Source organism: Maniola jurtina, chromosome 20, assembly GCF_905333055.1.
Source record: "Maniola jurtina chromosome 20, ilManJurt1.1, whole genome shotgun sequence".
NCBI lineage: Eukaryota > Metazoa > Arthropoda > Insecta > Lepidoptera > Nymphalidae > Maniola > Maniola jurtina.
In genome coordinates, this window is record NC_060048.1 from 6,664,463 (window position 1) to 6,733,786 (window position 69,324).

Genomic DNA, 69,324 nt, shown 5'->3' on the forward strand with positions numbered 1-69,324 from the left:
GAAGAGACAATTTTAATACATTTTTCTAAATTAAGAGGGGTCTCTCCGTCACTCGCTTCATACAAACGTAGTTCCGATTTTATTTGAATATTCAGCAACCAAAGTCCATGAAATTTTGCAGACATATTCTAGAAACTAATATCTATGTCTGTGGTTTTCCAGATTTCTGTTAAAATATTCGGTTTCAAAGTTACGCGGTCTTAAAAATTTACATACAAATCTTCGAGCCCCTGTAATTTTAAAACTACATATTTATAGAAAAATCTAAAACACCACAGACACAGATATTAGTTTCTAAAATATGTCTGCAAAATTTCATGGACTTTGGTTGCTTAATATTCAAATGAAATTGGAACTACGATTGTATGAAGCGAGTGACGGAGCGAGCCCTGTTAAATCTGGACGCTCAATCACTGAGGCGTTGCTTTCTTTTAGCATCTAAGTACCTTTCAGCAGCTTAGCAAAGTATGGTACGAAAACCTAGTACGATTAAGTAGGTAGGTACCCAATCTACGTACTCGTAACTCTTAGAGGCTGTAGGGGTAAGGTGAAAACCATACTTGTTTAAGTACCTAGCAGTATATCCTATATAAAAAACTACTCTATTCATCCGATTGCGATGAGAATTTGTACAGCTGTTGTTGCTACTTGCAGGAAGGTGTCTAATGTAGTAGGTACCTACCAATAGGTAGCACGTGAATCGTTCATATAAAGAGACATTGCAACGTACAAAATAAAATACATAAATATATAATGCTTATGGTAAACAAGAAACGGTGAAAGCTATGAAAACGTACGTTATAGAAGGCATTCCTGTGCAAATATTTAAGTAAGTACCGACTGCTACGACTAGTATAAATAACCTTGCAGTGTCAACACGAACCCATGTGTAAAATATTCAAGGGAACAAAGGCCGAGGCTAAACTTCAGTCATGTTTTCTAATTTGCTCGAATATATTCAGTGAATTCCTTTATTTTTAACCCCCGATCCAAAAAAAAGGGTGTTATAAGTTTGACGTGCAGTGTATCTGTGTATCTGTCTGTGGCATCGTAGCTCCTAAACTACAGAACCGATTTTAATTTAGTTTTTTTTTGTTTGAAAGATGGCTTGATTGAGTGTTCTTAGCTATAATCCAAGAAAATCGGTTCAGCCGTTTGAAAGTTATTAGCTCTTTTCTAGTTACTGTAACCTTCGCTTGTCCGGCGTGTTATAAATTTTTAATTTACACTTGTTGAAATAGGTACCTACCCGAGCCTTCAGTCCCATAACTGTTTTATTAAAATTATATACAAAAAAGACTGATAGGTACGAGTATGTGTACATTTCAAAACTGGTTTAATTTTTCAAAAGAAGCTAAGTATTCCATAGAAAGAAGTAGAATTAAAAATCTTTAGTCGATTAATTTCAGTGTTGTTTCGATCGTAGTTAGCTTATCTGTTCGTGATTAGTTTAATCTTGACGTCAAACAAATTGCGCTGTTGTCCCATCTGGGACTTTCTATGATTTATGGCCCTTAGAAGCTTGATATTCTTGCATTGGGGCACTTACAATATTCATATAAGGGCAGTTTATGTTATACTAGCCTGCGACTTCGTCCGTTACTCCGTCCTTTTTTCTTTCTTTTTTTTTTTAAAGAATATTAGCCATGCTAATCATGACTTATACTCCCTTTTACCCTCCAATTAAGCGTAAAGCTTGTGCCAGTGGGTACGACAATAGTGCAACGGGTGGGGTTTGAACCACCAACCTTTCGGAATTCAGTCCGCTCCTCAACCGTTGAGCTATCGAGGCTCTATTGACACTCAAGCAATAATAAATAGTAAAATATAGTGCTTTGGCTCATGGAAATAAGTAAGATGTATGTATACATGATGATATTTAACAAGTGTAAATTAAAAATTTATAACACCCCCGACGATCCAAAGTATCTGAGTTTTCCAAAACATCATTTTCAAATAAATAATTATGTATTTAGGCAACGTCGATCTTGACAGCTTGACATTTGTCTATTGACATAATATTATGAACCTAACGGTTATCTAACCTTCTTTTCTACAAGAAAAATAGAAAAGAGCTGATAACTCTTAAACGGCTGAACCAATTTTTTTAGATTATAGCTAAGAACACTCTCGATCAAGCACCTTTCAAACAAAAAAAACTAAATTAAAATCGGTTCATTCGTTTAGGCGCTACGATGCCACAGACAGATACACAGATACACAGACACACAGATACACAGATACATACGTCAAACTTATAACACCCCTCTTTTTGGGTCGGGGGTTAAAAATTTATAACACCCCCGACAAGTGAAGGTTACAGCAACTAGAAAAAAGCTGATAACTTTCAAACGGCTGAACCGATTTTCTTGGATGATAGCTAAGAACGCTCTGGATCAAGCCACCTTTCAAACAAAAAAAACTAAATTAAAATCGGTTCATTCGTTTAGGCGCTACGATACCACAGACAGATACACAGATACACACGTTAAACTTATAACACCCCTCTTTTTGGGTCGGGGGTTAAAAAAGTAATACTCGTAGTATGATTTAATGGTTTGGGAATAACATTTGTTATTTGTTTAAGTTCACAAACTGCTAGCGTCATGATTTAAGTAAAACACCTGCTCGTAAAAATGGACACTTAAAGTTTAACAACGCCGTAAAGATCGAAATGAATCTGGCGCTTCCTCATTTTACTTTAAGATTATTTCAATGGTGAACCAGTCTATGATTCCAAATAGTACGTATCTACTTAACTTTTACTTACTTTTCACCGCATTTAATAGCCTCATCGGGTGACAGAAGGGCTGGCTCATTTTTTGCGCAACGGATCAGCCTGGCTGTCCAGCGCGGAAATGCAGCCAGTATTCTTGGCACCATTCCTCGCGGGTATGATTTGTATAGTAATTAGATTAGGCTAGCTTTAAGTTTTATTGTAATATTTTAATAAAAAAAAAACACTGTTCCTGAGTTTCTTGCCACCTAGTAATATAATTTAAAAAACTGGCCAAGTGCGAGTCGGACTCGTAACAAAGAGTTCCGTACCATATATCACACTAATATTATAAAGGAGAAAGTTTGTATGTGTGTGTGTGTGTGTGTGTGTGTGTGTGTGTGGGTGTGTGTGTGTGTGTGTATGTTTGTTACTCCTTCACGCAAAAACTACTGGACGGATTGGGGTGAAATTTAGAATGGAGATAGATTATACCCTGGATTAGCACATAGGCTACTTTTTATCTCGGAAAATCAAAGAGTTTGTGGGGGACTAAAAGGGCTGATGTAAGTAAAATGGAATGAGCCGCCTGCGCGCGGCAGAGTCGGGCAGTTGGTTGGCGCCTACCAACTCGGTTGGTCATGTACATAGTTTATAAGTAGATAAGCTCTGTTGTTGCTATGTAAATTAAATACATGATCTACGGTGAAGTCTGAGTTTAATTGAATCAGTGATAAGTGACCCAACAGTGGTGACCCCGCAGCTGAACAAAGCGCAACCTGGTCGTCGTACGGTAATTCAAGCACAATGAACCCGATAGGCTCGCCTCAGAAGGGTGCGCCGCAGGTTATGAAAGTGGAAGAAGGTATGGCAAGTATCTCTGTGTCGGCAAGAATACCCGAGTTTTGGAGAGAGATGCCTAGACTTTGGTTCGCCCAATTTGAGGCGACCATAGCCCCTCAGAAGCAGGGAGACGAGTGCCGTTTCCAGTTGGTTGTATCGAAATTAAATCGCGAGGCGCTTCAGCAGGTAGCTGATATCATTTACAGCCCACCTGAAACAAATAAATACCAAGTGTTAAAAGAACGGCTTTTACAAGTTTATGAGGAGTCACCGGAGCGACAATTCCAGAGGCTGGTTGGAGAGTTAGATTTGGGCACTCAAAAACCATCACAGCTCCTGCGCAGGATGAAGGAGCTGGCAAGAAACAGCAAGGCTAGCGATGAGACGGTGAAGAATCTATGGATAACAAGACTGCCGGTACCCGTGAAGACAGTGCTCGCAGCTAGTCAAGACCAACAAGTGGACAACCTAGCCGCCATCGCAGACAAAGTGATGGAGAATATGCAGCCAATCACAGGAGAGACGGCAGCGGTAAGCAGCGAGACACCGGAAAGGACGGGCAGTGAGGTGATGCAACAGATAAACAAAATGATGACAGAGATAGCGGCGCTACGTGAGGAAGTCGGTAGGAGCAGGGGTAATCGAGGATTTCCCAGAGGTCGATCCAGCTCAAGAGGCAGACCGACCAGGGCAGGCTCGCCAAGGCGGAGCCCAGCTAGTCCGGATTGGTTATGTCACTTCCACTACAAGTTCGGATCCAGAGCGAAAAGGTGCGAGCAGCCGTGCAGTTGGAAGGGCAGGTCGGAAAACTAGGCGCGGCAGGCTCAGGTGAGACGCAGAGTTCTGTCGCTGTTTTGGACAATCACCGTCTCAGTGTATTTGATGTGAAAAATGCTTTACGTTTTTTGGTGGACACAGGGGCTAATATTAGTGTGATTCCAGCCTCAAAAGTGAGTAAACAATATATTAAAAACAGTGAGTCATATAAGTTGTTCGCTGCGAACGGCTCAGAGATAAAAACATTTGGGACAATAACTTTAGAGTTAAATTTGTGTTTAAGAAGAGCATTTAAGTGGAGTTTTGTAATTGCGAACGTAAGTCAACCAATATTGGGTGCAGATTTCTTGAGCCATTTCCAGCTTATAGTAGACCTTAGCTCAAAGAAAATAATTGACAAAGTCACAGGGTTAACGGTAGCAGGACCGCTAGTTAAGTGTAACGATGCGTCGATTAGTACATTCGATAGTAAAATGCAATATCATGATATTCTGTCCACTTTCCCCAACATTACTAAACCACTTAATTTTAAGGAGAACTTAGACCAGGCTGAGCATAATGTGTACCATTATATAGAGACCTCCGGCCCGCCTGTTTATGCTAAAGCGAGACCGTTGCCCCCAGATAGATATAGGTTAGTTAAAGAAGAGTTTAGAAAAATGCAGGAAATAGGTATATGCCGCCCATCAAAGAGCGAGTGGGCCAGTCCGCTACACGTGGTTCCGAAGAAAGACGGGCAAATCCGTCCTTGCGGTGACTACAGACGCCTCAACGCGATAACGAAACCAGACCGCTACCCAGTACCGAGACTACAGGACTTCACGTACCGTAGAGTCTCCTAACTTCAACTTATATGCCTAACATCGGCTAAAATTTAAAAAATTCAATATTTTTTTTCCTTTTATGGAAACACTAATTGTAGTGATTTGGGAAGTATACATATTTAATCATGGCACCATTGCAATGTCATTTGTCAAAATATTGATGGCCATTTTGTCACAATCGTGAGTATCTTCGGATCACGCACACGCTTCTTTTTTACCGACCCCGAAAATTTGTGTCATTACTCAATACTGCTTGGAGGTAAGTTTTTTAAATCTTTACTACAGTTTACTCATATAATCTATTACCAAAATTAAAAAAATCATTCAGATATGTTCGTTAACTACAGAAATATTAGGGCAGACAATGTTAGGATACAATCTGTAATGTGATGTTTTTCTAACTTCGTCTGCCCTTAGGGTCGTCAAAATTAAAATAAGAACTTTTTTTTTGTACTATACTTATATGAAAAAGTCTGGTCTGTATTTTTTCTTACTCTATACCCTCTATTCCTATTTAAAACTGTTATGTATCTGAATAAGTACCAAAACGTAGATATATTGTATAAATAACTATATATTTCCTACATAACAAAATGTAAAGTAAGTTGATAAAAGAGTTGATTTCTGGCGCATTTAAGGTGTTTTAAATTAATGTTTGATAATAAAAGGTTTCTTTAAATATAAAGTTACTAGGTTTTTCCTGTGGCGCTGCCTGCATGAATGTTGTTTTTTTTTATTGATTCTGCATGAACCATGGCTTTTTCACGATGAAAAGTAGCCTGTGTATTAAGTCAGGGTATAATTTATTTCCATTTCTAATTTCAGCCAAATAGGATAAACAGTTGAGACTTGTGATGTAGGAGAACTCCTGAAGGAGGATATTTTATCCTGAAATCCACGGTTTCCGCGGGATTTATGATAAACCAAAGTTCACGCGAGCGAAGCCGCGGGCAAAACCTAGAAATTTTATAAGAAAAAACTTTTATTAACAGACATGCGCCAACTAAAAGTGCTAGAAATGAATATTTGAAGAAAATTAACAATTACAAAATATACCACTATAAATTTATATTTGCAATAGTCGATTATTTTAATTTTATTTACAGGTAATCCAAAAACTCTAGACATGAATCGAGAATTCGTAAAAAAGAAAAAACGATCATATATAGTTGCTTACAGCCTGGACATGTTGGATTTAGCATTAGAATGCCTAAGAAAAAGACAGTTTTACGATTACTACGATTAAAGTGTTTAATTCATTCATCATATTTCATTTTTATTTACGATACCTTTGTGCCACCCCTGAATTTAAGAACGATTTTGGACAAAGTACGCCCTAACTTCGTCTACCTAAATAAAAGTGTAAAATATATAAAATTAAAAGGCATTAAGATAGTGTATTTGGACTTTTGAATAATTTTATATTATTTATATTTTTTTGATAAAATTGGCATTATGTTTAAAATAAATTTCCTATGCATAGATGAAGTTTGGAATTTCACCTTAACTTCGTCTATTTTTTTAACGGTCATTAGCTTGCCTAAACTGTAAACAGTAGGTACACTTTCATACACACATAAAAAGAACTATTACCATTGGACGATGTTTGTCAGACATAACAGATTTTTTTACATCCGATTGGCGGAAAATTTGAAAAAACGGTCAAAAGCAGACGAAGTTAGGGAACTCTACGGTACTGTTTAACAGGTAAGAATTTTTTTTCTAAAATTGATGTTAATAGAGCCTTCCACAATATTTTAGTTAACCCGGAAGATATAGAGAAAACGGCGATCATTACCCCATTTGGTTTATTCGAATTCCCTCGCATGACCTTTGGCTTAAGAAATGCGGCACAGACGTTTCAGAGATTCATGGACCATACAGTTTTGCAAGGGATCGAATACATCAAGGGAACAGCCGGCGAAAAATCGGCGTTGTTTTGTTACATCGATGACGTCATTATAGCGAGTGAAACGGAAGAAATTCATAGAGAGCATGTTAGGTTAATTTGTGAGCGTTTCGATAGAGTAGGCATTACAATAAACGCGAGCAAGTGTTCGTTTGGTCGCAACGAAATAGAATTCTTAGGATACGCGGTAACCCGAGAGGGCATCAGTCCGTTGCCCGATAAAATTAAGGTGATCGCAGACTACCCTAAGCCCGAAAATATTGAACAGCTCCGACGATTTTTAGGAATGGTAAATTTCTACAGGTCTCATTTACCAAATGCAGCTCAACACCATGCGCATCTTAATAGTTTTCTGCATAACGCGAAAAAGCACGATAAGACAAAAATCAATTGGAACAGCGAGGCAGAGAAAGCATTCGAACAATGTAAGGTAAGCCTCAAAAGCGCCGTTACATTGTCGCACCCAATTTCTAACGTTCCTTTAGCGCTCATGACAGACGCGTCAGATACGTGTGTAGGCGCGGTGTTGCAACAGAAAGTCAACAGTGTGTGGAAGCCCTTAGGCTATTTTTCCAAGCGACTATCCGATGCGCAACGCAAGTATAGCACGTACGATCGAGAGTTACTAGCGATCTACATGGCTATCACACATTTTAAGAATATGATCGAGGGACGGCAACTGACAGTATTTACGGATCATAAACCGTTAACTTTTGCACTAACTAAAGTAAGTTCAGAAAAAGAGACCCCAAGGAGAGTCAGGCAATTGTTGTATATTAGCGAATTTACCAGCGATATACAACATATCACCGGAAATCAGAACCCGGTCGCGGACGCATTATCGAGAATAGAGACCATTGTTTTCCCAACGGTAATCGATTACGAGGAATTAGCTAGGGACCAGGAGGTAAGCGATGAGGTCATGCGGTTACGAAACGATTGCAATGTAAGCAGTCTTAAGTTGGAACGTGTTAGCATACCTAACGTTAGTAAAGGCATTTATTGTGATGTAACAGGGAACCGTATTAGGCCATACATAACAGGGAAGTTCAGGAGGCATGTTTTTGAAGCGGTTCATAATATAAGTCACCCCGGAGTTAAGGCAACCCTCAAGATGGTAGCACAACGGTTCGTGTGGAAAGATATGAATAGGGATGTCAGGTCTTGGGCAAAAGCGTGCATTGAATGCCAGAAGGTCAAGGTGAGTCGGCACACACTTTCAAAATTAGAGTCTTTTCCACCATGCCAGAGGTTCGATCATATACATGTCGATATAGTTGGGCCCCTACCGACATCACAAGATGGATACAGATACCTACTTACCATCGTCGACAGGTACACACGATGGCCGGAAGCGTTGCCCATCAAGGACATTACAGCGGAGACGGTAGCCGAGGTAATATATACAGGGTGGTGCAGCAGGTTCGGGGGAACAAAATGGCTGACTTCGGACCAGGGCAGGCAGTTTGAAGCGGAAGTGTTCCAGAATCTCATGAAATTAATGGGGGTGCAACGTATCAGGACAACCCCGTATCACCCACAAAGTAATGGGTTGGTTGAGAGGTGGCATAGGTCTCTCAAAACAGCAATTACAGCAAGAATGATTCGTAGCGAGTGTTGGGTACAGGAGTTGCCAACAGTTTTACTAGGTCTCCGAGCAGCATGCAGGAGTGATTCAGGGGTAAGTGCGGCGCAAATGGTGTACGGGCATGATATCAGGTTACCTGGCGATTTTTTCGCGGAAAGTTCGTCGTACAAAGGTAATGACCCGTACACATTCGTGGACAGATTACGCAAGACGTTGCATAGTTTTAACCCCGTAACTCGGAAAGGCACCGATCCTAAAGAGACGTTTTGCCACCCCGAGTTACACAAGTGTACGCATGTGTTTGTAAGGAATGATGCGGTACGGAAGCCATTAACACCCACGTACCAAGGTCCGTACCAGGTAATCAAGAGGAACAATAAATGTTTTTTAATTCAGCTACCTAATAGGGAGTTATATATATCAATAGACAGACTGAAGCCTGCATTCATATTAAACGACGAGGTTGACGAGCGTTGTGAGTATAAGGAACCGATTATAACGCCAAGTGATAAGGTAGAAAACTGCATGCCGCCAAAGACCTCACGTAGCGGCCGTAGAATAATTAGACCAGTGCGGTTTGCTGAGTAATGAGTTAGGCAATACAGAAAAATAATGGTGTATTTTTATTGTATATTTTTATATTACGCAGTAACGTAAAGCAGATGCAACACAGTAATTAGGTCGAACGTGAGCAGAATATGTAACAAGTAGTATATATTAATTAATTAAATAATATAGAAATCATTTGTTAAGTAGTTACAGTACATATACGTATCTATTAGCGAGAGCAACAATGGGTTACGGTCAGAGTAAAGAGGAAAGGAACCAGAATAATGTGGCTATTGAACAGACCGTGTCGAATAACGGAAACTTAGAATCAAAAATTAACTTGCTGTTTGCATTGCTGGGCACTGTAACGATATTTTTATGTATAATCTACTGCTATGGTGTAAGGAACCAAATCAGGAAAAAGATTGGGAAGTGGCTACGTAAAGAGGCTGCTAGTGTCGGATTGGAGGTCCCGACAGTAAGGATCCAATCCACCCTACCGGGTGTCACGCAGAACCAAACGTATTAGTGGAATATGTGTAATAAGCGGAGCTCGTATTTCGTAATGTGTTGTAGATGTAGGAATGTGTCGTAAAATATAAAACCCTAGCATGGCCCTTACAGGTATCTAGGAAATAAAAGAACGTTACAAGTTTTGAAGAAAATTTATTGTTATGTGTTAATAGTGTTGAGTACCACTTATTTTGCCAAGTCGGTTAGGCGCGTGTAACTTTTAGTCCCACATCAAGTGACCGTAATGTGAAGCCTTTGTTTACAATTATAGCGATCTACATTCCAAGTGGCGCGTAGTCAGCAACAAAGCGACCTGTGAGCTCAGTAGTAATGTTTGAAATCACTATATAAAACTTTTTTTGTGTGTTGTAGAAACAAAAATTTTTTTTTTTTTTTTAAAAGGGGGGAATATTGTGGGGGACTAAAAGGGCTGATGTAAGTAAAATGGAATGAGCCGCCTGCGCGCGGCAGAGTCGGGCAGTTGGTTGGCGCCTACCAACTCGGTTGGTCATGTACATAGTTTATAAGTAGATAAGCTCTGTTGTTGCTATGTAAATTAAATACATGATCTACGGTGAAGTCTGAGTTTAATTGAATCAGTAATAAGTGACCCAACAAGTTCCCACGGGAATTTTAAAAAACCTACATCCACGCGAACGAAGTCGCGGGCATCAGCTAGTAAATAAATATTTGAAAATTATTATGATCGCCATTTGGATTTTTTATTATTTTTTGCTATCGCGGCAATAGAACTACATAATACAGTCCGTGAAAATTTCAACTCTCTACCTGGTACGGTTCCTGCTAACAGACAGACTGACGGATGAATGAACAGCGGAGGCTTAGTAATACGGTCGCAGGTCGTAGGTACGCAACCCTAATAATTTCAACTTAATCGGTCCAGGAGATTCGGCTGTGAGTGACAGACAAACAGACACACGGTGATCTTATAGGTAAGGGTTCCGTTTTTTCATTAGACGTACGGAATCCTACAGCAACTATTGGAAAGGGAACTCAGGCGAATTCAACAGCATTGAACTTTTCATCACAGAAATGTCAATCCAAGGTCCAAATAAACGTGGAAAATACGCATCACTTAAAAAGTCTAAAAGAAAAATCTATGCACAATGCAAAGCGAAGAAAATGGGGCATACTTTTAGAGCTACTTTCTTGATAATAATTTAAACTCAGCTTTATTATTTTGACATAATATTATCAAATTCAAATTCAAATTATTTTTATTCAATTAAACTTTTACAAGTGCTTTTGAATCGTCAAAATAATCTACCACTGGTTCGAATGCTGTTCCTACCGAGAAGAACCAGCAAACTCGGCGGTTGCTCTTTTCAAATGTACAATTTACAATAATATCACTTGGCTAATGGACTGAAAGAAAATAAAAATAAAATAGGGGTGACTGGAATGGCATCCGCTCTGAGACGCCGCCGCCACTATGTCACAGTCAAAGTCACCAATAAAGCCTGCTGCCGTCTTGCCTGGCTGCCGACTCCGTCTTAATTTAGCAGGGATTTACCTACAAAGAAAAAGTTTTTTCTTTAATCCCAATAGTATCTTACTGTGCTGCTAATATTCTATTTTATCGAGCAAACTTTTCCAACTGTCATAACTACTTAAATAAGTATACAGGCGACAGTGCTAAAGTTTTTTTTGGAGTTTAGCTAACTTAAACCAATTAATTAGAACTTTCCAGACGCCAAATTGCATACTTTTGAAGTAGGTATCTACTCGCATAATAGCAGTCTGAACAAATAGGAGTAATCTGGGAACAATAATTAAATTAAACAGCGTTTCGCGATCTTACCTTCGACAGATGGAAATTCTAATATTTCTAAAAAACTGAACTAAGTACTTAACTAAACTGATTTATCAAAAACCGTTTAGCAAAAAATATCATTATAGAACTACATTTAACTCTTGTATACTTACCTACATAATATAATATTCGGTAGGTATCTAATAAGTTAAATAATTTTAAATTTTTTGTGGTTATTGAAGTCGGTTTTTATTTTTATTTATTGTTTATCTCACTATTTTTAGTGGCCCCATCCTGGTATATTAAAAACTCATTTATCAAAAACCGTTTAGCAAAAAATATCATTATAGAACTACATTTAACTCTTGTATACCTACATAATATAATATTCGGTAGGTATCTAATAAGTTAAATAATTTTAAATTTTTTGTGGTTATTGAAGTCGGTTTTTATTTTTATTTATTGTTTATCTCACTATTTTTAGTGGCCCCATCCTGGTATATTAAAATATGCTAAAATCTACTGTTTACTAAGCTATTACACTGATCGCGAGCAACTTTTTTTTATGTTCTAGGTAGGTACATGTGCCCAATATCTCGGTACCTAGCCTGTATTACGAATATCTAACGATAATAAAGCTCCCATTATGAAGTAAATAATAAGCGAACAGATTTAAATAAACTTAAACCTTTTAATTAAAAAAGAACTTTTTAAGTATATACTGCTCGCTTAGTCTTTTCTAACGATCTCGAGCCATCTTAATGAGTTCTTGCGACTCTGAAATTGTATTTATTCATATACTTTACATAGATATAGAATTTGCAGGCGATCATTATCGGCTTCAAACTTAAAGCTACCGAAATTGTCTTTAGAGATCAAGTTGATAGCTTCAAAGTTTCTTGCTTCGGTCATGATCTATAGGTACTATACTGTGATATTAGGATTTAGGTAGTTTTTTTTTTATTTTATTCACTATAGGTAAGCGCTTGACCACAATCACACCTGATGGAAAGTGATGATGTGGTCTAAGATGGGACGCGTTTACCTAGAAGGTGCCTATATATTATACTTAGATCAACTTTTACTGACCATAATTATTTCAGATTTTTCGATTAGTAAACTTCGGAGATAAGGGGGGAGGCGCGGTATTTTTTTCGACATTTTGCACGATAAATCAAAAACTATTATGCATAAAAAGAAATAAAGATCTCTTTTAGAATATATGCAGGTAAAGTTCTTTCATATGATACCCCTCTATTGATATACCTACCTATCTTACTTTGAAAATTGAAAAAACTAACTAAGTATTATTATTAGTTCAATGAGCACATTTTTTTGTGATCTAACCACAAATTCACGGTTTTCGGATTTTTCCCTTTACTTGTGCTAATAAGACCATCGATTTTATAAGACCTACCTACCTGCCAAATTTCATGAATCTAGGTCAACGGTAAGTTCCCTTATAGGTTTTCTTGACAAACATGACAAACAGACGGACAGACGGACTGACGGACAGACAGACAACAAAGTGATCCTATAAGGGTTCCTTTTTTCCTTAAGAGGTACGGAACCCTAAAAACGAAAAAATCTAAGAAAAAAACACGCTTTCTTAATTTCACGAAAATATTACTTACTATAAAAATAAGATGGCAATTTTAAATATTTCATTTAACAACATTTTGAACAGATGCGTACCTAGGTACGGCGTAAAATTTTCCGCCCACAAAACCCGGCACCCAACCGTAGAGTTTAATTTCCTGCGCGAGTTGGTTAATGGGCCGAAAGTGAGTTATTAGTGATGATATCAACTCTACCTACCCTTCGCACACCATGCCAGGTTTAGACTTCACTTAAAATTTACATATTGGGATTAGATTAAGGGTTGGTTTTCCAGTCGGTAAATTACCTAACTGAGGAAATAAAGTATTTGGGCCTATGCTCTATCTATTATAAGTTAATGTCTATGCAAAAGCTATCAAAGGTGTTTTCAAAAATCCTTTGCAAAAATACAGACCCCTTAATCAAAAAAATGAACTGTACGAGTCGTTATCATAAATCACAAAAAAGCATAAAGGTACAATCGAACAATTTGTAAACGATAAAAAAGCGTGATTAAATAATTCGCTCCAGCAAAGCAGGGGACTGTAATTGCTTATTCAATATGGCCTAATAATCGTAAATTGAATATTTGAAAAAAGCAACCGCCGAGTTTCTTGCTGGTTTTTCTCGGTAGGAACGGTATTCGAACCAGTGGTAAATTATTCTGACGATTCAAAAGCACTTGTCAAGGTTTATTTGTATAAAAATTTAGTTTATTCAACAAAAATTGATTTCCTCAGAACACAGGTTTGCATATAAGCTGTTCTCTTAATGTTCGTAGCAAATCAAAAGTTTCATGTTTGATGTTCCTCCCAAGCCCCTCCATGAATTTTCCATCTCAACTTGCCACGACTCTAAAGTGTCTGGCAATGTATGACGTGATTTCTAATACTAGGTATTCCGAAGAAAAAAAAAATATACACTATACCTACTTTGACGGAAGATTTTGTAAGTACATATTTTTTACGTGTTATCTCCCAAAGCGACCATAATTACTTGATAGTCGCTGATCGTTCTACCCAGCTGTGTTGGAGGCAATACGCAGAGAAACTTTCAGCTTTTATAAAATAACGATGGTCTGGCCCTCACTGGCTCTCTCCCTAAAAAGATCGTTTTGTTTTTATGCTTAAAAATATACTCGAGCGACAAATAGGTACCTAATAATAACTAACCAATGGAATCAATAAATTTTCCACCGGCAAAATACGAGAAAAGTCCCCGTCGAATTAGATAGGCTGCAATATCCGTCGTGGAGCGAGGTAGGCAATAGGGTGGATCGAAACCGAGATAATTAACTCCCACGCTGTTCCGTCCAACATTCACGCTCCGTGATTACAGCACGGATGGAAAGATTTTACCTACTCGTAGGTAGAATTCTTTTGCTTTTTAGGGGTCCGTACCTCAAAAAGAAAAACGGAACCCTTATAGGATCAGTTTGTTGTGTCTGTCTGACTGTCCGTCCGTCTGTCCGTCCGTTCGTCGTGTCTGTTAAGAAAACTTATAGGGTACTTCCCGTTGACCTAGAATCATGAAATTTGACAGGTAGGTAGGTCTTACAGCACAAGTAAAGGAATAAATCCGAAACCCGTGAATTTGTTCTTACATCAACAATAACCGTTAGGTTCATAATATTATGTCAATAGACAAATGTCAAGCTGTCAAGATGGACGTTGCCTAAATACATAATTATTTATTTGAAAATGATGTTTTGGAAAACTCAGATTTAGATCGTAGGCGCGGAATAGTCCAAGAAAATCAGTTCAGCCCTTTGAAAGTTATCGGTCTTTTCTAGTTACTGTAACCTTCACTTGTCGGGGGTGTTATAAATTTTTAATTTACACTTGTTTTAGATTGGATCCTTAACAGGGCTCTCTCCGTCACTCGTTTCATGCAATCGTAGTTCCAATTTCATTTGAATATTAAGCAACCAAAGTCCATGAAATTTTGCAGACATATTCTAGAAACTAATATCTGTGTCTGTGGTGTTTTGTTAAAAAAAAAATTAAAATGTGTTTAAATTTTCAAAGTAAGGTAACTATAATACCAAGTGGGATAGCATTATGAAAGGGCTTGTACATTCTAAAACAATTTTTATTTATTTTTATGCATAATAGTTTTTGATTTATCGTGCAAAATGTCGGAAAAAAATACCCGAGTACGGAACCCTCAGTGCGCGAGTCTGACTCGCACTTGACAGGTTTTTTAATTGAGAGAATTTGCATTTACCTTCTTTTCCGTTTCCATTTCATTCACTTACCTATATATTTAGTTATTGATGGAAATGTGTATTATATCAACTTTAGTTATGGTTTCTAACGAAATCAGCAAAGTTTGGTGAATAAATCAAGGAAGGTCCTGTACTACTATTGTTCGAATAGACGTACCTTTCGTTAACGAGCTAGCCAATTAAGTGAGCAAAGTCATAGAATAAATAAAACAAGGCCAGTGTCGTTTTCTTCCGGAATTGTAGATGTTCAGTCATTTAAATACAAAAATAATGGTGAAAATATTTTTCTTGCTAATGCACTTACCTCTTTATTACCTATTATGTGCTTTTAGTTATAAAGTAGCAATAAAGCCACCTTTGCACGCTATAGCTAATAGATTAAGATCCTTGTATGCTTTTTTTGATATGGTTACTTTGTATTGTGTGCAATAAATAATTAATAAATAAATAAAATAAGTAGTATTAACTACTTATTTTACTAATTTAACTATTAACTTAATAGTCGTTAATTAACGACTATTAAGTCGTCATATAAAAGAAATATAAATGTTTTGTAAATATTTATTACTTTATTACTTAAAAATTTCATGTAGGTATCTTGTTTTTTCACAAGAATTAAAATTAACACAGGTACATATCATTCACCAAACACTCTATTCAGACATATAATATACAATCGTACAGCTATGTACAAGATATTACACTATTTTTAATTTACGTATAGGGTCACTCCAAATTTTTTTTTCTTTGCTGCATCCCGAAAGGCATCTTGGGCATTCCTTTTGGCATAACATTAGGTTTGTCTGTCCTTATTGTAATATCAGATGTGATTAACTGATCTAAGGTCTGAAATTAAAAAAATAGGTCGGTGAGTTTGTTGTTTAAGACTTTCATTTTCTTTAATTTCCATGGTGGCGTTTTTGAAATATTTATTATTTATAGCAACAATAGAAATACACATACACATCTTTTTCTGCAAAAATAAAAATGTAAGTAATACCTGTGTATCAATTAAACCGCGGTCTTTCAGAGCTTTTTCAATATTTTCAAATTCTCTTTTGATGTCTTTATTTTCAGTTTTGTCTACAGCTTCCCTAATTTTATTGATCTGAAAAAGATACAATTTTTGATAAGTGTTATCATCATCTCAACGACTCACTACTGAGCACGGATCTCCTCTCCCACATTGGCCAAATGCAGAGTGGCAGATGTCACACACTTTTGATAACATTTAGGAAAACTCTCAGGTGTGCAGGTTTCCCGATGATGTTTTTCTTCACCGCTAAAACAAATGATATTTTAATTGCTTAAAATGCACATAACTCCAAAAAATTAGAGATGAGTGGCGTATTAGTAGGCCGACGTCTTAACCACGTGTGTCTGTCTGTCTGTTATCTGTGCTAAGTTTAGCAGATAGACCGTTTAACGATTACACAAATATTTCTACTAAAATCTCTCTCCGTCTTATCTCTCTACTAAAATCTCTCTCCGTCTTTTCTCTGTATTACAATTCTTTTTTTTATTTTAGTACATCCTAATCCTCCATCCATCCTGGAGTTGGACATATTCTACTATTTATCCCCGAAAATCAAAGAGATCCTACGGTATTTTTTAATTACCTAAACCCATAAGAACTAAGTCGCTGGCATCATCTAGTAGATAAACAATACCTAATATCTACATCATCAAAAACCAGTCAAGTGCGAGTCGGACTCGCGCAGGAAGGGTTCCGTACCATAGTACAAGGTAAACCTAACACTTTTAGGTATATGTAACCACAAATTCAATTCAAAGGAATTTTTTCCTTTACTTGTGCTATAAGACCTACCTATCTGCCTTTCATGGTTCTAGTTCTAGGAGAACGGAAAGTACCCTATAGGGTTTCTTGACAGACACAACAGACAGACAGGTAACAAAGTGATCCTAAGGATTACTTTTTTCCTTTTGATATACGGAACTCTAAAAAATATAAAAATTATAAGTACAAGAATATAAAAACTTAACTTACCGTCTCTTCAAAGAAAGTGTGTTTGTCTTTTTGATCTGGTCGATCGATCTCTAAAACTCCTTTCAGTACTGGCAGTGCGTCGTCTACCCGTCCCATTTGTGCTAAAGCTGTGGCCTGAAAATAATAACATACTAAATGTCTTAGGGTACGTTTCCATTGAAGCGGAGGGGAGTGAAGTTGAGCGGAGGCATGTTGTCGAACAATGAGATTATTGTGAGATGACGTGATTATTTTATCGTTATATGACGTATATTTTTTATTAAGTTTAGTTCTTGGTATCCATGTTATGTAATTTCACCATCACTTACATTATTTCAAACCAGTTTTGTGTCATTGGTTCATAACACATTCATGTTTAATTTTTTGCATGACGAATATCTAAATGATGTGTACTTTCTTATTTGAACAAAAAACTTACCCTAATATTTCTTATTGTGATATAGTGTGGTTTTTGTAATGCTATAGATTCCAAAGCGACGTGGGGAGCACCTTGATTTAGTGAAAGAGCTGAAAAATTCATGTGTTGATTAATTTTATTGTACACAAATTCTAAACAATAACAGGTCTAAATCTATTGCTATCCTCTTCATAATGCTTTCTGTGGAAAGGGATAGCACTAGATTAAGGTTGAAATCTATAAAGAGCATTTTGAGTTTGCTAAGACTTAAGTTTCAGTTAAAATGAGACAGATTTATGCCAGTCGTAAAACGCTTTCTCGTTTTAACAGTGTCTTAAGTCTGAGCAAAGTAAAAGTGCCCTCTATAGTTTTTCTGATATTTTAACTATGCAGGCAAGAACAAGTTTGTGGAATATGGTTGGGACTTTACGTACACTTTTTTTTATTCGATTACATGTTGGCCTTTGACTGCAATCTCACCTGGTGGTAAGTGATGATGCAGTCTAAGGTGGTAACAGCCTAATTTAGGACCTCTGTACAAAATTTCGTATAAATCGGTTAAACATATGGGCTTTTAAGAATCGCATGGGAAGTCTTTAATTTTCCGGGATAAAAAGTAGCCTATGTCTGTTCCCGGGATGTAAGCTAACTCTGTACCAAATTTCATCAAAATCGGCCAATCTGTTGGGCCGTGAAAAACTAACAGACATAGACAGACACACTTTCGCATTTATAATATTATAGTATGGATGTATTTATATATTTTCTTACCAGCCATGAAAGTTGCAGCTCTTCTCAGAGGAACAGTACCCACATTGACCATTTCTGACCATAGCCTCGTAGCATACTCCATACTTTGTGGTGTATTCTAGAATTTAACAACTATAAAATTAAAGTTTACTCAGTTTTCATGTATTTTTTCTTAATTTGTAATATTATATTGAGATCATATTTTAAACACAATAAATAACAATAAAAAACCTTCAAACCCATCTGTGCTTCCGTGATTTCTGCCATGTTTAACCTAAATACCTTCAAGGCAAGAGTGAATATAATAGAGATAGAGCTGAAATTTTCACAGAGGGTGTATTGCTATTTTTACAATCATTATCATCAACATCGTCATCAGCCTGTGGACGTCCACTGTTGGACATAGGCCTTCCCTATAGAGCGCCACCACACCCGGTCCTCAGCCTTCCTCATCCAGCCATTTTCCGCCGCTTTATTTTTACAATAATAAAAAATAATAAAAACTTCAAAATGGATGTCATGTTTAATTAAAAAGAAATAAAAAGTATATAACCTTGTACAATAGTACCGAACCCTTCGTTAAGAATCCAACTCGCACTTGGCAGTTTTTACTAAGCATGATTGTCATCAAGCACAAACAATAAAAACATAAAAAAGTAATGTTACCTGTTTATAACAAGCTGCAAGAATCAGAACCACTGGATATTTAGGGAACTTTGTCATATTAATCTGCTTTTCTTGTACTTTTTCAAATATCCTATACATGTCATCGTACATCTGATGATTGTAGAGAAGATCTAACAAAATCTGATATGAAACTAACTGATCAAAAAATCCACTGTTGCCAGGGTCTTCAAAGCACTGAAAAATAATAGTATTTGATATTATAAAAACTTGTGGTAAGGAATCCATACTAATATTAAAAATGCGAAAGTGTGTCTGTCTGCCTGTCTGACGTCCATTTAACCGATTTTGCTTGATAGATTGCTTGCAACTACAACAATACTAGGGATTAAATTTTTATAGATAGATTGAATAGGGTTTTTATAGAATCTGAAGATATCCAACCCAAATAGACAAATATTTCATCAAGCTTTTAAATAAAAATAGCTATAACTCACTTGTAATGCTTGTGTTGGTGCATCTAAGAAATAAAACATCCTCATGACAATAGGTCCAAAGACAAATGAACTAAATCTAAATTCAGTCTTCTGTGTATTAAACCTGCAAAAATTGTGATTGAATAGCATTGTAATATTCTTATTTTACGCATCACTGCCTTATCTATTAGCTAATTTTAACAAATAAGTTTAAATGTAGAAAAAACAGGTAAATATTAAATGTTAATTACTCAAATTTAATACTAATATTCTACTACTATTTTATTATATTTACTATACTTCTGATAAGTAGAATCTCACTAATCCGACATTATTAAAAACCAGAGGGTGATTTATTGGAATGTTCCAATTACTGGATTGTATAGAAAATTCATAATTAATAAAATATAGCATTATGAAGCATATTTGTCTTGATACTCTACATGTTTTTTAAAACCATAACAAATCTCACAATTAACTAAAATTGAGGTGTTTTTATGCTACCTTTTCCTTAGGTAGGTCCGTGTAAGTGCCGGATTATTGGACGTGTTTGTCTATTGAAGTGCCGGATTTATGAGATTCTACTGTACTATATTTATGATTATATAAAGCTTACTTTGTGGAAACAGGATTTACTTAGAATACTAGTATTACTGAATGAAGACTTACTTCTTAACCATTTGAACCACTAAATCTAAATCTGTTGGCTCTGCTATATGCACTATATTTTTGAGGTCTTCGGTAAAAATCATGTTTTTTGAATCTGACACAAAATCATTCATTTTGGTTCTGAACTTATCAGAATGGTTTGCAAACTGTTCCTTTATCCTCTTTCTAGTGTTTAGGTAGCTATCAATCCCTATAGCTGAAGGAGAATATAGCAATTGTGCTGGAAAAGTAAAAAAAAAAATTTTATTTGAAGAAAAGAGACGGATAATAAATTATTAACCTAAGTATGCCCAAATAATAAAATTTACCTTGTGTAATATGAAAACCTCTACATGGAAATAGAAAACGGAAGCTCTTTATTGAAGACGTCCTACATAATGTGTTAAAGAAAAACATTTTAATTCACACAATCCAAAAATTCACAAAATTTTATAAATAAAAATTACGAGCCGACTTTTAGGTTAGAAACACAGACAAACAAAAATCTACTAATCTATTATCTATGCAAAACCATAAAATCAAAAGCACAGCACCATAGAGGTATAGAGAGAAAAAAAAAAGCACTCTATTAGTGTATTATCTATGCACATCACATCGCAATCACAAGTCAAAACACAGACAAATTCCCATAAAATAAAATAAAAAACAGAGAGGATACTTTACTTTAGGATGCAATGTGGTACCTAGTTTTGTTAAATTATGTGTTTCTAGAGGTTCGTAAACCCATAATTTAAGTTCTCAAATACTTATCTACAAATTACAATAAATTATTAATCATTTATTAAGTACCTACTTCTTTTTAAATCGCACTTTTGTGCTTTTAATATGACACGTTTACAATGTTACCCGTGAGACTTCACTGTACCTACATAGTCTGTGCTTATCATTTGTGATGCATTTGTGTCGTGATTTTGTCATTCGTATTTGTCAAAAAACAAAAAGTCAATGCAATATTGTAAAATTGTTTGTGTATCATTTTTCAGAAAATCTAACATTTACGTGAGATAAAGAACCTTAAATGTGTGTAAATTTTAAAAATAAATCTCTAAAAGGGTTATCAAATTTAGCTAAATATCATCGTATATAAAATTATACCACGAATGTTTTTACAAAAATTTCGTAACCTTTTACCTAACATAGAGTTCAGTTGCAATATTTTCAATGGATCGATTCTGACGTCGTTCACATTCACCTAAGCAAAATTACTTATACATACCACAAGAGAAACAATTACCTACCTTCCGAATTCCGAAGTGCTCATAACATGAAGTTCTATTTCTAGTTGATGTTGTCTTTCATGCTATGTGTACTATTTTAATAATTCTTGTGGTTCATTTATGGTTGATGAAGAAAATATTCTAGTGCTAATTGCAATACTTTGTATTCAGTGGTATACTGATTTTGAGGAATCTATTTACCACTGAACTGCAAAGTTTTAAAGCAAGGCAAGGCACATTGTGGCAGAAGTGAAGTGATGTCAAATTTCCAAAATAAAACTGAACATTATCTCCAGTATATTATAATGTACATTTTTGTGTAAAGTAAAGGGAAACGAACTCGTTACATTACACATTAGTTCAGTCACTTTTCATCAAAGGTTTGTACTGAACAGGAGCATTCCCTTGTAATGCAGTAGCTTGGATTTAATTGTTACAGAGTATGTCAAGCTGAGCATTGTGCACTTCTGTAATTAATATACAACTTCAGATATTGCTGTAGTATTTCAAGTGTTACTGCATCATTATAATGTTAATTCTCAAAATTGAATCCCGAATTGTTAATTTATGTTAAAGCTCCTGGTCAGTACACACCTCCGGAATATATGTTAGTAATATATCAAGTCTCCTACAATATGCCTTAAGCAGTATTTATCAAATTATAGTGAGGTTACTCTATTCAATTGCAAACAGCCATTTCCCACTAACTTCACTCACAAATGTTGATACCATAACAGTTACAAGTGAAGTTAGGAGGCTCCAGGAGGTAGTAAACTGTACTTTTTAGAATTTAAGTGTGGTTGTTTTATTTATATTTTGAATTTATCATTTTATTAATGTTTCCTGTTTCTTTCCCCTCTGTATATATGAAACAGCCTTTTATCAATTAATCACATATTGATTTTCAATTAGATAACCATGGATGGCAAAGTAAAGTGACAGAAGAGGCTAAAAGAGCAGAGAGCAAATGAAAATGTGAATTTTTTGCTGAACAACATGAAAAGTTCAATAAACTGAGTAATGTTGGAACAGTACTGATGACAAAGCACAGGGTGGAAATGTAATCAATGATAATATAGACCATAGTACTTCCATAAATATTCTGCCAAATGTGTCAAACTTATGATGGTTGTTGTTGTTGCAGTTGCAGTCAAACAACCTGTCAAATATAATGAAAAATCAGCCATCATAAATGTGACATACATGCTTGCAAATATTAATATTTATAGTATAAAATTATGAAATTATCTACATTTTTTTAATTTTTTTGGATATCATACTAAAACCAGAAAACAAATGTTACTGTTTACAGGTACAGAGGAAATTGAACATTTAGGAACTTTTAAAGTGATCAAAGAGATGGCTGAAAAACATGAAAAACATTCAAAATACAATTCCACTAGAGACTCCAGAAATAAAGGTAGAAAAAGAAGCAGGGATGATTCTAAATATAATTTGAGTGAAAGTAAAACTCCTCCGCTACCAATAAGACATGGTCATAGTATCGAAGAATTAATGAAGCGAAGAGAATCTATTAAAGAGGAACTTAAAGACATCGCCAAAAATGGAAGCAAACACAATGAAAATAGTAAAAAATGTAAAATTGAAGCAAAAAGCTCTGGTCAGTCAAAACATGAGCGCTTTACTGATATTTTTCAAAATACTAAGTCAATTAAGCAGATGTCATTTAAAGATTCTTCGCCTGATAATGTCCAGGACTATAGCCAATTAGATTCTGAAGATGAAGAAAGCATAATTGAACAAAGAAGACAACAGCGTAAACAGCTACTGGAACAATTGAATGCAACTGAGACCAAAACAGAGTTGTCAGTAAAACATTCTGATGATAGTGGACAAGTTAATAAAGAAGAAGAAAAAATTAATTCACCTGTGGAATTGAAATCTTCAAAAAACATTACAGATATGTTCTCAGAGGAAGACTTTGCTCCAAAGAAGGATTCTGATATTGTTACACAAGACAATAGTGAAGTGAGTCTACAATTAAATGATAACTGGGATGACTCTGAAGGATATTATAATATTAAAGTTGGAGATATTGTGGATAATAACAGATACACAATTAAATCACTATTGGGGCAAGGGGTCTATGCTAATGTTGTGAAAGCTCAAGATAATAGCAGAGGAAATAGTGAAATTGCAATTAAAATTATTAGAAACAATGATTTGATGTACAAAACAGGTTTAAAGGAAATTAAGTTTTTGAAAGAGGTGAATGACGCAGATTCTGAAAATAAGTATCACTGTGTGAGATTATTGACACATTTTATGCATAAAGGGCACCTCTGTTTGGTATTTGAAGCTATGCACATGGACTTAAGATGTGTACTTAAGAAATATGGTAAAAATCATGGCCTTAATGCGAAAGCTCTGACAAATTATAGCAGACAGTTGCTTCTAGCATTGAGACTATTAAAGAAAATAGGCATTATACATGCTGATATAAAACCTGATAATATTTTAGTGAATGAAAATAAGAACATTTTAAAACTTTGCGATTTTGGATCTGCTATGAAAATAAATGACAATGAACCTACTCCTTACTTAGTATCAAGGTTTTACAGAGCACCTGAAATCATACTCGGTATTCCTTACAAGCACAGTGTGGATGTATGGTCAACTGCTTGTACAATTTATGAGATGGCTACTGGAAGAATTCTTTTCACTGGAAGTTCTAACAATAGAATGTTAAAATGTTTTATGGACTTAAAAGGAAGGATACCAAGTAGAATAATAAGGAAAGGGAAATTCAAGGATCAACATTTTAATTACAATAATAATTTTCTTATGCACAAAACAGATGAGTTCACTGGAAGAGAAAAGGTCGTTGAAGTTACCAATATTACTGTATGCAGAGATTTGGGCAAAGAGCTAAAGAAGAGCTATAAAAATGCAACAATGTGTGATGAAAAGAGAATTACACAATTGAAAGACCTCTTAGATAAAATGTTGGCTTTGGATGAGAACCAACGACTATCAGCTACTGATTGTTTAAAACATCCATTTATACAAGAAAGTATTCAAAAATAAATAGGTCAAATAAATTTTATTACTGTTCTTGCTGTTTAATTTATTTCAAGGATAGTTTAAGCTGGGTACTCACTGTTTACAAACCTGTAGTTTCATGTACGTCAATGTAATAGAGTATTGCAGCATCCGCAGAACCGCATGGTACAGTAGCTTAAAATGCAGCAAGGATCGTCGGCAGACAGTCTGCCGTAGTGTTCTAGTTTTGCAGCACGATGTTGCCTATGTCCATTTGTCGCATGTTGTTGCTTCGGCGTAAAACTGCCTTAAGACCTAGCGCGCATTAGGTAACCGTTGTCGCAGCAAACATTTTAATTGCTGGCCAGCCAGCTGCATAATTCACGCACTTGTACGATCATGGAAGAACTGGCCGTCAAATGTGCGACAAATCTGATAAAGTAGGAACATATTTACCATTTTGAACAGTGTCGGTCTTGACGCGGACATTAGGGGCTACGGAGCGACGGATTATAAGTGCAGCAGGGTAATTCGCTAAGACCTTGTCCAGAAAGAGCGAATTCGCCGCGAAACGTTTCGCGCGTTACCGAGATACTAGGCGCCAATACATCGCGCGAATTCAAAATACGCGCGTAAATCGCGTGCACTACGCCAGACTGATTCGCGCGAGTCGAGATACTAGGGACGCCTTGTTGCGCCCAGTTAACGCAAACGTAATTATTATATTCTCTTTGGTTAACGCGCGAACTCCAGAGCGAATGCACGTATCCAGGGTAAATCCGTCCCCAAATGCTCGCGCGTAGGTACGCTCTTTCTGGGCAAAACGGTCGCGCGTAATACGCACGAGAGAATCGCGGCGAATACGCTCCTCCTGGACAAGCTCTTACTCAGTGTCTAGCACTGAATGATAGCCACCGAGCTCATTTGACATAGATTAGTTCTACATTGCTACTTCACAGAGTTACATCAAAGTAATTTTACGTAGAAAACCTTCAATCGATTAAAAATAAATGTCAAATGAGCTCGGTGGTTATTATTCAGTGTTAGACACTGAGTTAGTGAATCAGTAGGCACTAGGCAGAAAGTACGAAGTGCTACACATTCGCGACCACAGTGGACACCCAGCATTAAAAATAAGACGGACCTCAGTAAAATTGTTACTTTAATAGTTTCCTAAGATAGAAAATAACAAAATATATGCCATCAACCAAAAATATCACTTAAAATATGTTCACATAGGTACATACATACATGTGAAGTATATCACATTTCATAAAGGAAAATTGACAATCATTTACTGCTTTTTGATGTCATTAATTCGAGTTTAAATTGACTTTATCATTAAACTGGTGCTCAGGTAAATAATAATTAAACAAAACATCTTGTATACCAGTGTCCAATGTACATAAGTTGATAAATTGATTAAGAATTTAAATAACGAAGTTATTTTATAGGTACATACGCTAGACCCAAAATTATTTCATAACTATAAAAAAACTAAGACTAGTCATAGCAAGCTTGGCAGAAAACTATTTTACATTATTTTATTCCGCCAACTTATTAATATCAAATTCAAATACATATTCTACTAGACTAAATTTAAACAAACAAAGATTTCGATGTATAGGAATCGAAAAGTAGGAGCTACTTATAGTTCGTTCGCGTTGAGAAAATTGTGAATCATCAGTGCAACAGCAGGGTAAATATCGGATTAGTTTAGTGTGTAAACATTTATCCAAGTTCAGTTAGTCTCAAGGGGCATGAAACGGGCCTGGCCGCGAAATTCAAATTTAATTTGGTTTATCGCAATTTGTAAACTAATACGATAAAGTAGGTTTATGGCATTTTAATTGCGCCAATGGCAGTATCATCCTCACAGGTTTATATAAAAATCTTTACTTGAAAGGGGAAATTAGTTATAGTCATAGCACAAGTTAATAGTTATAGTAAGTAAAATTAGTTATAGTATCGACTAATTTATGACTAACTCATGTCAAACTCATTATTTTGACTAATTTCTTAAACTGAACACTTTCAAGTAAAGATTTTTATGTAATCCTGTGAAGATGATACTGCCATTGTCGGAATTAGAATACCATAAGCCTACTTTGTCGTATTAGTTTATAAATTGCGAAAAACCAAATTAATTTTGAAATTCGCGGGGAGACCCGTCTCATGCACCTTAAAGCGAACGGACTATAGCTAGGAGTGTAACGTAATGTTATCGTTTACTTTCATGTAGGCAATTTATTGTAGACCTTGGAATATTTAAATTACTTATTTAGATGTAATTGTGGCTTCTGTTGTACACAATCTATGAACTAAAATGACAGGCCTGTATCTAGTGCTTTTTCCACAGGGAACGTCATGAAATGATAGCATGATAGACCTGTAATTTTAGTTAAGAGATTTAATGTAACAACAAAATTGGGATGATGACTATGTCAAAAATAAATTATTCCTTAGATGAATTATTTAATAGAGACTTCCAAAATTCGTAAAAATCACGTCCGCTGTTAGTTTAACGTTTGCTAACCATTTAAAATAATAGTTTAAAATAAACAAGTGTAAATTAAAAATTTATAACACCCCCAACAAGTGAAGGTTACATTAACTAGAAAAGAGCTGATAACTTTCAAACGGCTGAACCAATTTTCTTGGATTATAGCTAAGAGCACTCTCGAGCAAGCCACCTTTCAAACAAAAAAAAAAACAAAATTAAAATCGGTTCATTACTTTAGGAGCTACGATGCCACAGACAGATACACAGATACACACGTCAAACTTATAACACCCCTCTTTTTGGGTCGGGGATCAAAAGTCACTGATATGACTAGTAGTCATCATCCCTTTTAGCCACATAAGTGCTAATTCGGTTATTAAGTAGGTATCCAGTAATGCTATCACATTCACATAATAACTGTTCCCTGCGAAAGAAAATAGCACTTGTCAGTTTTATTGCTATGCGAACTAGCACTATTATAATGGATACATTTTAAGATTTTTTAGCTGTGCCAACTGTCATGTCGAAAGTACCTACAAATTGTAGTCCTTATTTTTTATTTATTTAAAGGTGAACTGTACTTTTTAAATGACAGTCGACACATAGAGCTAAAATGGCGAGTGACATATCAAAATGTACGCAATATATTTAATATTTCTCGTTACCTATACATCTCTACACAATAGAATATCGCAGGTTTAACAATTTTCGCTTTCCTCCCGAAAGTGTATAAATAACTTATTAATATATGTATCTTATTTTCTCACGAAAGTATGTCAATGTTCTTTCAAAGTGTGCAGATAGTATAATTAAATCAGCTTTGCTGCGTTATGATTTTATTACTCTTAAATCTGATCGCACATTACGTAATCAACCGCAAGCAACACATTTTTAGTACTGAAAATAGGATACGTCATCAGTACTCATCGAAAACACTAATGTAATGCGATCGAAGCCGGTACTCGGTATAAGTAGTAACGGCACTGCTATACTCTATCCGCCGGAAAGAAATAAGCACTCTTTCTGTTACTAAATCCATATAAATGATAGAGACAAAAATTTCAGTGGGCGCTAACAATTTTGAGTCACCAACCAATCACAAATGAAACTATGTTTTCTAATTGAATTTCGAATGTTATTGAAAACATGTTTGTGATTAGTTCGTGACGCAAAACTGTTAACACCCACAGAGATTTTTGTCTCTATCATTTGTATGGAATTACGTAACAGAGAGAACGATATACTAACTTCTATCCGTGGATAGAGTATAGAGAGACCACTTTAAGAAATCTCTTTTTTTAATAGATTACCTCTCACAGACGTCATTCGTTTAAAACTTTAATCGACGTTTAAAACGTAAAAGGGATGTCATATGGTGGCTGCAACATGACTATAATGCTATGACAGAAAACTATATCTTTAGAGCACAATAACACTAATTATTCCTACAAATAAAACATTTTCATTTAATACGGCTCGTATGAGATGGTGTAGCACGCGTTGCCTGCGGCACTTGGGTAGTGTGCGATCACCATAACCCCACTATCGCTCCAATAAACAATAAAAATAAACAACAAAATTAAAATAAGTATGTAAGTAGTAAAACCATCACAGTACGATAAAAATAATATAAAACCAATCATTGTCAATTATAAATATAAAATAACATTCGCACCGTACAGACGGTCATACATTCGAGTTCAATAGCCAAAATAATCACAAAGGAATTTTATTAATACTTACTAAGTAAACTGAATACTGTAGTAGACTCACGGTTCACAACTAATTAATAATAATTTATAATAATAATCTAGGTTTGGAAATTGCCTTTTGATTATTACTGGCGAATTGTTTGAAGGTGTCTCAACCAAAACTGACAAATCTAAAATTAGTGCTAGTACTTATAGAATGGTTCGTACTAATTTTAAGGCCGCAGTTGCAAGCTTAATATTGTGGTCATAAGCGGAATTTACATTACGAAATTAGTTTCACATTAATTTCATTATCAATTGCATGTGTAGACGTCTTCTTTCGTAATGCATGCATTCCAAAATTAGATGCATTACGAAATTAAACGTTTACACGTGCAATTGATAATGAAACTAATGTCGTAAAACTAATTTCGTAATGTAAATTCCGCTTCAAGAAATCCATAGTGGAACACGGTACAATACAAGGGGTACAGAATCCTTATAGTGGACGCGCGTTGGATAGTACGACGACGAATTTTAGGCCTGTCAATTGAGTTTAGAAATATATGTACAACCAAATAGGCATCTATTTTTAACCAACTTCCAAAATTCGAGTGTAAACAAATCTTGAAAGTAAACTAAAGATCAAAAGTCTGCACAAGGATATCAGTTAAAAAGATTTAATTTGTAATGCTGTCACTTTTTGACTAGAACATAATGCGGTTGCCAAAAAGAGACAGCATTAAAAACTTAACTAAATCATTGTACATATTCTTGTGCCACTTGCCTAAAAGTGCAAACTCTAAATTGACAATTGTAAGTGTCAATAGATTTGTGTACATCCGAATTAGCACCAGTATAGGGCAAAGGCAAAGTAAAATTAATTCTAATCAAAATTTTATTGGTTTGATCGTTTATTTTGAAATGTACATTATATCGTTCATAATTATTATAACCCAAAATTGGTACCGCTGCTAAATATTTTACTTATAATTTATTTTCAAGATGGTCCATTTTACATAATGTTTGTAAAGTTTTTTTTTAATTATATAGACTAGCGCTTGGCTGCAATCAGACCTACTAGCAAGTGATGATGCAGCCTAAGATGGAGCGCGCTTGCCTAGAAGTTGCCTATTCACTCTTGACTTGAAGGTACCCATAGTTGATTAAAAGACCTTGATTTTATTGAACTACAGAACTAAAAATAATGTGATTCATCTTTAAATAATTATAAAACATTGAAAAACGGAACCCTTATAGGATCACTTTGTTGTCTGTCTGTCTGTCATGTCTGTCGAGAAAACCTATAGGTTACTTCCCGATGGTCTAAGAATCACTTTTGGCAGGTAGGTAGGTCTTATAGCAAAGTAAAGGAAAAATTCGAAAACCGTGAATTTGTTGTTACAAAAAAAAATGATTTATAGTACAAAATGTCGGAAAAAATACCCGAGTACTGAACCCCTGGTGCGCGAATCCGAATCGCACTTGGCCGTGTTTTTCCATCTCATTATATAAAGAATAGGATGGCTTTATTTTTGTTAGATAAAATCGTTAATGTTGTGTGGAACTAAGCGGAAACACATTTTTTTGGTTATGATGACTATGAACGAGTTATGTACTTAAGATTTATAGGAAGTTTTTAACTGATACAGTTGATTCTTAGATTAGTTTGCGATCTATAGTACCTATTCTTAACTAGGTTTACTACTTAGTTAATTATGTTTTGGTGTGTATTAACCAGAAAATATTTTACATCGGTGTCAGATAAATATAAGCTGTATCAGCCTTAACCTAGAATGAAAACGTGGATGGATCCATTACATAGATTCTAAGATTTTAAAGCAGAAGTGGCAGAAGCTATCACAAGCTTCTGAGGACGAGAAAAAAACAACACACAATATGAGATTCTGGTAAAGAAAATTACACTCAAAAAGCGTTTTTAAAAATTATACCGTATACGCCTATACTCTTATATTATTATAATTAGTATTTTTCTTTGGATGTGTGAAATAAATGTAAGGTATTTTTAATCTATATTTTGTTTGTTATGTTGAGAGCATATTCTGACTTGGGAATCCTGAGGTTGGTACTCCGATGTCTATGGATTGTCCGGACGCTATCGAATCAGGGCTTTGTAGGGACGCGCTGTACACTGGATTCATTGGGGTTGTCCCCCCCGCTTCAAAGAGCGTGCTGTCGTATACGCTATTGCTCTGCTGGAACAATAACGGACATAACTAAAATATCCAACACACACAAACACACCAACCACACACTCACACACACACACACACACACACACACACACATACAGACACACGCACTTAATAAATATAAATAAATGACAATTAATACCACGTATGTACGTAGATATTAAAAAAAGCAGTGATAACCTAGTAGTGGTTAAGACGTCCGTCCCACTCCTATTCGAGAGGTCGGGTTTGATCCGGGTACGTACTTTCCGGTAACTGTCAGAGTTATGTGCGTTTCAAGCAATTAAAATAACTTGCTATAACAGTGAAGAAAACATCGTGAAGAAACCTGCATGCCTGAGAGTGTTCTATAATATTCTCAAAGGAGCGTTAAGTCTGTCTATCCACACTTGACCAGAGAGACGGACTGTGGCCATTCTGTGGTAATTCTGAGAGGAGACCCGTTCTCAGTAGTGGGCCGGCGACGGGTTGATCAAGATGATACTGCTTTTCTTAACCATATCGCAAAAACAAAAACGTACCTGATAGATATAATCGGAGTCAGTTTTGAGTGAGCTGAAGCTCTGCTGGTGAGGCAAGGATACTTGGTCGTCGTCCATTGGCTCGTCCATCTGAGCCTTGTACGAGAACATGATGCTGGGTTGTGATACACTGTGGAGAATACACACGAAATTCGACTTTATGCAGTCCATACATAATATTATAAATGCGAAAGTGTATCTGTCTGTCTGTCTGCTACCTTTTTACGGCCCAACAGTGTAACCGATGCTGACGAAAGGTACAAAGTTAACTTAAATCCCGGGGACGGACATCAGTGGTAGCTTGCGTCCCTTTCATTGACATAGGCAACTTTTCGTCCCGGAAAATCAAAGAGTTCCCATGGGATCTTTAAAAATCTAAATTCACGCGGACGAAGTGGCGGGCATCATAAAGGTGAAGATAACACCGACAGCATTAACACAGGTGAATATTTCCGACATCAGGGATTTTGGAAAAATAAACCAGCCAAGTGGGAATCGGATTTGGAGAGTTCCGTACCATCGTACAAGAAATAACACCTTTTTAGGGTTCCGTACCTCAAAAGGAAAAACGGAACCCTTATAGGATCACTTTGTTGTCTGTCCGTCCGTCATGTCTGTCAAGAAAACCTATATAGGGTAATTCCCGTTGACCTAGAATCATGTTTGGCAGGTATTTGTTGTTGTTTCTATTATTTTTTCTGTTGTTTTTGTTATTTTATTGTTTGTTGCTTCTGTTATTTTATTTTTTGTTATTTCTGTTATTTTAGTTTTGTGAACATTTTTTAAAAATAGGGTGAAATGAGAAAAATAAATAAATGACAGTTAAATTATTATTATGTTCGCACGATCAGTTTAATTTTGCACGAACGTTTTTATCGCGTAACTTATCAACATCGCATGTAATGTTCGAGAGAGCGATTGCCAATCACACACACACACAGCGGCGCCTGTGTTTTAACCAAATTATTTATTACAGTTTTACAAGCAAAAGTGCCACTACCAAACTGATTTTTCTCATAAAAATTTTTTTTTTTAGTGGGCTTGAATTAGATTTATGATGAAAAAGTGGGACATTAACAAGTAACTACTTATTCCGTAAAATACGAGTGGTTTTTGCGATAATCTTTTGACCTGGCTATTATCATTATTATTTGGCACAGATTTCTTTAATAATCTTTTAAACCAAAATTTACACAAACGAAGTCACAGGTATCAACCTGTGACTTCGTTCGTGTAAATTATGGTTCTGTAAAAATCCAATGGGAACTCTTTAATTTTCTTTAGTTAATCTGAACCTTTCGTCAAAATCGGTTAAGCGGATGAGTCGGAATAGCTAGCAGACAGACACACTTCCGCATTTATAATATTAGTATGGATTATAATTAGGTACATAATTCCGGGTATTTAATTGCCAATTTGGATAAAAACATAACACCCCTACGAACTAATCAAGTTATCTCTAAGAAAAACGACATCCACTATCTTCATTTTTCATGGCAACAGTCAAGTACTGGATTGACCTGAAATCGTAGATCTGTCGCTATCTGACACTAACAAGATAAGGCACCGATGACCCGGATCATCACAAACAGGTCTAAACTGACTTATCTTGAGTAACTAACAGAAACCGAACCCAATATAAAATTATTAGGTACATAATCCCGCTTTATAATTTTAAAATTCGCGCGCGCATGGTTATCGACCAAAGCTAAGACGCTAAAGAGTGTGCGAGCGAGAACTCTCGCATCGCTACGTGTCCGAAAGAGTACTAATTAAATCCATACTAATATTATAAATCTATTATCATATATATATGCAAAAGTGTGTCTGTCTGACTGCTACCCTTTCACGGCCCAACAGTTTAACCGATTTTGATGAAAGGTACAGAGTTAGCTTAGATCCCAGGGACGGAAATAGGCTATATCAAAGAGTTCCCACGGAAACGATTGTAAGCGTGATAATTGCAAATGACTTTCCGGGGAAAATCACCTGTGAAATCACTTCACCAAATGAAAATGATTCAAAAGTAGCAATAATGCCCATGCGTTACATGGGTAAGTGCGAAGGTTTACCACTACTCACCTGAAGAACTCGCTCAAAAACGTGTGATAGACGAGCGGCGTGTAGAGCGAGAAGTAGAGCCACGTGGTGACGTCGACGACGCAGAGGCCGGACGGCACGGAGCCCCACGTGAGCAGCGCCGCGCCCACGGCCTGCGTGGTGTCCAGCAACGCGAGTAACAACACGTACAGGTAGAAGGACAGTTTTGCTGAAAAAAAAAACACGACTAAATAAAGCAGACATCATTCCAAAGTCAATTGAATCAACAACTAAAGGAGCGTATGACAAATTTTAAATCAAGAAAACTTTTTAAAAGAAAGAAAAAGAGATTTTCTCCCTTTTTTCTCATTTTGTCGACTACCCTATTATTTTACCAAAATATTATTTGAGTATGAGTACACGTCAAAAAATGTGGGAATTTTCAAGAACTAATGTAAGCCTAGCTTTAACTTTTTGACTGGATTTTCCCCCTCTTGTAACATGTGCTCCGTAATAAAGGCTTAATCTTCGGAATACTTGTAAGTAATATAAAATTTGAACGTATAGAGAAGCCTTATGATGAGGGATTAGTGAACCCTCCGTCTCTTTACGTTAGTTATAGTTATTGAAGGATTAGACGAGTAGACATTTAGGTTTCTACCTACTTGAAAGGGGTAGGTAAGTATATTCGTAGCGCGCTCCATTAGTTCTTTATAGTAGGGTCTTGGACCGTAGTAATAAAATTATGTGTTGTTTTGTATAGCTGTATTTTATGGACCTATAATTCTAGGCCCATAAACCGCTATGCAAAACATCACATCATTTTATTACTACAGTTCCAACTTCCAGACCCTATTTCCACGTTTTTGGCAATAACTCAAAAAATATTGTTTACAATTAAAAGATTTTTAGTTAACAGGGCTCTCTCCGTCATTTACTCCATACAATCGTAGTTCCAATTTCATTTGAATATTAAGCAATCAAAGTCCATGTGCAGAAATATTCTAGAAACTAATATCTGTGCCTGTGGTGTTTTAGATTTTTCTAAAAATATGTATGTTCAAAATTACAGGAGCTCAAAGATTTGTATATGAGTTTTTAAGACCGCGTAACTTTGAAACCGAATATTTTAACAGAAATCTGGAAAACCACAGGCATTAGTTTCTAGAATATGTCTGCAAAATTTCATGGACTTTGGTTGCTTAATATTCAAATGAAATTGGAACTACGTTTGTATGGAGCGAGTGACGGAGAGACCCCTCTTAAAGGAGGGCAGTATTATAGCACTCCTTACGTTTCAATATGTCATATTACGGCGGAAAACCGTGCCCGGATTTCCATGTTCGGAGTTCCGCTATATTTAACTGTTGTTTTTCGGTTCAGCGACAACAAAGGGTGAAAGTATTTACCAAAGCTAAACATTTACATTTACAAGTTCTGTAGATATACATGTATTTTATTTGATCAATTAACGTTGCAGTCTTTAGTTTAATATTCGTTCAGATTAAGTAGTATGTGATACCTATACAGGATGTTAAACACATTATCTTATCCATAACATCCCGACAAGCTGAGGTTAGGAACGAAAAAACAACTTGGTCAAGTGCGAGTCGGAACTGCACACGAAGGGTTCCGTACCATCCTACGAAAAATAGCAATTATTTTTTTTGCGATGTAAGCACAAATTAACGGTTTTCAAATTTTTCCCTTTATTTGTGCTATGGGACCTACCTACCTTTCAAATTTCATGATTCTAGGTCAACGGGAATTACCCTATAGGTTTCTTGACAGACAACCTACAGACAGACAGACAACAAAGTGATCTTATAAGGGTTCCTTTTTTCCTTTTAAGGTACAGAACCCTAAAAATAATGAGCCTCGTAGCATGATACGTAGAATATATGAGGAATTGAAGAATTTGTTAAAAACTCCAATGTAACAACCCTGCAATCAGCTGATCGCGAAAATTAACTCGTAAAAAAACTTCTGTGAACTCAAAGCACTGATTGAATGCTTGTCAATTACCATTCACAATAGAATAATCTATGGCACTATTTGTACTACATGTAATAAATGATTTATCAAACGTCCTGTATAAAATCATTGATTATTTTGTAACATTAATAAACAGCTATTTGCTGTAGTTAGTACATGATTTATATTATTACAGCTTGGATGGAAAGTAAACCGTTTTTATCAATACACTAGCTGATGCCCGCAGCTTCGCCCGCGTGGATTGGTCAGATCCCCTGCAGCATCAGGATTGAGGAGTTGGACTCCAAATTTTTTATGAAACAATGTCGCAAAGTTCCTCTATCGATTAAAAAAGAAATGACGCAAATCGGTTCAGAAATCTCGGAGATTTCGGTGTACATAGGTAGAAAAACACAACTCCCTTTTTGAAAGTCGGTTAAAAAAGTAGCCTATTTTACGCCCTGGTCAATCCTCTACTTGCCTGTGAAAGTCCCGTCAAAATCGGTTCAGCCGTTCCAAAGATTAGCCTTTTCAAACAGACAGACAGACAGACAGACAGACAGACAGACAGACAGACAGACAGACAGACAGACAGACAGACAGACAGACAGACAGACAAAAATTTTAAAAACGTGTGATTCAGTTATGGTATCGTTCAAATAACCATATGAGCTTAATATGAGGTAGTTATTTCGAAATTACAGACAGACACTCCAATTTTATTTATTAGTATAGATATCACATTCATATTACAAACATATTATCTTGTAACCTTGTACATTAGTATAGTTTATTATAATTGTATAAGTAATTATTACTAATGTGTACATATATATATTATATACTGCTACTACTACTAATATTAAAAAGTAACTCGGGCATATTAAATTAATTGAAAAAAATATAAATGATAAATTAATAATCTTTTATGTAATATAATTAATAATTACTAAGGTCTAATGTATCAGTTTTTATCAAAGTACCAAGAATAATATTTACTAGCCCACACATAATATACCTATTGTAATTCTTTACACACACGGAAAAGAAACTTACGAGTACCTATCTCATGTTGGTTAATTTAGGATTTTTGTCAGAAGTTTTTCATTATTTTATTTTTTATTATTCATATATATATATTACAAGATGTTGTCCATGTTTATAAATCAGGTGTTTATAAATCCCATGAGAACTCCAGAAATTTTCCAGAATAAAAAGTAACCTATATCTGTTTCCTCCCTTCGAAAATGCAAGCTATATCTGTACCCATCACAATCAGTAACACAGATAGACTGTGTGATCAGTTTAACACACAGGCACACTTTTACATTTGTAATATTACTTAGTATTGATTCAAAAACTTCTAGATATAAAATGCTTGAAATCTATAAATATTGGGCTCTAGTTTTGCTGTAATTGTAGAAAGGTGAAACTATTTCAAGGATTTGGCTGGTCATTACAAAAAACATCTCTTTTTAACAGACTTTTTGTACTGTGCGATCAAATATAGTAACTCTTGGTTTTCAGTAAAAAGTGGGTTAAGGAATAGTTAATTTAAATTATTATCAAGTTATTTGCGGGTCAAAATTCTTAACAGTTCATTTTATTTTTATTTGAATTATACAAAAAAAAACTATGTAAAATTATACTAAGCTAAGGTTGATAAGGTATAAATCAACTTCTAAAAATGTATATTACTAGGTAACAATTTGTTATAAGAGGTATAATAATAGAAACTAGTTTTTAGGCAAAAAAGAATTGAATTCTGACTGAGTAACTAATCACTATCAATGTCAGACAGGTCACATGGCCTTAACTCTGATATTTTTTTTGTAATTTTAGTTACTTACACAATTATTGAAAGTGACAAAGGGAATATTTTTAAATGATTTTAATCTTTATACTTAGGTTTATCTTAGTTATGTTCTGTAGTTGTATCATGACTTTCCTGACAGCAGTTATAAGCTTGCTGGAAGAGGTCCAGTGGATTTGTAATTGACTATATGATATTTTTGAGCGCATCTTTCAAAACACATTTTGAATTTTGTATTTACACACAACATATTTTGTAACACATTTTGTATTTTGTTTATAATGGTGTACAAAAAAGCATGTTTCATTAATTCCTTCAAAAAACAAGTAGATATCTCAAACTACCCATCTTTTCTGTTAAACCCATACTCCTGTCTGTTTCTATACCCTATTAATTTTTTGACTAAGTATACTATAGAAACTTGATTTCAGGACAACAAGTAGCCTGTCTGACCCAAGAATGTAAGCTACCAATGTACCGTTCATAAAAATTTGCTAAACAGATGGGCAGTGAAAAACTAGCAGACATACATATTTATAATATTAGTATGGTTTCATCACTAATATGTTTGGACTGGACTTTGGGTCCAATTGTTTATTCTTATTGATTCTTTAAAAATAACTCTAAGGTATAATTAGCTCATAACAAGCAGTCTAATCTGGACACGAGGCATATCTGACTGTGCATTGTACAAAACAGACCTCAGCCAGGCTTGTGTATTTAATCCTTAGTGATAACTTACAAAATATAAACGATTCACTTACTTGGTAAAGCCAAATATTCCCTTAGAGGTATCCACGGCAACAATAATATAACAAAATATATTACAGCAAACACCAAAGACGACGTGAACCAAAACAGCATCCCACCATGTCCAAACAAGTCGTATTCCCTTGTGTCGATATGGAACATGTCATTAGGCATGATAAACTCTAGCGTCCCCTGTGTTACAGTGAATGCGAGAGATATGAACGAAGTTGCCAACAACACATATCTGATGCTGCTACGGCTATCCATGTGACCTAAAAACAATACATTTTGTCAAATCTATCTCATCTAAATTCATACAAGTGTAAATTAAAAATTTATAACACCCCCGACAAGTGAAGGTTACAGTACTTAACTAGAAAAAAAGCTAATAACTTTCAAACGGCTGAACCAATTTCTTGGATGATAGCTAAGAACACTCTCGATCAAGCCACCTTTCAAACAAAAAAAACTAAATTAAAATCGGTTCATTCGTTTAGGCGCTACGATGCCACAGACAGATACACAGATACACACGTCAAACTTATAACACCCCTCTTTTTGGGTCGGGGGTTAAAAAGGAAAACGTTTAATTGATCTATCCACACACTTTTCAAACTATTTGGATGGATCACGCTGAAATTTGGCATGCAGATAGCTATTATATTGTTCTTTTCCAAAGTAAAATGATTCAATATTAATACACTCAGATGAATGTGACTTGGCAAATATAGGTAGAGCTTATTTTTCCTTCCTCTTGATTTAAAATATACTCTTATACAAAGTTTATACTAATAAAAAGAAGGAGGAATATTTTAGCTATGATTATGTTAGGCAGTCCAAAGATACACTTCAGTTTTAGCCCTTGCATATTCTAAAAAAATATATCTTAGTATACATACAAATACAAACTAGTTTAATTACTATAATACTACAAGTTTTTGGACTGTATCAAATTTGGTTTAAGATGATTTTTATTGAAGTTGGAGCAGTATTTAAGTATAAGCTTCTAAACAATGCAAGTTATATGGGTGATCTAATACAGACAGAAATAATAGCTAAAAGTTTAACAGTAGATAGAGAAAACTTACCAAAAGCCAATCCAAATATCACCACACTCATTTCAGTTGCAAGTAAAAAAAACCTCACAGTGACCCATAATATTTTGTCAATAGTGCCACCGAGGGGCATCGCTGCATTCACAGTCATCGATACTACGCATCTTATCAGGCTGATGATCACGTTACCCCAAACCAAGGAGTAGAACGTTAGGAATATAGGGCTGCTTGTCGCACGCAACTTCAACTGCGCTTTGTTAAACCTTACCACTAGGAAAAGCACGAACAGGGCGTTTGGTATCAATATTATCAAATCCCAAATGCGGACTCTGTAAAAAACAACAGTGTCAGGACAAAAACAACAACTTCACAAGGGCACTAACAACGACTCTAAGTTACCTTGAATTGTTCATCTCATAATATAAAACGTATTTACAAAACGTCTCTTCCATAACGGGCGGTAAGTCCGTCGATCCATTTGTTCCATCCATGTTTAAGCGTTTAATTTCACTGCCATTTATTGTTACGAAATTAGTTTCAAATCGTGAAAGGGAATCATAACTTGGCTATTGTAAACCAAGTAGTAGCTGCCACATAACGTCAGCTTTGCTGTCGCATTATAAAAACACAATTTTTCTGCGGATCTGTTGGTCTCGCTTTCTAATCCAATTTAAAAATTACGACACCATACATTAAATTAAAACAAACGCCTTGCGTACAACTCCGAAGTCCGACGATCACCGCTGATCACCGCGATGCACGATGATTTTTGCCATTTTTTTACCATAGATATGTCATTATTTTTATAGACAGCTGCCAAAACTAAAATTGTCTTTGAACAAACAGCTCGACTCGATATTATGTTGTGGTTCATTCTAGTCGAATAGATATAATCGATTACAAAGGATTGGTATGGTAGGTTGATAATGTGCTTAAGTCCTATCGTTCAAACTCACTCGCCTGAACATCTTCACCTCCGAGCAATCGCAACTCACTCAACTTTGACGTGATTGGTGAATGAGTGACGTGGACATGAAAATAGGAAATTTGAAATTCATTCACTCATGTTTTACCGGCGCGCCTGCTGACGATTTTATTGTCTCTTTAATTTTAATGAATAGACATAAAAATAGATATTTTTTTTCTTAAAACATAACTTTATAAACATTAAAGATTACTAGATTTAAAGCCAAACTAATTTTAATCATGGCTATTCTAGCAACGACGTTTGGAATTCTTCTAATTGTATCCACGGCTTGGTCTGCGGATGCACCAAAAGGACCTAAAGTGACTCATAAGGCAAGTAATACTAAACTCACAATTCACATAGTAAGAAAACAATTCATACTTTAGATTTCAACTTTTTACCCATCGGAATAGGATGTGATAATGAGGTCACCGACCTTGTGATTGTGACGCCTCCAACTTTTTATTCAAGAAGTTTTCTTTGTTCAAAACTCATCTTTGCACGCCGCATGCTTGCTGTTAATATATTCTATCACATTATGGACTTCCTTAGCATTGATTGATTTTTTTATCCTTGTTCATTTATTTGTACTAAAAAATCTTTAAATTTTTCATAGAGCGAGTTGAATAATTTTGCAAAAGAAAAATTAGAATGAGTTTAGGATCTGTTTAGGGAAAAGCTATCATAACATTCATTAGATTTTTGGGTAGAGATTCATTTGTAAAAGAAAAGTTCTTATTCTGAGGACTCAGACCTAATGACACACAATTATTGTGTATTTATTTAGAAATTTTAGTCTAGAAATGTGCACTGCTAAGAAGCCAATTACTGTATAAGTTTTTAGGGTTCCGTAGCCAAATGGCAAAAAACGGAACCCTTATTAATAAATTACATTTGCCATTTGGTCAAGAGATTTTGTACAATAGAATTGACCATAATGTAACACATTATTTTTTCTTTAAACAGGTCACTTTTGATATGAGTATTGGTGGGGAAAGTGCTGGTAAAATAGTCATTGGTTTGTTTGGTAAGACAGTACCCAAAACTACTCAGAACTTTTACGAGCTGGCACAGAAACCTGAGGGTGAGGGATATAAGGGCAGCAAGTTCCACAGAGTCATTGAAAACTTCATGATTCAGGGTGGCGACTTCACCAAGGGTGATGGTACTGGTGGTAAGCAATTTAGCATTACTTATTTGTAATTTGCCCCGTCCTTTGTGGATCTTCTAATCTACAATATTATAAAGGAAAGATTTGTTTGCTTGTTTGTTCTTAATAAACTCTGAAGCTACTGGACTGATTTTAATAATTTTTTCACCATAAGAAAGCTAATTTGTCCATAAATAACAAAACAACAACAACCAAGCGAAGATGTCGGATCATTTGGCTATTTGTTATTTCTACTTTCTAATGTCAATAGCAATCTCTCAGATGGTCTGTTGCTGATGATTAATGATCATCACAATACTTAAATTTACTAGCTGACATATCAACATACAGCTCAAACAGCTGAGTCTAGCTAGCTAGCTAGCTTGTCTTATATAATCCAAAAAGGATTACCATGTTTATCCATTTTGATTTTTGAGATTCAACTAAGATTGTAAGACGTATAAGTATTAGATGATAGATAAGTGATCTATACAAAATGTATCAAAAAAACCTAAATTTTATATCTGAAAAGTGGATTTATTGTATAAAAATACAGTTTCAATTTCAATGCAATTAGAATCGATTGGAACCGATAACAATAATAGCCAATAAAATAAATACACCTTTAAATTGGTATGTAGTAGAAACAAAAAAATATTTATGCATCTTAGTGAATCACACTTAATATTATAAAGGCGAAAGTTTGTATGTGTGTGTGTGTGTATGTTTGTTACTCCTTCACGCAAAACTACTGGACGGATTTGGCTGAAATTTGGAATGGAGATAGATAATATCCTGGATTAGCACATAGGCTACTTTTTATCCCGGAAAATCAACGAGTTCCCACGGGATTTCGAAAAATCTAAATCCACGCGGGCGAAGTCGCGGGCATCGGCTAGTATCTTAATAAATAAAGGTGGTAGTGTTGTTGCACAGGGTTTGTAGAACTGTACTTATATTAATTAGTTTATAGAAAACTGTGTTTTTAGGATAATCCTTTTAAGAACAGTTAAAGAGTTATGCAATATGTAAACTGTCTGATATTAAATAAATGTTTATAAGAGGTCTTAAAGGCTATCAAATCAAATGTGATAATTTTGTTTATTATAACTTGTTTAATTATTATTGATTGTCACCCTAGGTCGCAGCATTTATGGTGAACGTTTTGAAGATGAGAACTTCAAGCTGAGCCATTATGGAGCTGGCTGGTTGTCTATGGCTAATGCCGGCAAAGACACTAATGGATCCCAGTTCTTTATTACCACAGCCAAGACCCCCTGGTTAGACGGCAGACATGTTGTTTTTGGAAAAGTACTTGAAGGAATGGTATGTATGTTTTTATATTATTTACTACCACTAATTTGCTTTAGGCAGATGTGTTTAATCGCCAACGTCCATACTAATATTAAAAATGCGAAAGTGTCTGTATTACCATTTCATGGCTATCCATTTAAGTTATTTTGTCAAAATTTGGTAGAATAGAATAGAATAGATTTTTATTGAAGTAGACTCTTACAAGTGCTTTTGAATCATCAAAATTATTTACAACTTAGAGATACATAGCTTGTATCCTGAAAACAGATTTATAGGTTAACATTCTAATATATGTATCTTACACTGTGGTAAGTTGCATTAAAACAGATTTATGTTATAATTCTACTTTACACAGTAAGACAAAAAGTTGGTGTATTAATTTTTCCCCTAAAATCCTTCATAAAAATCAATCCAGTAGTTTTTGCTTGAACAAGTTAATATAGTTATTACAGATTTGTTATCATTATTGATCTTTTGCCTAAAGTTTATTACAATAATTTGAAACATTTCATCAATGATAACAATAATTTGCTATCATTGATGATAACAATGATTTGTTATCAACAGGATGTTGTCCGCAAGATTGAGAAGACTCCCACTTCAAATGACAAACCAGTGAAGGATGTTGTTATTACTAATACTCAAGTAGAAGAAGTCGCAGAACCTTTCAGTGTGACAAAAGACAGTGCTAAATAACAATATATATAATTTTATATAAATAATAAGAAATAAAATGTATATATCAAGGAATCATTTTGTTTTCAAATGCATTTAAATATAAATATCAATGTTTATTTGGGTATAATTTTAATATTCTTATTAGATTACAATCCCTATTTTTTTTTTAAATAAATGATTGATGTTTTGACACACTGATAATATTAAGTATATAGTATTTATATTAATTCATTCACAGGGTACCATAGTAGTTTAACTTACTTTGGTTTCTGATAATGTAAAAATTATAATAATTTACAGTGAAATAAAACAACTATACATTTAAGACATGGCTCTTATTTCTTGTATACAAAGTTCAGCCTCACGTTTTACATCATTATTCTTTGTTGTAACACCTAACCTCCAACCTTGTCCACATGATTTTCTTGCTACATCTAACATGTTTTTCTTTATGTATGCTCTTCCAAGGTTAACATACATTGCTCCTAAGTCATGCATGTCAGGAAACTTTTTGCCAAGATCAATTGCTTTTGAATAATACTCTATACTTTCATCCACATTGCCAAGACGATCACAGACAGTACCCATGTCATTTAGCTGTATAACAAGATGTTCCTGTTCAATATCAACCAAATCTTTCATTCTTTCATATGCTTTTTTCATATAGTTCAGACCTATTTCAATTTTATTACAATCTAAGAACAGGCGACCATACCAATCCTCTGTCATTGCTAGTAATTTCCTATTGGGTTCAGATGGATCTTTTTTGTATGCATTATTAAGTTTCTCTAAACACCAGTCATACCCAAGTTGTGCAGTAGTGTACTCTTTCTTCATGTGACTAAGCCTCGCTAACTTTACGCTAATGTGGATGACACGAAGGTCATCTTCAGTAGCCCCGTCAGCCATAATCCTTTGTGTTACAGCAATAAATAATTGTTTTGCTTTGTCATACTGTTCCCTTTCAAGAGCCAAATTGGCCATTACATCATAAATGTATGTTATACCCAGTTGATGTTGAATTTGTTGTGCTTGCTTCAGTGCCACATGTAGAAGCTGTTCAGCTTTATCAAGTTCACCTCTTTGAATAAAAAGTACGCAATGCTTGATCGTTAAAATGAGCTCATCTTCTGCGTTCAATTTTTTTTCAAATCCGAGTAAGGTTAGCATCGAAAACCCAAGAGTAGTTGGCAAGGTTACCTTTTGATGAATTTTGTAAGTGGCTTGCGATACTTGTTTGTAATAAAATTTTACATTCAAAAATCTTCTCCAGAAGTATCTGTATCTTGATGTCATTGCATAAAATTTAATTGCATAGGACCATAAAGTTACATAACCTGGCCTAGGTACCTAAGTAGTTTTTAGATTCGCTTACTAAGAACAATTCTTCAATCAATAATCCACTTTACATTATTTACTGTAAAAAAATTCGTTTATGACTAGTAATTTGTTCTTATTTAATAAATATTGTAAGGGTAATTAAATTGATTTTTAGGTTACTTTAGTAAATGTCAATAAACATTATAACCACAGATAACTAATTATAACATAAACGTCAAATGCACTGATGAATACAATCTGTCAGTCATGAATCTGAGTTTTTATGGATAGAGATTCGAAACCACTGGGATCCGACCACTCGCTCTAATTGTTTAGGTCGAAGGAGATAGCGATAAGTAGGTAATTGCTTCTTCAAATAGGTATAAATACTGGCAAAGAGTTTGGAAGTACTAGTACCTAGTTAGATTTGTTAGATACTTCCTATATCCATGGATAGTAGCTTAATTGTATGCAAATTACGCGAATGCTAAAATTAAAATGGAAATTCGTTTTTTACTGGCTCTTGAGATTTTGCCTCAAAGCTCCTTCAAAGTGTAGGGATGTACATAGACCACAGATGAATAATCTTTTTTACCCAACTGCTCCAAAATGAGGGTAGGTACGTTTTGTTATAATATATAAATAAATAAAAAAATATTGTGATTCATTCGGTAACTTGTTTTGATACCTTAGAATAAGAACCCAGGTTGATAATAATTTACTGTCACGCCCATTGGTCTCATCAACTACACTGCGTGCAGAAGCATAAGGGGAAAAAAAATGCTAAAGGAAACCTGTGATGGAAATGCTGTAGGTGGTCATTGAAGTAGGTACAAATAATGAAATTAAACACCTTTGTGACTAAATATTTTTATACAAAATCTTTTAGGTACTAACTATAATAAATGCATTAGTAAAATAATAGTAACTAGTTTTAGTCTTACTTAACACTAATAATAATTATTATTTACTCAAATTCTTACGCCATGTTGGTATATGCCTGAAACAAAGAAAATTAAATATACATAGAAAGGTTCGAACTTAATTTTATTTTGTAGTTTTCAAAATAACTTACAATTTGGAAATAGTTTCAACACCTTTAAATTCATAAGGCTCCTTTTTACTTTCTTGCTTTATTAACCACCGCTTAGTTGGTCTTAATAATCTGCTGATATCTAATTTTTTGCTTAAATATTGATCTTCTGCAGAGAAGATTCCTGTACTTTCTTTAGTCGTATCATCTGAAGTATTATTTTTATTTCTGCAATCAGAAATTGACCTTTCTTTAAATTATATACGATATTCAATATTGTGAATTAAATGAGTCATAGAAAACAGGAGTATAGACTCGAAACTCTAACAAACAAAACAAAATATTATGAACTTGATTCGCCTTATTAAAAAAGTCTTTATGGTGTTGGTCGATAGGTCGAATTACATGAGTAACGGGCTAACTGGTTGATTAATTTAGCTTCACCAAACGTTTGTAGAAAACAAGCCAAAAATATTAAGATACTAGTTACTAGACAAATCAAAAATATTGCTTACCGCTGGATGATATTGCGCTTCGCGGCTTTTCCGGCGAATACATCTAAAAGTTGCGAGAACAGGTTTTTAAATTTTATTAGATATATTATGTATATAGTAACTACTTAAAATATATCCAATATATAATCATCAAATTAAAAATCTCCTCCTTTTTGAAAGTCAATTAAAACGACCACTCAAACAATATTACCGTAGGATCCTAAGTATTACAATAAATTATCTTACACCCAAAATAAATGATCTACATTTCATTCATAGTTTGACCCTAAGTCGAAGAAGTTTAAAATTTTGTTGAAATTACTAACATCCTGTTCGTAGAGATAAGTTGTTACATCCTTTAATATATTCAAGCAGTTATTTATTGGTTAAATGGATAACCTGCTCGTTGAATAAGTTATGTCCCATGGAAAAGACGTGTTAGTACAACTCTTTTATGATTGCGATGTTTATTACAAATAAAATAAAATATCGTAATATATCGTAATTCGGTCTAAAAATATAACTTACCATAAGATGAGCAATCCCTTCTGTTGTTTATGTTTCCATCATTTGCATTGTTAAGTTTTCTACATAGCTTAGTGTTGATTGGAGATTTTAATCCACCTGTTGTTGACTCATCAATTTCTAATGACAGTGCCTTAAATCAATATTAGGATAAGTTGCACCTTTCATTAGTAAAAAAATAGCATAGTTACATATTATAGGAACACGAATCTGGAGAAAAAGAAAACAATTACTTTTCGCGCGGGCTTAATTTTTCTTTTATTTTCCTTCCATTTATCAAGAGCTTTTTGTTGATTCGTTTTAAGGTGAAGATATTCAGAATACCATTTGCTATGCGAATCTATGCTGTCACAACTTGTCCCTGAAAATAAACTTCGACACGACAATCATTTATTGTTAAGATATGATTACAAATAATAACGTGTTTCCGAAGCAGAATATAACGAGTGAATAGGATTATGTTATGATAATGAAAAGATTAACGTTAGTAACATATAAATAGTAAAGCAAAATTTATGAGAAACATATATCTACAGTTTGATTGTTCTCTCTTACTATAGTGAACAACTACATAATGTTAATTATCTTGGTCAACTACCTATATCATCACTTACTTGTCTCATAGGATTTAGAGAGAAGGATAATCACATCACACTAATATTATAAAGGCGAAAGTTTGTATGTGTGTGTGTGTGTGTATGTTTGTTGCTCCTTCACGCAAAAACTATTGGACGGATTTGGTTTAAATTTGGAATGGAGATAGATAATATCCAGGATTAGCACATAGGCTACTTTTTATCCCGGAAAATCAAAAAGTTCCCACGGGATTTAAAAAAACCTAAATCCACGCGGACGAAGTCGCGGGCATTAGCTAGTCAAATATAATATGTGTTCTTTCTTTATTACACACCTGGAATTTCGCGCAAAACTTCCTCTTTAAAATCTTGATATGAAAATGTTTCTTCAATTGATTTCACTGCAATCATCATATTATTATCTCCATAGTATTTGTTCCAAATATGAATAAAAATGTTATGACTATACTCGTTCCAACCTCCATAACGATTTATACTGTTTTTCATAAAATCTTGAAACTGTTGCACCTCCTACAATATAATTTTTACAAAAATAAAAATATTTTTATAGAGAGAGAGCACCTAATACGAAACCAACTGGACTGGAAAATTAATTAAGTAGTTACTCACAGAACATTTAAATGGTGAATGAATCATAACTCGCACGGGACTAGGTACTATTTCTTTATAGCCTTTTATTTGGGATAAATTACGTTTGTTTATCTTTCGTTCTTCATATGATAGTGTTTCAGAAGTTTCTCGCTAAAATATACGTTTTTGCATATTAGAAATAATTTTAAAACTTTAAACAGCTTTACAGCTTTTAGTTTTTTCATATTATTAGGTATTAAATTAGGTACCTACCATCTCCATTAAAGCGACTTCTTCATTTCGTAAATTTTGTAATTCACTAGCTATGAATTGCTTCACTGTTTTTATTTTGGTTTCTAATTCCAGGATATCTCCTTTTAATTCATCGATATCTAAATCATAACGCAATTCCATGAATAAATCATATCCATTAAAAATAATAAAATCTAACAGTAGTTAGTCTAGTATAATGAAACAAGTAGCTAACGGAAAAACTAAATAGCGAGATACCCTTTTTGGTAAACTTGCCTGATTTTTCCATGTACTGGTCATTTGTTTTCAATGTTATATCTTCAAATAAATGTTTAACTTCTCGAAATTTCTCTTTTAGTGTAGAAAAATATTTTTTGAGTTGCATGTCACTATCATATTTGATTTTTTCGTCAATTTCTTCTGCATTTAGTAAAAAACATTTATTTACAGTCGCAGATAAAACACTTTCCTGTATTTTTAATCTTCTTAGTTTTGAATTTAAACAGTTATTAGGAGCATTATCACTGGTTAATGAGTTATTGCTCGATGAATTCATTACTAATTATTTAGCTTTGTTTATGTGCGTTTTTCGATTTTAGAAAACTATAATTATTCATTTATGGATTTATCGATCAAACACGCACGTCACTAAAGACTATAGACAACAACCTTAGGTCGAGTGTGGACTTCAAAAGGACGTCAATTTGTTTATCGTGTCCTGCTCGTGACTTGAGTCATGACTCTGGTGTCCGATCTCTCGCTCTAATTTGTAAGTCGAAATGGGATAGCGATAAGTAGGAATTAGGGCGAAGTCCTCCGTATGGATTCAGCACAGCTATTCTTATTTCTGTGGGATTCATTGGCCTATGGTGGGATTCATCAGGTTTTTATTATCTGTAATTACTGTCAAGCTATCAAAAGTCATTAGTGATTTGAGCTACTGTGCTACTCTATGTATCTATGGCTCAAGGCTCAAGTGAGCAGCCGTGAAAATAAAAATTTAATTCTTGAAAGAATGGAATATATTTGATAATTTAGAATACAAATTCAAACACAAAATGTTCTCACGTTCCAAATATCTCGTTTCGAGAATTCTGCCTTTAAAGGTACGTTTTAATTATTATCAAAAATAAGATAAAATGTGAAAGTTTTTGCATTTTAAACCAAAATATTGGATTTTTGCAGAATGCATTTAAGTTAGAATACCAAAATGAAGCGCGTGTATTGTACAGAATCGCAGCAGTGAGACACCGCTCTACTACACCGCTTAATACAATCATAATGTTTGTACCACAGCAAGAGGTTAGTTTTAGTTGCCTACATTATTATTTATACTTACTCTTTATCTTTAAAATATTAAAATAACTTAATTTGTGCTCAAATGAGTTTACGCACTCTTGATACCAAAAAGTACTAACTATTACTTCGTAAAGACGACACTCCTCATGCCTGCAATATAAGGGTACACTTAGTAGTTTTATGAAAGAAAAGTGTTGTCCTAATGGAGTGCCATTCAAGTATAGCTCTGTCCTTGTGAATAGTAGATAAGTAGTAGAGAAGTGTTGGTAGTGTGGTAATAGCATCACATACATAACCTTAGAGTAACTTCACTGAGTTGCTTTCACTAACAACTCAGTGATTCAGCACTATCTTGTATTAGACTCAACACAATTAGACAAACAAAGAGTTTTGCTTGAATATATTTAATTGGGATACCCCCTTTCCTTCTTTCATGTGAAAATCTCTGGTTTGTAGGCATGGATTGTAGAACGCATGGGGAAATTTCACAGGATACTTGAACCAGGATTGAACCTGCTATGGCCTATATTGGACAAGATAAAGTATGTGCAAAGTCTAAAAGAAATTGCCATAGATGTGCCAAAGCAAAGTGCTATAACGTCTGACAATGTCACATTGAGTATTGATGGTGTGCTGTATTTAAGGATAATTGATCCTTATTTAGGTAAATAAATTCAATTTTATACTAAATTTTATACAAGGCTTTAAAAATTCTGTGGGAGCTCCTTGTTTCTCCCAGCATGTATGTAAAGTACAGGATATAAAATTTAATAAAATCAAAAGGTTGAGTCCACCCTTGGCCCTGATTTGAAATTGGACAGTTTGGGTGGTCTCAAACACCCAATCATCTTCAATTTTCGATAACATATATTGACTGCTCTCCAAATAAGACAATTATTTTTTTTGATTTTTTTTATTTGTATTAGAAAGTTGTAACAATAAAGATAATTTATTTGGCAATTTGAGTAAATTCTCAAAATATATAGTGCAGAATAACTTTAGCACTAATAAATTAATGTTACAGCAATAATAATTACTTATTATGAGACTGTGTAGTCTCATCTAAAAGTAGTGCCAACTTGGACCAGCTTGGCAACTGTCCATTGAGGGGATTGATCCCCTTCTATACTGTTACACTAATACTATAAAAGCGAATGTTTGTGTGTGTGTATGCGTGTATGTTTGTTACTCTTTCACACAAAAACTACTGAACAGATATGGCTGAAATTCGGAATGAAGATAGATGATTCCCTGGATTAAAGGCTGCTTTTTATTCTGGTAAATCTAAGAGTTCCTACAGGATTTTGAAAAAAGTAAATCCACACGGACGAAGTCGCGGGTGTTAGCTAGTATGTAATATAATTTATTTGCCACAGCCTCTTACGGTGTTGAAGACCCAGAGTTTGCAATCACACAATTAGCTCAAACCACCATGAGATCTGAGCTGGGACAGATATCTCTTGACAAAGTGTTTAGAGAGAGGGAGTCCCTTAATGTTTCCATAGTACACTCAATCAATAAAGCAAGCGAAGCATGGGGTATCACCTGCCTTAGATATGAAATACGTAAGTATATATTATAATTTACAGTGTATCAAGTTTCTAGATATTTAATTATAGCAAGTTAAGCTTTTGGTTCCTTGATAATTTAAATATAATTAGTACTTCATAAAATGTAAATACAGTAAAATCTCACTAATCTGGCAATTCAATAGACTGACATGCCCAATAATCCAGCATTTACTAGGACGTACGTAAAGACTACAAGTTGCACAAAAACAGACCTCAATTATGGATTCTGGACATAGGCCTTTCCAAGAGCGCGCCACCAAACATGGTCTTCCGCCTCGCCTTCCTCATCCACCCGCTCCCCGCCACCTTCTTCAGGTCATCGGTCCAGCGGGCTGGAGGTCATCCCACACTGCGCTTACTGGTACGCGGTCTCTACTCCAGAACACGTCTGCCCCAATGGCCGTCTGTTAAAAACTATGTAATTAGTTAATTGTGAGATATGTTACAGTTATATAAAACATGTGCAACATGAAAAGGTTATGCATTGTATTTATTACCTTTATGAAATGCTTTATTTTATTATCTGAACATTCCAATAATCCAGCACCCTTTGGTTTTGAATAGTGCCAGATTAGTAAGATTCTACTGTGCTTAGTTTTAGTATGAGTGGTTGGTTTAAATAAAAACTGATAATGTTGCTAGGTGATATAAAGCTACCAAATAGAGTGCATGAAGCCATGCAGATGCAAGTGGAAGCGGAGCGTAGGAAGCGAGCCGCCATACTGGAGTCTGAGGGTGTGCGAGCTGCGGACATCAATGTAGCGGAGGGCAAGCGGCAGGCGAGGATATTGGCTTCTGGTAAATGAGAATAACAGTACTTATAACATGACATAATGGTGATAAGGACACATCTGTAGGAATGGCAACGTGAGAAGAGGACTTCAACCACTAGGCTATCATGGTTTCAGCTAAACATTCAATGAATTACCACCCATTTTATAAATGCAAAAGTGTATTTGTATGTTGGTTTGTCCTTCAATCACGTCGCAACGGAGCAATGATCATGATTTTTTGCATGGGTATAGTTAAAGACCTGGAGTGTGACATAGGCTACTTTTAATCCACGCGAACGAAGTCGCGGGTGTCAGCTGACACCCGCGACACTAGCTAGTAATAAATGATAATATGTGGGGTTACCAATAAGTGTAGAAAAAGATTCTACTTTAAATACGAAAAAAAATGACCTAACAGATGTTACATCAAAAAAAGTGGGCCTTCTCTAAAAAATTAAAAAAATAATACAGAGGAGAAAACTCTGTGTTCATGAATATAAATTACAACATTAAAATATACCAAACGACAGAAAAACAATTTTACTATAATATTTCAGCTTTATTAAGACGATCGCAGTTGGGTTTTGGTTTCCATTTTATCTTGTTGTTTTTAAACAATTTTACATTAGTACATATTTAGATTTATGTTTCAAATGGGTTCAAATTGAAAAAAAAAAAATTATTAATTGTCTGTGTGCAGAGGCGGAAAAGCAGGAGCAGATCAACAAGGCGGCGGGCGAGGCGCAAGGCATGCTGGCGGTGGCCGAGGCACGCGCGAGGGGGCTCAAACTTGTGGCTGGCGCGCTCTCGGGGCCGGTAATTATTTATTTATTTATCTTTAAGGAAAAAAGGAACCCTTATAGAATCACTTCTGTCTGTCTGTCTGTTTGTCGTGTCTGTCAAGAAATAGGGTAGGTACTTTCCGTTGCCCTAAATCACGTTTGGTAGGTAGGTCTTTTAGCACAAGTAAAGGAATAAATCCGAAAACAGAGAATTTGTGGTTACATCACACAAAAAATTAAAATGTGTTCACAAAAAATTAATTTACTTAATCACATATAGATGGCGCTGTTGTCATTAACTTGCTGTGTTGCACATACGAAACCCTTCGTATGCGAGTCCGACTCGTACTGGACCAGTTTTTTCTCTTCTCTCTGGGCTAGTTTCCGCACTTAAACTTTTTGTCTGTTGTGCGTGCATGCCACTCCAAGCCGAAGTCTTCACTCCAGCCATCCAATCTCCAGAAGCCGAGTAGACCGCCCAAGTTGCCGAAGGCTTCATGGAGTGAGGTTGGGGATTAGTTGCTTTGAGATTCCCATTGAGAACGGGGATAGCAGAGTGGCTATTTTGTCGAATAATATTTATTGTAGATAAATCAACAATAGTTTTATTTAAACACCTGGGTGTGCTCAGCCATATTTATAGGCCTCATACCTACCTATAAAATTTGGAATAGATCCCGTGCATGTTTTTTTGATGTTTTTAAATTGTCACTAAACAATTTAGTACCAACCTATCAGTACCTGTTTTAAAAATATCCTTTTTATTGAAAAAAATATCCACTACCAACAGCTATGAATACAATGAATGTTAATTTTGACAGGAGAGTAAAAACGCGGCTTCGCTAATGGTCGCCGAGCAATACGTATCGGCGTTCAACAAGCTGGCGCGCACCAGCAACACGCTCATCCTGCCCGCCAACGCGGGCGACGTGCCCAACCTCGTTGCTCAGGTAAACTGAAAACGCGGCCTCGCTGATGGCCGCCAACTGTCCTACAAATCTTTGATCTTGTCCCTGCATATAGCGCACGGTCTTTCGTAGTGCTTCAATTATACGTTTCTAGCAGAAGTTGTAAATGGTCTTACAAAAATATTGAACCTGTGAAGTGGATGACTTACGAACTATTTGGTGGTACTGAGGCGCGATGGAGCAAGTCTTACAGGCGCGACGGACGGACGGACAAAGTGATCCTATAAGGGTTCCGTTTTTCCTTTACGTAACCGTAAAAACTGCGATTTGTTTCGAGTTTTTTAGCGAAAAAACAACACTGTGATAAAATTACCTATTCTATTATTTCAGGCCATGTCAATATATTCAACGGTAACCGCACACAACAAACAAATCCCCCACGGTGAGCCCATCATACCCGACATAATGTCCGAGGACCCGATGTTCAAGCTGACACTCAATGAGAAGGGGTCAACGTTGGCTGGTCAGCCCCTCCCCAACGAAGAGGACAGCTTAGCGGAATATTACTCCGACGACGAAGAGAGACAGAAAGCGCTACAGGCTCAGAAAGATAAGAAACAAATAGCGTTAGAAAGGGAAACGTAGACCTGTTAAGTAAAGATTGTTAAAATAAAAGGATATATTTAATTTGATTTGTTTTATTTCTAAATTCATCATATTTAATATGGTATATGAATAATTACAAAAAGGTAACTTGAAAGGTAAGTATTTCCACAGGTTTATATAAAAATCTTTACTTGAAAGTGTTCATTTAAGAAATTAGTGTCGACTTATTTGTGAGCAACTCACGTCAAACTCATTATTATGACTAATTTCTTAAACTGAACACTTTCAATTAAAGATTTTTATATAAACCTGTGGAGAGGGTACTGTCATTAGCGCTATTAGAATGCCATAAGCCTACTTTGTCGTATCAGTTTACAAATTGCGAAAAACCAAATTAAAGAATTTCGCGGGCCGACCCGTGTCATGCACCTTACTCCGGCGACGAAGAGAGATCGTTGACCCAAGTCGATAACTGGTGGATGCCAGATTTCAGAGTTCCGAATTTGGCTTTTTCGTTTCTTCCGTGCTCGTCCCGATATTATTATCGCTAACATTTTATGATAAATATAATTTAACCTAAGAGTCGAAATCTCGTTGTCTTAGCAGAGTTGTATGCGGAAGGATCTGGGAACGGCGTATTATTACCATAAGCAAACTTCTACTATTATAGGATTAATGGAAAGGGGTCACGACCCTCAGTAATGAGGAATACGACTATAGAGAGAAACCTGTTAAGTAAAGATTGTTAAAATAAAAAAATACATTTGTTGGCGCGCGGACCAACGAAGAAATACGACAGCGCCCGAACGTACACGAAGGGAGCAGCCATATTGAACTGAATACTAGATCGAACACAGCGATACGTCGCGTCATCATTTTTTATTATTTTCTTGTAAAATCAATCCTTGGATCATTAAACTAATAATGTTATCTACCTCAGTGTTTTAAATACAAAACCCAAAGTAGTGAAGAAATTCAAGTTTGTTGTGAACCTTCAATCTACATCAAAATCAAGACAATCAAGGGAAGACAAAGAAACGTCCATTACCAAACAAGTTTATGGTGACCTCCACGACGTGATCCGAGGGAAGTAATGCTCATTCCTATAATATACATCTTTATTCCTATACATCTTTAATCCTATACATCGTTAATCCTTCTTTATCAATTTTGCTTCGATTTGTCGACAAAGGTCGACATTTTCATCGTTTCAAACGAGCTACAAACATTCATTCCATCAGTTTAATTTCAAAGATTTCTTTAATACAAAGTACAAACAGCATCTAATTAAAACTGTACCATCTTAATTACAGTGCATTAAGTAATATTTCAATAGTAAAACATAGATTCGCCGACTATTTTCAGAGTCGAACGGTGAGAAATAATTCACCAAGTGGCGGTCGGTCGCATCATATTTTCTTCATACCTACTTCCCGAACGCCCGGCCGAGTCGCCGCGCTGACTGCGGGTGCCTGCCGCGAGTAAGCCGTGTAAGCCGTGCCGCACAGGTGGATTACTTAATACGCCCGGTTTGTACGGGGCTTCGAGGTTGGTTGATGCATTGTTTTTATTATTATTTTAATATTTTAATTTTTTCTTCATATCGTATATTGTTGTTTGCGCTTACAAAATGACCGAATTAAAAGATCTTATTGCGCAAAGACGACGCGTAAAAACACGCATTACTCTTTTTGAAAAATACTTAACGCCTCTTTTAGAAACTAAATTAAATAAAAGTCAATCTAATGAATTAAGTTTAAGGTTGAGTAAGTTTCAAGATCTGTCATATAATTTCGATGAATTGCAATCAAAAATCGAGTCTTTAGATATTGAGGACGAAGGCCTACAGATGAAAGAAAGAGAAGAGATTGAAAATAGATTTTTTAAATTAATAGCGCAAGCACAAGAAATGTTACAAATTTTTGAAAACGCATTAAAAATCGAATCCGGATCGGTGTCTGTCAGCGGATCCGACCGGTCAAAGCATCGTGGGGTAAAGTTGCCACCGCTTAAAATTCCTCCATTTAACGGGGACCAAAGTAAATGGATAGAATTTAGAGACATGTATTTATCGTTAATACACAATAATGATACCATCGAGGACATAAATAAATTTCATTATCTCAAGTCGTACCTAGAAGATTCAGCAAGCGCAGTCATAAATTCTGTCACAGTATCATCTATCAACTACTCAACAGCTTGGTCACTTCTTTGTGACAGATACAATAATAAGCGACTTCTGATTAATGAACATATAAAAGGTTTATTTTCTATAGAACCTATCAGTAGGGAATCCGAACAATGTTTACGTAATTTAATTGATAACATAACCAAAAATTTAAATGCCCTAAATTCACTAGGAGAACCAACAGAGCATTGGGATTCTCTGATCATTTACCTGGCTTCTTCAAAACTGGACTCATCTACAGCCAGAAAATGGGAGGAGTTTAGGAGCACCCACGACAACGTGAAGCTTAGTAATTTTTTTGAATTTCTGCGTCAGCGAGCAACAGTGTTGGAGACTGTTCATGCTAATAAACCCATTAAATCAGATAAACGCAATCAATTTGTTAAATCAAAGTCATTTATTGCAGCGTCACCTTCTTCACCTTCATCATCATCATCATCTTCGTATACCAACAAAGCATGTTTAGCTTGTAAGCTAGACCATAAATTATATAATTGCCCAAAATTTAAATCGATGTCAGTAGATGACAGAATTGCGAAAGTTCACGAATGGCAAATTTGCACAAACTGCCTCCGTGAAGGGCACAGTCATTTCAACTGTAGACTGGGTGGTTGCCGCTTCTGTAAACGAAAACATAATTCAATTTTACATAGACAGTCTTCTCTTCACTATATTCAACCACCGACACAAACATCTACATCATCATCATCGTCACAAAGTCGCGAAGGAACTACTACATCACTTCCAACATCTAATATTAAAGTTCCTAGACATAACAGCTTACCTTCTTCCTCTTCTGGTCCTACCGATATGAAGGATCCTTCTTGCGTTGTTAGTATGTCTTCTGTGTCCTCAAACCAAGCTCTTCTGTCTACGGCTTTGGTAAAGGTAACAACTAATGGCAAATCATTTACATTGAAAGCTTTATTGGATAGTGGAAGTCAATCTTCTTTTATAACCGAAGCTGCACGAACGAAGATTGGTCTACCAACAGTGAAAAACTATCTTCGTTCGGTATGCGGTCTCAACAATTCTGTAATTAAGATTACCGAACATTGCAATATTGTCATCCACTCTACATACAACACATTTAGCATGCCTGTCAGATGTTACATCATTCCTCTTATTACTGACAAGCTGCCTCAAGTCAACATCAATATCGAAAGTCTACAAATACCTAACCACATCCACTTAGCGGATCCCAACTTCTTTGTTTCTTCAGAAATTGACATGCTTCTCGGAGCCGACGTCTTCTGGGACCTACTTTGTTCTTCTAGATTTAAATTGGGTCTTCATATGCCCACACTACAAGAAACTCAACTAGGTTGGATAGTTGCTGGCCCCATGGGGGGGAAACGTAGCAACACTTCGGATAAAATTTATTGCAACTTCAGCAAGGAAATACAACAGCAACTTTCTAAGTTTTGGGAGCTTGAAGAAGTACCTGCAGAAACATCTTCCTTCAATAAACACTTTTGTGAAAACCTATTTACTTACGGTACTGCGTCTGCTTCCTTTCTTGCAACTCGATGTCTTCTAGAATTATCTAAAACATGCAAAGATGAAACAATATCAAATTTAATAAAACATGATTTTTACGTTGATGATTTTCTATCGGGCTGTAACTCAGAACAAGAACTCCTACATATCATAAACAAAACATCAGAAATCCTTAGTTCTGCATGTCTTCCCTTGCGTAAATTTCGTACTAACATACCTTCTATATTTGAAAATAATTCAAATGTTCATGTAGCTACGGACTTAAATTTAAGTTCGCAATCCAGTGCACTAGGCCTTAAATGGGATCCAGTCGCTGACGTCTTGAAATTTCCTACGAAAATTGAATCTAATTTTGTAGTAACCAAACAATCGATCTTATCAAATTCTGCAAAGTTATTTGATCCTCTCTCTCTCTTGCTCTTGAGTGCGTGCACAATAATCCCAAAAATAATTCTTCAAAAATTGTGGCTATTAAAACTTGATTGGGATGACCCTATTCCTTCTGACATTGCCAATTTATGGTCTACCTTTGTTTCTAACTTAGACAATTTATCTAATATTCAAATTCCCAGATACGCACTCAATGACGAACCAAAAACCATCGAACTTCACGCATTTTGTGATGCTTCTCTTGAAGCCTACGCGGCATGCATATATCTGAAATCAACTGATAAATCAGGACAGATAAGTGTCAATCTTCTGTGTGCAAAAACTAAAGTATCTCCTATAAAGTCGCAAACGATACCCAGATTGGAGCTTTGTGGAGCTTTACTCGCATCTCGTCTAGCTTCAGCGGTTTTAAAGGCTTTACGACTTCCAGTGCCTCCAAAGACTTATTTCTGGACAGACTCTTCAGTGGTCCTTGGGTGGTTATCATCACAATCTCGTGATCTAAAAATTTTTGTTTCAAATCGAGTTGCAAAGATTCAAGAGATGACTTCTTCTGGCATCTGGAGACATGTACCAGGCACACATAATCCAGCGGATCTAGCCTCTCGGGGTTTAGACCCAAAAAATCTTCAAAATGCTGCCTTATGGTGGCAAGGTCCTCAGTTTTTGTCAAATGATGAAAGTGAGTGGCCAAGTAATATAAAATTCATTAATGAACTCCCTGAAAAGAAAGCGTGTATTAATAAAACTAAGCAAATATCTACACTTACAACTACATCTACATTTGTAGCAACTCCAAAAGCTGCAGCTACAGATACAATAATAAATTTTGACAGATTTTCAAACTTTGCAAGACTACAAAGAAGCTTAGCTTATGTACTAAGATTTATCCATAATTCTAAATACCCGAGCGCTAAATATACAGGCCATCTCAAAATTGATGAACTTAAAAATTCTCTCATCTATTTAATAAAGCAACATCAATTAGAAAATTTTGAAGTCGAACTTAAACTACTAAATGATAAAAAATGCTTACCTTCTCGATCACGCCTGCTCTCACTGCGACCTTTCGTAGACGATAATGGCATCTTGCGCGTAGGTGGGCGTATCCAAAATTCACCTGAAAATTATAATCAAATACATCCAGTTTTATTAGATTCAAACCATCAATTTACAAAATTATTATTTGCTTATGAGCACATAAAACTAATGCATGGCGGTCCACAATTATTGCTAAATAATTTACGACTAAACTATTGGCCCATTTCAGGCAGACGCCTAGCTAGAAGCACAGTAAACAACTGCAAACTATGTAAAATTATGAAAGCTAATACACTAAATCCTATAATGGGTAACTTACCTGCGTCGAGGGTGACTCCTAACCTACCGTTCCAGATTTCTGGCGTAGATTTTGCAGGACCTTTTCCAATACAAGATCGCCGTGGACGTGGCTGTAAATTAACCAAGGGCTATTTATGCCTCTTCATCTGCTTCTCAACTAAGGCTGTACATCTTGAGCTTGCGTCTGACCTTAGCACTGATAACTTTTTTCTTTGCCTAAAGAGATTCATTTCACGCAAAGGAAAACCTAGCGAAATTTACTGCGATAATGGCCGGAATTTTGTTGGCGCAAACAATGATCTTCGCCAATTTTTAGAATCCGTAGAAAACAATGAATCAATCACCTCGTTTGCCGCCGATGAGGGCATAAAATTCAACTTTTCGCCAGCTTATTGTGCAAATTTTGGCGGGCTTTGGGAAGCGGGTGTGAAATCTGCAAAATATCATATCAGTCGCATGTTAGGAACCAATCATTTCACGTACGAGGAATTATCGACTTTATTCGTACAAGTCGAAGCAATCTTGAATTCTCGACCCCTTACTCCACTTTCGTCTGATCCAACCGATTTACTTCCTTTGACTCCTGGGCACTTCCTCATCGGTAGACCGTTCACCTCATTGCCATCACCAGCCTTGTTAGACGCCAGAATAAGTCGTCTAAATCGATACCAGCAACTTGAGCAGTTCAAACAACAATTTTGGGAAAGATGGCGCAAGGAATTCCTGTGTGAGCTTCAACAAAGAGCAAAATGGCGAATAAACAAAGGAAACTTACTTCAAGGAGATATGGTCATCATTAAACAAGCAAACCTTCCTCCACTAAAATGGCGCATGGGGCGCATATCAAAACTTTATCCTGGAGCAGACGGAGTCGCACGTGTAGCAGACATTTTAACCACAAGTGGCATCATCAGACGTGCCATCAATAGCCTGTGCCCCTTGCCATCAGCATCGGACAAGTAACCTCAACATCCCAAGGTCGTTGAGAGGGGGGAAGATGTTGGCGCGCGGACCAACGAAGAAATACGACAGCGCCCGAACGTACACGAAGGGAGCAGCCATATTGAACTGAATACTAGATCGAACACAGCGATACGTCGCGTCATCATTTTTTATTATTTTCTTGTAAAATCAATCCTTGGATCATTAAACTAATAATGTTATCTACCTCAGTGTTTTAAATACAAAACCCAAAGTAGTGAAGAAATTCAAGTTTGTTGTGAACCTTCAATCTACATCAAAATCAAGACAATCAAGGGAAGACAAAGAAACGTCCATTACCAAACAACATTTAATTTGCTTCATTTTATTTGAAAATTCATCATACTTATTTAAAAATATGGTACCAATATAAATATACAAAAATTTGTATTTGAAACATTCACTTTGGTATAATTAAACATCAGCATAGGTGCAGAAAATAATTCAAAATACATTAAGTACTACTTATCAACTACCTACCTATATTTTTAACCCCCGACCCAAAAAGAGGGGTGTTATAAGTTTGACGTGTGTATCTGTGTATCTGTGTGTGGCATCGTAGCGCCTAAACGAATGAACCGATTTTAATTTAGTTTTTTTTGTTTGAAAGGTCGCTTGATCGAGAGTGTTCTTAGCTATAATCTAAAAAAATTGGTTCAGCCGTTTAAGAGTTATCAGCTCTTTTCTAGTTTTCTTGTAGAAAAGAAGGTTAGATAACCGTTAGGTTCATAATATTATGTCAATAGACAAATGTCAAGCTGTCAAGATGGACGTTGCCTAAATACATAATTATTTATTTGAAAATGATGTTTTGGAAAACTCAAATACTTTGGATCGTCGGGGGTGTTATAAATTTTTAATTTACACTTGTTATAAAATATTTTCGCATTACAATTGAAACGAAAATTGCAGAATTTATTTTACTCAGTCATTTACAATAAATTCCGTAATAATAATAATTAATAAACAAAGTCTGCTTTAGAAACAATTAACTTATGAGCTAACAAATTCAAAACACCTTAATATAATAATAATTAGGAATGTAACTAGCATCAAATTAAATTCGGATTTTAAAGTGAAAATATACTTAGTACGTATTAATACAGATCGTTCCACATAAAAAGATCGCTGGGCGACACTAGACGACGTCAGCGCATAAAGTATAGTTCAACTACTTGAGCAAATACAACATCATTCCTCATACGCATGGCTAAGGTTTGGAATACTCTTCCGCGATCTGTGTTTCCTACCAATTACAATCCGGGTATCTTTAAAACAAGAGTGAATAGGCATCTTCTAGGTAAACGCGGCTACATCTTGGGCCACATCATCACTTTCCATCAGGTGTGAATTGTGATTGTGGTCAAGCGCTTGCCTATAACGAATTTAAAATAAAAGAAGCAGGCGTTATTTTGCTATAATCTGCCAAACCAAAGATTTCTTTGGTTTGGCAGATTATAGCAAATTAGGCTTTTGGTTTCTTGTATGTATGTTCACTCATTACTGTGTCTGTCAGCTAGTTTTTCAGAGCCCATCCGTTTATCCGATTTTGACTAAGTACTTAGATAGCTTGCATGTCCCCTGGGACGAACATAGGCTTTTTATAGTTTTTGTCTCGTAGAACCAGAGTTCCACGGGATTTTTAAAAACCTAAAACCGCAAGCTGGAGCCATCATCTAGTAGATCTATGAATCGCCTACTACGCAGGTATAAGGTGATCGGTCTTTTTACGTGACACGAACTGTAAATATTTAATATTACGATATTTTGACGAACTTATCCCTCTGATTGAAGTAGCTGACAGTGCCTTCTTCAGTCTGCTGGTTCGGCGAAAGTTTGTGAAGACTCAAGTAAGACGGTGATAGATCCGTTCCATCGAACTGTCGCAAATGTATCTGAAAAGCAAAAGTTAGCTATTTGTAATTTGTTTTTCTTTGTTTTTATTTTATACTGAAGGAAGATAGTATATACTGCTCTCTCTGTTACGTAATCCCATGCGAATGACAGAGACGAAAATTTCAGTGGACGTTAACCATATAGGCATATAGAATACTTAGATAAAGTTAAACAGCACTAAAACCCGACTACTACCCGCGAACTTGCGATAGTGAGCGATAGATTTAGAACAAAAAAAATATTTGTATCGCTCGGTGTATTTTAACCTTGTACTATATCTATGAACTCAGAATTCTTTCATTTGATATCCCACTCGATACAATAGCAAAAAAGAATACTTGGAGACCCCCACTTTTTGGATGTAACATCCGTCAGGTCGATTTTTTTTTCATATAAAATGTCTACTTTGTCACCCGGATTATAATAACGAATCAATTGACACCTCATTCATCAAAATCGGCTCAGTGGTTTAGGCGCTGCGGTGGAACACACATAAATACAAACCTACAAACGTCACTGACATAGCTCAGCCTCAAACTATTAGCAAGCAGAAGTGGCAGTGGGCAGGCCATGTCTGTCGTAGAGGCGATGGCCGTTGGAGCCGGAAAGTCCTTGAGTGGAGACCGCGTTTAAGCAAGCGTAGTGTGGGACGCCCTCCAGCACGATGGACCGACGATATAAAGCGGCTGGCGGGAAGTGGCTGGATGAGGAGGGCTGAGGACCAGGTTTGGTGGCGGTCTTTAGGCAAGGCCTATGTCCAACAGTCGACGTCCACAGGCTGATGATGATGATGATGATACATACATAGACTGCTAAAATCATAGCCCTTCCGTTTGGTTTTGTTATAGTCAGGTAAAAACAACTTACCAACAAATGCAGGTTGACCTCATCGCTTCTACTGAGATAGGGGAAGTTCCCGCCGCTCTTCAAATGCGCGAGCTTCGCCTGAGGGTACGACTTGTAGAGGTCCTCGCGGACGCGGGAGTTGAGCGCGCTCTCGTCCCAAACGTCCATGATTGTGATCGGCAAGTGCGTGAGCGACTGCGGCTGGACGTAGCACGGCGTGCAGTTCAGGGTTAACCGAGATGCTAGTTCTGCTTGGGTCAGAGACTCTAACTGAAAAGATATAAAATTAGTAACTAGAGGATGCCCGCGACTTCGTCCGCGTAGTTTTAGGTTTTTAAAGATCCCGTGGGAACTGTTTCATTTTCCGGGATAAAATGCCTATGCAAATTACAGGGACGCAAGCTACCTCAGTACCAAATTTCATACAAATCGGTTAAGCGGGTGTGGGTTTGTAGGAACTCTTTGAATTTCCGGGATAAAAAGTAGCCTTTGTCCGTCCCCGGGATATAAACTAACCCTGTACCAAATTTCGTCAGAATCGGTTAAACTGTTGGGCCGTGAAAAGGTAGAGACAGATAGATAGACAGACAGACGGACACATTTTCACATTTATAATATTAAGTATGGATTAAAAAGAAAATTCAATCTTACCCTTTCCACCATAAAATCAATAGATTCTGCCATTCTTTGGTCCACTTTGTCCGTTGTGAAGTTGCCCATCAACATTCTCTTCAACACTAGCGAGGGAAGGAGCCAGAAGAGTGCCGAGGAGTCGTTGTACTCAAACACTGTAGTATCAGTAAACGTGTTGCACAACACTAGCGAAGCAACACGAGGACAGTTTATTGTAGATTCTGTGAACTTCTGTGCTATAAAGCCACCTAAAATAATTTAAATTGTTTAGTATGTGCTGTCATAAACCTTAAAAAAACTGTCAAGGGGTTTCAAAACCCACACAAAGGGCTTCAAAACCATCATTTAAGAAAATAATACTTTTGTAACCAGAACTTGAGGTTCTTAAGATTTTTCAATTAAAATTTTTCTTTTAAACATGATTCTAGGTCAATAGATAGCCTATAGGCACCTCAGGTGATAATTATCTAAAAATCTAATGCTAATGCTATGCTTTCTAAATATTATTTATTAACAACTGTACATGGCATTTATAGATCAGGATGCAAATATAAAATAGGAATATATGTGTGCTACTTATGTTAATCAAATTACTAAGTTTGTGTTTCTCTGCTATACCACAAGATGTAAAATAACATTAATAAAGCATTTCTATTAATTTTATCTATATTTAGACCACAGCCTTGAGACAAGATTATTTATTATGACAGCACCAGAATGTCTAATTAACATACAGACACTTTTTGATAAGATACAAGCTTTTGCCTTCAACTTTGTTTTTCCTTTGGGAAATCTTTGTTTATCCTGGATATAAACTTATAAATTAAGCTAAAACGCGCAATATAATAGGTCTAGATACTTTAGATTTTGCATGCAGTCTTTTTAAAATGTAGACTACTAAAGGTCTTGACACATTACATAGACTTGACGCTCACTCCACTCCAACTCAACTTAATATGTCTGGATGGTCCTAAGTATACACTTTTTTTAAATAAAAATAGTGAGCAAGCAAGCAGGCGGGTCACCTGATGTTAAGTGATTACCGCCGCCCATGAACATTTGCCAGAGGAACTGCTAATGAAGGCCAGCCTTCTTTCAATTATAAATAAATACCAACATATGAGTACAGCCGGGATTCTCTATATTTATAATGGAAATCACATAAAATAGTTCAATGCTAAAGTACATTTCTTTCAACTAAATGTTGAAAACTCCGCTGTAAGGAACACAATATAAAACTCACATTTTGCCACTATCTAAGTAAACCATGCTTTGATTAACAACAGTTTAATTTGTATAACTTCACATATAGCATAGTTTACGTCAATATATGCTTTCCTGTGAATTAAGTCAGAGAGCGGAGTGGAGATCACATTAAGTCTGTGTAATGTGCGAAGAACCTAAAAAATAATTTACATAAATTCCACCAGAACAGCTGGGGCAAGTCAGCAAGTGAAATTTAAAGACGAACCCAAAGAAGCTCCAAAAATATGAATCCTGTCCAATTCCAAGTAGTCAATCAGTCTTTTGAAGCCATCACACCACTCTTTCAGGTTCCAATACGGAGGAGGCTCAGCTGCTATGACTCTGACCCCTCTTGTTGTGAGGCCCATTATTTGCTTGAAGAAAATGTCTGCAGTACCTGACACTGGTGGCAGACATACTAAAGGACAACTTACAGACTTTGGACCACTGTCGAATATTCTCCATGCCTGAAAATAAAACAAATCACAGATTTTACAATTTTACACCTGTTGATTTCACGCCATGCCTATAGCTTGTTTTATTTGGAGTTTAGGTACATCATTAACTTGATTGGAGGCAGACGTTTGTTAACTGTTCCTTAAACATATTTCAGACTAACTTGAGTGATACGATTAAGCTGTACCCGAGTGAACATGCACAAAAAGTAAATAAGTTCATAATAATATAATTATATAAATGGCCAAGTTCACTTTGAAGGGAAAGAGTTTGTCATGTGCAATATGCATAGAAAGTTGTTTCATCAAGCCGAACGTGACAATTACCGGATAGATCGTAGGTCAAAGCTCTCTAAATTGCGATCGGTTGGAAAAAATATTATTAGAACTGGAGATAAAACTATCGGTCGACCACTTCAAAACTTGTTTATTTACCTTGGACCCATCTGAGTCAACAACAATTTTACGTAGTGGGATACTGCTTCTAAAACTCAAATATTCACTAGATCGAGACAAATCACTCAAGCAACTCATTTCTGAATAGACTAATTTACGAATATTGCAATTTGTACAAAACTTATTAAAATCAAAAATTAATGAACCTGAAACGTCAATTATTATTTATTATTTTTCGTCTCGTTCGTCCGTCTCTGTAATTGTCTGTGACACGTGGTTTCAGCTCTGGATTCTTATATTTTAAAAGCCCAGTTTTTATAACTTCTCTACGGCTCTGAATACTAACTTTTTCGACAAATGTCACAAATACCGATTTTGTTCTAAGCTGATGGGTAACTTTGAGCTTTAACAGATTCTATTCTATCCATATTATAAAGTATAAACGCAAAAGTCTATTATCACGCCCAACGCAATGGACAACCTGAACGGGTTTTTTAAATAGATATTAGTTCTAAGATTTAGATAGACTTGTAGAGTGACACTATTTTTAAGCATCATCCTACGAATCGTAATGATTACATACCCTTTGCTACGAATAATTTCGTAGGACGAAGGTTTGGATGACGCGAAGCGGTCATCCGCGCGGCGTCGTCGCCTCCGACACCTGCGTCGCGTCGTCGTAGTCCTCGTGGACTCTCTGGCAACTCGCGTGCAGCTGTATATTTATCCCGAAAAATCGAAGTTCCCGCGGAATTTTTAAAATCCTACATCCACGCAGACGAAATCGGGGGCACGGGTTAGTAAATTTATAAGTCTGCCTATATTCCACGAGTACGGCAAATAGGGCCTGATACTTAGCTCATTCCTCGTTTGTGGTGGGCTGGTGGGTCCTTCAACTGCATTGAATTGGACTAGCTATTGATTTACTAACGTACCTATTCACATTTCTTTGATGAGTTCGCTGCGATAGGCGCTTACTGGCCAAGGAGCATGGCTGGCAGTATAATTTTATATTTTCAGCCAACGATCTGTTTTCATAAGTACCTAACTAAGTATATACCTACATACCGAAAAATTCGTTGGGTTCCACATGTGCAACATTGTAATCTGCGATCAAAAATATCACCTATTTTATAATGCTGTGTGAGTGACCTGGAGACCAACTTGAGTATAGTATGCTAGTCGCATCGGCAAACTTCGTTTGAAAAGAAAAGCGCTACCAAAAAAGCGAATGTAGGTAGACCAACGATACTTTATTGCTTCACGTCTAGATTTTAAACCAGTCTACGTTTTTCACATGAACAACAGAGGCTCGCGCTATGATGGGGTTGGGATATTTTCGCGCCTTTCAAAAATAAGTTTTCTGCACAGGTACATCGGCGTAACTTATAAAAGTGGTAGTTCTGTAAAGCGAGGAAATTATGGAAATATAATAAAATCAATATCGCATCCAAACACATGCTGTTTTTATTGAGAATCATTATTTAACATTTTGTCGTGACTTCACCTACAGTAATTTTCCAAACCACTTATTATTACTTAATCTAAATTACCATATATTTTTCGGACGAGTTTGTAAATCGTATTTGAAATAAAAGCGCCAACATTCTAGTTCAGCTGTTGAGAGACGTTATTATATCAAAATAATTATTAACTACTTATTTGATGGTACAATTTCGCTTCGTAGATAACTAACATTCCATCGTTTTGTTCACAGACACATAGCTGCAATAGCTAGAGTAAGTAGTAAGTACAGAGGACACTAAGGGAGAATTTCAGGTATGCCATGCACAGATGGGGCAAGCTGTGCTGCGGACGGGCAATGTTATATTGTTTGTGCCCAGATAGGGGACTGGCAGCGCTGTCTGGCATTATTCAATTAATACAAGATCTTACAACAATTTTTTTGAGAGTGCCAGGCATGGGTACGGGCACTGGCACAGTCCAATATAAATCCACCCTCAGTTATGTATTTTTTTAACCAAATGATTATTCTTATGAAAGAAAAGAAAGAATACGAATCCTAAGGTAGTTCTTACTCATACTCAGGTTTTTTCTGATTCAACAAAAGATAGTGATTGAAGCTGAGAACGATGTTAGTGAAAATATATTTTTACATATCATAAGTACATAACTAGGTAAGCTACAAGTAAAATACTATTCTTTTGGCTTTATAATATAATTATTTATGTATATAGTATTTGAATGAATAAGAATAGGTACATTAATTACTGAAAAAGCTTGAAAAGAGAAACTAATATGAGAATGACAATGATACGAGGAGATAGCCAAGACCTGACACATTATTTACATTGTAAGTACCAGCTCAAGTTATTGTGACCAATTCTGTTGTACACAATCTCCAAACTAAACTGACTGGTCTAAATCTAGTGCTAACTGCTATTTTAGTTTAGTTTAGAGATATACACAATCTCTAAACTAAACTGAATCAAAAGATCTTAATCTCGCGCTATCCTTTTCCGCATTATAAAAGGGACAGTAATGTTGACCTGTCATTTTAATTAAGTTTAAGAAATTGTACAACAGAATCAGTCACACTATCAGTATAAGGTCGAAGCTAAACTTATCTGGCATTCTGATAATATTTTGTTGTACTTTAAGCCAATATTTCAAATATTTAAGATATTTATAAAACTGTGGAATAAGATTAATAAAATAATTTTACTTAAATAATTTAGTTGATATATAGCTAGGGTATATATATATGCATGTACTCTTTGATTATATTATCTTAAATGTATTGAATTCGCTTTTGTTATAATATTATTGTTTAGAATATGAAACAATTTTATATGATACATGTGATTTGAGCGTCCTTAATCTGATCCATATCCACTCCGTAAATATCTGTACAGTTTATTGATGTATTATTATTAGCCAAAGGGGATTATTGTAACAGTCTATATACATTGCCTTAATGTGATGTTAAATATATCGACAAACAAAATAAATTGATAAAATAATTATACTTAACTATTTCATAAGGTATTGTGATTAGTGTGGCACAATGGTAGTAATATTTTTTTCTTTCTTTAAGGACTTAGGCCTGATTTAGTTTATGCAAAGGCGCAATACGATACCTCTTCATACAATGACACTATTTTTTTCATACGTACCATGCACGGGCATGTCGTAACATAAATCACATCTAACTTATCGCTCTGATTTAGATATTCTATTCATAAAATCGAAACGTGTTAGTCCAGTAAATTAATATAGAATATATATATATATATATATATATTTACTTATCACAAATTATTTTTGTATTAATGAGTTTAAAATTAAGTAGAACAAAATTAGAAACTGCTAAAACTGATACAAAAATAGTAATAGTCTTAGTAATCACAGAAATCCATAAAAGTAATACATATTTATTTATAAGAAATTAATAGTAGGTAATTCAAAATATTGGTCTACTATATTATAGGCTCTAAATTGCTATTATTTAAAAACTAAAAAATTAAAATTAACAAATAGTAAATGACTTATTGAATGATATTAGTATAATAATTAAGCTATACAAGTTAAGCAAACGGTACGGACTCATTAAGTAGTGATGTAATTGTAC

The 69,324-nt window shown here is 35.5% G+C and overlaps 9 protein-coding genes and 1 long non-coding RNA gene across 16 annotated transcripts; 4 read left to right on the forward strand and 6 right to left on the reverse strand.

Moving 5' to 3' along the window:
* Nucleotides 1–3,523: 3,523 nt before the first annotated feature.
* Nucleotides 3,524–4,278, forward strand: LOC123875841. Its single transcript, XM_045921889.1, has 2 exons — nucleotides 3,524–4,126; nucleotides 4,216–4,278. Exons 1-2 carry the CDS (start codon nucleotides 3,524–3,526, stop codon nucleotides 4,276–4,278), a joined length of 666 nt encoding a protein of 221 aa, XP_045777845.1.
* Nucleotides 4,279–15,864: 11,586 nt separating this feature from the next.
* LOC123875442 (pentatricopeptide repeat-containing protein 2, mitochondrial-like) lies at nucleotides 15,865–20,733 on the reverse strand. Its single transcript, XM_045921274.1, has 9 exons — nucleotides 20,552–20,733; nucleotides 20,244–20,463; nucleotides 19,596–19,698; nucleotides 19,141–19,335; nucleotides 18,496–18,592; nucleotides 17,746–17,834; nucleotides 17,328–17,441; nucleotides 16,320–16,427; nucleotides 15,865–16,165 (listed from the first exon to the last, which is right to left on the reverse strand). The coding sequence occupies exons 1-9, from the start codon at nucleotides 20,637–20,639 to the stop codon at nucleotides 16,046–16,048; spliced, it is 1,134 nt and encodes a 377-aa protein (XP_045777230.1). The 5' UTR covers nucleotides 20,640–20,733; the 3' UTR covers nucleotides 15,865–16,045.
* Nucleotides 20,734–21,138: 405 nt separating this feature from the next.
* On the forward strand, nucleotides 21,139–24,544 carry LOC123875438 (serine/threonine-protein kinase PRP4 homolog). 4 transcript variants are annotated; one of them, XM_045921266.1, is made up of 2 exons: nucleotides 21,139–21,263; nucleotides 22,373–24,544. In XM_045921266.1, exon 2 carries the CDS (start codon nucleotides 22,757–22,759, stop codon nucleotides 24,506–24,508), a length of 1,752 nt encoding a protein of 583 aa, XP_045777222.1. In that variant the 5' UTR covers nucleotides 21,139–21,263; nucleotides 22,373–22,756; the 3' UTR covers nucleotides 24,509–24,544. The 4 variants fall into 4 exon arrangements, with proteins under 4 accessions (XP_045777222.1, XP_045777223.1, XP_045777225.1 ...); XM_045921267.1 differs by having other exon boundaries at nucleotides 21,140–21,263; nucleotides 22,773–24,544; XM_045921269.1 differs by having other exon boundaries at nucleotides 21,146–21,242; nucleotides 22,773–24,544.
* Nucleotides 24,545–25,608: 1,064 nt separating this feature from the next.
* LOC123875449 lies at nucleotides 25,609–29,702 on the reverse strand. Its single transcript, XR_006798140.1, has 2 exons — nucleotides 27,951–29,702; nucleotides 25,609–26,110 (listed from the first exon to the last, which is right to left on the reverse strand). It is a non-coding gene; the product is annotated as an uncharacterized LOC123875449 (long non-coding RNA).
* Nucleotides 29,703–30,567: 865 nt separating this feature from the next.
* On the reverse strand, nucleotides 30,568–39,884 carry LOC123875443 (transmembrane protein adipocyte-associated 1-like). 2 transcript variants are annotated; one of them, XM_045921275.1, is made up of 6 exons: nucleotides 39,423–39,884; nucleotides 39,057–39,352; nucleotides 37,983–38,240; nucleotides 33,474–33,660; nucleotides 31,392–31,521; nucleotides 30,568–30,873 (listed from the first exon to the last, which is right to left on the reverse strand). In XM_045921275.1, exons 1-6 carry the CDS (start codon nucleotides 39,512–39,514, stop codon nucleotides 30,703–30,705), a joined length of 1,134 nt encoding a protein of 377 aa, XP_045777231.1. In that variant the 5' UTR covers nucleotides 39,515–39,884; the 3' UTR covers nucleotides 30,568–30,702. The 2 variants fall into 2 exon arrangements, with proteins under 2 accessions (XP_045777231.1, XP_045777232.1); XM_045921276.1 differs by having other exon boundaries at nucleotides 30,568–30,870; nucleotides 39,423–39,881.
* Nucleotides 39,885–40,057: 173 nt separating this feature from the next.
* LOC123875448 (peptidyl-prolyl cis-trans isomerase 6) lies at nucleotides 40,058–43,457 on the forward strand. Its single transcript, XM_045921282.1, has 4 exons — nucleotides 40,058–40,322; nucleotides 40,957–41,164; nucleotides 42,282–42,466; nucleotides 43,022–43,457. The coding sequence occupies exons 1-4, from the start codon at nucleotides 40,230–40,232 to the stop codon at nucleotides 43,148–43,150; spliced, it is 615 nt and encodes a 204-aa protein (XP_045777238.1). The 5' UTR covers nucleotides 40,058–40,229; the 3' UTR covers nucleotides 43,151–43,457.
* Nucleotides 43,451–44,665, reverse strand: LOC123875444 (tetratricopeptide repeat protein 19 homolog, mitochondrial). The gene has a single exon (XM_045921277.1). It carries the CDS (start codon nucleotides 44,426–44,428, stop codon nucleotides 43,454–43,456), a length of 975 nt encoding a protein of 324 aa, XP_045777233.1. The 5' UTR covers nucleotides 44,429–44,665; the 3' UTR covers nucleotides 43,451–43,453.
* Nucleotides 44,666–45,187: 522 nt separating this feature from the next.
* On the forward strand, nucleotides 45,188–53,942 carry LOC123875440 (stomatin-like protein 2, mitochondrial). 2 transcript variants are annotated; one of them, XM_045921273.1, is made up of 8 exons: nucleotides 45,188–45,278; nucleotides 49,108–49,224; nucleotides 49,678–49,885; nucleotides 50,598–50,786; nucleotides 51,435–51,590; nucleotides 52,266–52,381; nucleotides 53,169–53,297; nucleotides 53,646–53,942. In XM_045921273.1, exons 2-8 carry the CDS (start codon nucleotides 49,204–49,206, stop codon nucleotides 53,898–53,900), a joined length of 1,074 nt encoding a protein of 357 aa, XP_045777229.1. In that variant the 5' UTR covers nucleotides 45,188–45,278; nucleotides 49,108–49,203; the 3' UTR covers nucleotides 53,901–53,942. The 2 variants fall into 2 exon arrangements, with proteins under 2 accessions (XP_045777229.1, XP_045777228.1); XM_045921272.1 differs by lacking the exon at nucleotides 45,188–45,278 and adding an exon at nucleotides 48,863–49,028.
* LOC123875439 (coiled-coil domain-containing protein 112-like) lies at nucleotides 45,346–48,758 on the reverse strand. Of its 2 annotated transcripts, XM_045921270.1 has the most exons (9): nucleotides 48,199–48,758; nucleotides 47,944–48,062; nucleotides 47,710–47,841; nucleotides 47,415–47,610; nucleotides 46,738–46,865; nucleotides 46,508–46,637; nucleotides 46,001–46,043; nucleotides 45,528–45,713; nucleotides 45,346–45,452 (listed from the first exon to the last, which is right to left on the reverse strand). In XM_045921270.1, the coding sequence occupies exons 1-9, from the start codon at nucleotides 48,476–48,478 to the stop codon at nucleotides 45,416–45,418; spliced, it is 1,251 nt and encodes a 416-aa protein (XP_045777226.1). In that variant the 5' UTR covers nucleotides 48,479–48,758; the 3' UTR covers nucleotides 45,346–45,415. The 2 variants fall into 2 exon arrangements, with proteins under 2 accessions (XP_045777226.1, XP_045777227.1); XM_045921271.1 differs by lacking the exon at nucleotides 45,528–45,713.
* Nucleotides 53,943–61,701: 7,759 nt separating the features above from the next.
* Nucleotides 61,702–65,991, reverse strand: LOC123875445 (maspardin-like). Its single transcript, XM_045921279.1, has 5 exons — nucleotides 65,772–65,991; nucleotides 65,108–65,348; nucleotides 63,655–63,884; nucleotides 63,025–63,273; nucleotides 61,702–62,156 (listed from the first exon to the last, which is right to left on the reverse strand). The coding sequence occupies exons 1-5, from the start codon at nucleotides 65,868–65,870 to the stop codon at nucleotides 62,019–62,021; spliced, it is 957 nt and encodes a 318-aa protein (XP_045777235.1). The 5' UTR covers nucleotides 65,871–65,991; the 3' UTR covers nucleotides 61,702–62,018.
* Nucleotides 65,992–69,324: the final 3,333 nt, after the last annotated feature.

Bases quoted from the DNA above. Each gene is read 5' to 3' on its own strand.
- LOC123875445 (XM_045921279.1), bottom strand. From the start codon at position 65,870: ATGAGTTGCTTGAGTGATTTGTCTCGATCTAGTGAATATTTGAGTTTT. The intron at 65,349-65,771 runs GTAAATAAACAA...TTTTATTTTCAG, and splicing joins TTGACTCAGATGGGTCCAAG to GCATGGAGAATATTCGACAG. The intron at 62,157-63,024 runs GTAAGTTGTTTT...TTTGCTTTTCAG, and splicing joins AGGTCAACCTGCATTTGTTG to ATACATTTGCGACAGTTCGA.
- LOC123875442 (XM_045921274.1), bottom strand. From the start codon at position 20,639: ATGTTTTTCTTTAACACATTATGTAGGACGTCTTCAATAAAGAGCTTC. The intron at 20,464-20,551 runs GTAAATTTTATT...TTACTTTTCCAG, and splicing joins AGGTTTTCATATTACACAAG to CACAATTGCTATATTCTCCT. The intron at 18,593-19,140 runs GTAACATTACTT...GTTAAATTCTAG, and splicing joins TTGCAGCTTGTTATAAACAG to AATACACCACAAAGTATGGA.
- LOC123875448 (XM_045921282.1), top strand. From the start codon at position 40,230: ATGGCTATTCTAGCAACGACGTTTGGAATTCTTCTAATTGTATCCACG. The intron at 40,323-40,956 runs GCAAGTAATACT...TTCTTTAAACAG, and splicing joins GACCTAAAGTGACTCATAAG to GTCACTTTTGATATGAGTAT. The intron at 42,467-43,021 runs GTATGTATGTTT...TGTTATCAACAG, and splicing joins GAAAAGTACTTGAAGGAATG to GATGTTGTCCGCAAGATTGA.
- LOC123875841 (XM_045921889.1), top strand. From the start codon at position 3,524: ATGAACCCGATAGGCTCGCCTCAGAAGGGTGCGCCGCAGGTTATGAAA. The intron at 4,127-4,215 runs GTGATGCAACAG...AGGATTTCCCAG, and splicing joins CGGAAAGGACGGGCAGTGAG to AGGTCGATCCAGCTCAAGAG.
- LOC123875440 (XM_045921272.1), top strand. From the start codon at position 48,981: ATGTTCTCACGTTCCAAATATCTCGTTTCGAGAATTCTGCCTTTAAAG. The intron at 49,225-49,677 runs GTTAGTTTTAGT...TCTGGTTTGTAG, and splicing joins TGTTTGTACCACAGCAAGAG to GCATGGATTGTAGAACGCAT. The intron at 52,382-53,168 runs GTAATTATTTAT...TAATTTTGACAG, and splicing joins CTGGCGCGCTCTCGGGGCCG to GAGAGTAAAAACGCGGCTTC.
- LOC123875443 (XM_045921275.1), bottom strand. From the start codon at position 39,514: ATGGATGGAACAAATGGATCGACGGACTTACCGCCCGTTATGGAAGAG. The intron at 39,353-39,422 runs GTAACTTAGAGT...TGTTTTTTACAG, and splicing joins TATGAGATGAACAATTCAAG to AGTCCGCATTTGGGATTTGA. The intron at 30,874-31,391 runs GTACGTTTTTGT...TTATTGTTCCAG, and splicing joins ACTCCGATTATATCTATCAG to CAGAGCAATAGCGTATACGA.
- LOC123875444 (XM_045921277.1), bottom strand. From the start codon at position 44,428: ATGACATCAAGATACAGATACTTCTGGAGAAGATTTTTGAATGTAAAA.
- LOC123875439 (XM_045921270.1), bottom strand. From the start codon at position 48,478: ATGAATTCATCGAGCAATAACTCATTAACCAGTGATAATGCTCCTAAT. The intron at 48,063-48,198 runs GCAAGTTTACCA...GTTATGATTTAG, and splicing joins CCAGTACATGGAAAAATCAG to ATATCGATGAATTAAAAGGA. The intron at 47,611-47,709 runs GTGAGTAACTAC...ATTATATTGTAG, and splicing joins ATTCACCATTTAAATGTTCT to GAGGTGCAACAGTTTCAAGA.
- LOC123875438 (XM_045921266.1), top strand. From the start codon at position 22,757: ATGTTACTGTTTACAGGTACAGAGGAAATTGAACATTTAGGAACTTTT.